This window comes from Macaca nemestrina, chromosome 5 (genome assembly GCF_043159975.1).
Source record: "Macaca nemestrina isolate mMacNem1 chromosome 5, mMacNem.hap1, whole genome shotgun sequence".
Lineage (NCBI taxonomy): Eukaryota > Metazoa > Chordata > Mammalia > Primates > Cercopithecidae > Macaca > Macaca nemestrina.
In genome coordinates, this window is record NC_092129.1 from 153,856,206 (window position 1) to 153,928,294 (window position 72,089).

At 44.6% G+C, this 72,089-nt stretch overlaps 1 long non-coding RNA gene and 2 pseudogenes across 6 annotated transcripts; 2 read left to right on the plus strand and 1 right to left on the minus strand.

The window, feature by feature from the left end:
* Window positions 1-2,631: 2,631 nt before the first annotated feature.
* Window positions 2,632-4,842, plus strand: LOC139363239 (MHC class I polypeptide-related sequence B-like; annotated as a pseudogene).
* Window positions 4,843-21,638: 16,796 nt separating this feature from the next.
* LOC112424064 (uncharacterized) lies at window positions 21,639-57,334 on the plus strand. Of its 2 annotated transcripts, none has more exons than XR_011622978.1 (5): window positions 21,639-28,455; window positions 30,739-41,772; window positions 42,273-42,390; window positions 48,277-51,090; window positions 57,145-57,334. It is a non-coding gene; the product is annotated as an uncharacterized lncRNA (long non-coding RNA). The 2 variants fall into 2 exon arrangements; XR_011622977.1 differs by lacking the exon at window positions 21,639-28,455 and having other exon boundaries at window positions 30,760-30,846; window positions 31,048-41,772.
* Window positions 29,746-32,819, minus strand: LOC105466786 (HLA class I histocompatibility antigen, alpha chain G pseudogene; annotated as a pseudogene). Of its 4 annotated transcripts, none has more exons than XR_011622971.1 (5): window positions 31,936-32,044; window positions 31,193-31,346; window positions 30,701-30,826; window positions 30,240-30,272; window positions 29,746-29,881 (listed from the first exon to the last, which is right to left on the minus strand). The product of XR_011622971.1 is annotated as an HLA class I histocompatibility antigen, alpha chain G pseudogene, transcript variant X2 (transcript). The 4 variants fall into 4 exon arrangements; XR_011622972.1 differs by having other exon boundaries at window positions 31,193-31,327; window positions 31,936-32,017; XR_011622973.1 differs by lacking the exon at window positions 31,193-31,346 and having other exon boundaries at window positions 31,936-32,059.
* Window positions 57,335-72,089: the final 14,755 nt, after the last annotated feature.

Here is a 72,089-nt window from a genome sequence, read left to right on the forward strand (position 1 = left end):
TCTTGCATTTGATCTCCTCACCTCTCTTCTGCCTCCTCTCACTTTTCGGACAAACCAGCCCTTCTGACGTCCCTGGGTCCCCGGGCTGTTCCTGTGAATGGCATTCGAGGGCCCCTCCAGCTCTGCCACAGAGGCAGCCACATTTCCCGGTGCTCGGAGCGACTTTCGGGTCCCTGAAGCCCTGTCCTGTCCCTAGAGTCCGCGTGTTCTCAGCTCCCGGGAGGGCCGCCATCCCTGGAATTGGGGCCCTCCTTTTTTCGAGACCAGGAGCTGGTGCTTCCTGTTGCTGTGAGGACTGTGGGGCTCCTGACTCTCAAGCTGAGGGGTTGGAGTCTGCAGGCTCCGGGCAGAGGATTCTTCATGCGACTTCTCCCATCCAGCTCATTCTCCCCTGGCCGGCCCTTCCCAGGGTTCCTTCCTCTCTGGCAGCCCTCCCGGCTGCTGTGGACTCCAATGATCTAAGGACACCAGGTTCCCTCCAACCTCCCATCTCAGGGCCCTCTGGGTCTTGTTGTCCTCCCTGCTTCCTGCTACCCCTTTCTGTCTGCAGTTCTCTGATCTATTTGTAGGATATCCTCTGCCCTCATTCCCTGCCCTGCCACCGCAGGTCCCTCTTGCCTCCCTTATGGGCCATTCCTACAAGCAGCCTTCACCCAGTGCTGCCCTATGCCTCCCCCTTCCCAACTGTCCCTGACCCTAACTTTCTGGTGCTGCCTTTTGTGCCGTGGTCTTTCCTCCATCCCACTTCCCTCCAGGCCACTTGAGGGGAGCCCTGGTGCTAATGAAAGTTGGGCCTTAGGCAGTGCACAGGGCAGCACAGATGCTTCCTCCCCTCCAGTGCAGGTGTCTGCTCTGGGCCCTGCCTCACGGTGGCCCCTTCCCCACTCCATCCTCAGTCTCACCCTCTTGAGGACCCCACCCTGCAGCACACAGGTGCTGGACCATCGCTCCCTGGTCCCTCTGCTCCTTTCCACCTTGGGACCTTGTGCTGCTCCCACCTCTTGCCCAGCTGCCTTGGGCCCTCAGCAAATTCTCACTTTCCCCAAACTCCACCCTCCCCACAGAACCCCTCCCTTCCTGTTCTCACTTTACCCCAAGTTCTCCCAGGGTCACCCCCACTCCATGCTCATGCCATCCTTTAGTCTTTGCCCTGCCCATCTCCTCACCTCCACCCAGACCCAACACAGGCTCTGGTCCAAGGGCTCCTTGACCTTCATCCTCTTTTGGTTCCTTGACCCCAGTGGGCTCTCAGTTCCTAGACTTGTCCAAAATCTTCACTTACCACATAGTGGGCTGTGGTTGTCTCCTCCTCTGGGCCTTCTCCCAGCACCACCTTCCTCCAGTGAGAGTTTTGTAACCTGAACCTTCTTTTGGAGTGTGACTGCTCCCCTTCCAGCACCGCTCCCCTCTGAAGGCCCTTCCTCAGGCGTGAATCTCACCTCTGCCTTGGTTTTTTCTCTCTGACCAGGACCCCAACCTCTTTCTAATTCTATATTATTGTTTGGTACACTGTGACAATTTTATTTTGTTGTTTAATTGTGGTAAAATATACATATAAACTCACTATTTTCAACATTTAAAAGTGGACAGTTCAGTGGCATTAAGTACATTCTCATTTTTGTGCATCCTGAAACTCTGTGCCCATTAAACAGTAACTCCCCATTCCTCCTTCCCCCTGGCCCCTGAAACCACTGTTCTACTTTCTGTCTCTATGAATTTGGCTATTGGGAATTGTGCTGCTATGAACATGAGTGTTCAAATATCTTTTTAATGTTCTGCTTTCATTTCTTTTGGGTAAATACCCAGATGTAGAATTTCTGGATCATATGGTAATTCATTGTTTAGTTTTTGGAGGAACCAACACACTGATTTCCATAGCAGGTGCCCCATTTTATCTTTCCCAATGTAGTACACAGACATTCTAGTTTCTCTACCTCTGTGCTAAACTTGCTGTTTCTCTCTCTCTCTCTCTCTCTCTCTCTCTCTCTCTCTGTGTGTGTGTGTGTGTGTGTACGTGTGTGTGTGTTTGATTATAGCCATCCTAGTTGGTGTGAAGTAGTAGCCCATTGTGGTTTTGATTTGCATTTCCCTAATAACTACTGATGTTGAGCATATTTTCATGTGTCTATTGGTCATTTATATATCTTCTTTGGAGAATTGGCTATTCAAATTCTTTGCCTACACAGTTTTTTTGAGTCTTGTGTTTGTGTTATAGGAGTTCTTTATGTATTCTGGATATTAACCTTTTATTAGATATATGATTTGCAAATATTTTCTTCCATTCTGGTGGCTGCTTTTTCACTCTGCAGATTGTGTTTTTTAATGCTCAATTTCTTTTTATTTTGATGAGTCCAACCTACCAATTTTTTCTTTGTTGTCTGTGCTTTGGTGTTATATCCATAAATGTGTTGTCAAAACCTATGTCATGAAGATTATTCCCAATGTTTCATTCTAATAACTTTTCAGTTTTAGTTCCTGAGTATAGGTCTTTGATTTATTTGGAGTTAACTTGTATATGTGGTGTAAGTTAGGAGTCCAACTTCATATCTTTTTGTGTGTGAACATCCAGTGTTCCTAGCACTGTTTCTTGAAAAGATGCACTGACCCTCCCTTACTCCCACCTTGTCCACGATGAGCCTTCCTCAAAGGCAGCGGCCCTCGACTCCATCTCACCCGCACCTGTGCAGCACAGCCATGCTGGTCATGGGTCCCCCTGAGCCTGGGTCCCTTCCTGTTTCCACCCTCTTCTCTGGCAAGACCTTCCTTCCACCACTGCCCTCATGCTCCTCCCTCACCACTGCAGGGCAGCCTCTCTCCTTGGCCTCCTCCCTATACCCTTAGGTGGCCTGTGGCTGCCCCGCCTTGGCACCTGGCCTACATGTTTGCCATCTCCATTCCCCCATCTTCCGTTCCTCAGTTCACTCCTCCATCCTCCTGCCCTCCCAGTTTTCCTTGTATCTAAAATCCTCATTCTTGTCCCTTTGCCTGTGTGCATTTCCTGCCTCCTCAGGAAGGTCGGGACCGCAGACCCGTGTGTTAACTTCTAAGTAAAGTTGCTTCCAGGAAGAAGTTTCATCTGTGGTTTCCTCTTCCCCAGAGCCCCACAGTCTTCATTACAACCTCACAGTGCTGTCCCAGGATGGATCTGTGCAGTCAGGGTTTCTCGCTGAGGGACATCTGGATGGTCAGCCCTTCCTGCTCTTCAACAGGCAGAAAGGCAGGGCTGGGTCCCGGGGACAGTGGGCAGAAGTGGTTCTGGGAGCTGAGATCTGGGACACAGAGACTGAGGACTTAACAGAGAACGGGCAGGACCTCAGAAGGCCCTGGCATATATCAAGGGCCAGAAAGGAGGTGAGAGTAGGCAGCGGGCAAAAGTGATGGGAGAGGCCTTTTCTAGAAGAGCTGGGGGCAGAGAGCAGGGACCTGTCTGTTCCCACTGGATCTGGCTGGGGGTAGGGGTGAGGAATGGGAGTCAGCGGAGCTCAGCGGGAAGGCGAGCCAGCACTCAGCCCACCCAGAAAGGCATGGAGGAGGGCCAGCAAGGGGTCCCCTGTGGTCTGAGTTCCTCACTTGGACTGGAATGGAGAAGTCACTGCTGGGTGGGGGTAGACTTACATTCCCTCCAGGAGATTAGGGTTGGTGAGATCAGGAAGCCTGCAGCACCAGGGGCTTTAGGCATTCCTACTCTTATGGGTAGCTCTTCCTCTCTCTCAACCTGGAGACTCAGGAATGGACAGTATTCCAGTCCTCCAGAGCTCAGACCTCTGCTCTGAACATCACAAATATCTAGAAGGAAGATGCTATGCAGGCCGAGACACACTCCCGCCCTGTATGGGCAGACTTCGGGCAGAAACTACAGTGCATCTGGAATCCCGTGTGGGTGTCCGGAGAACAGGTACTGGGCCTGGATAGGGGCTTTCCTCTCCGCTATTCCACTAGAGTCACCCTACCTCCAGCTCCGTCAGGGAAGCTCTCCTTGTGCTATGGATGCATGTGTTTTCTGTTGGTGTGTTATATCCTGATTTTTCTCTCCTGTTAGAGCCACTGGAAAAAGACAGGAGTTCAAGGACTGAAGAGTCCAGTGTCATAATCTGGGGAACCAGTGGGCCCTCTGACAGAAGCCTGAACCTGGGTGGGTATCAGGCAGGAGAGGAAGCCCCAGGGCCAAGGCTGCCCCATCTGCCTCCCAGCCTGCCCATCCCAAAGAGTTCCTCTGGCCCCACGTACCAGGAACCCATGCCTGACCTTCCCCTCCTCAGCATCAATGCAGGGATCCCAGAGCATAAAGACACAGTCTCAAGGCCCATCCTTCTGCCAGCCTAGAGGAACTGGGCCCCAGGGTGAGGACAGGCTTGCAGAATGTCTGGGGTCCATGAGGACTTCTGCCAGAGTTGGAACAGTGGAGTGGACCAGCCCTGTTCCCTGCATCTCCAATAGAGGGGAGCAGAGTTTGGCCACGTGCCTCATTGTCTCTGCTCTTTCTTCTCCAACCTCCCCTCCCCCACTATGAATGTGACCTGCAGCGAGGCCCTGAAGGGCAACATGACCCTGATATGCTGGGCTCTGGCTTCTGTCTCCAGAATATCTCTCTGATCTGGTGTCAGGATGGGGCGTCTTTGAGCCAGGATGCCCAGCAGTCTGGGGGTATTCTGTCCACGGGGTGGGACCTACCAGACAGAGGTGGCCTACAGGATTCCCCAAGGAGAGGAGCAGAGGGTCACCTGCTCCATCGGATACAGTAGGAATCACAGCCCTCACCTTGTGTCCTCTCATGAACCTGGGACCACCCTTGAGGGTTCCAACATAAGGAGGATCAGGCCAGGGTGGGGGAAGCAGGAATGACTGTGGCTTTGGGTACCCGGTATGTAACAGGCTGTTTTTTCCAGGGATGGCCCTGGTGCTTCAGAGTTGATGACAAGCCATTCCATATGTTGCTGCTGTTGCTGCTTTCATCATCATTAGTATTATTATTAGTATTATTATTCTCCGCATCCTTTGATACAAGAAGAAGACAGTATCAGGTGCAGCGGGTCCAGGTCAGAAAAGGGGACAGCTGCTAGAGATGGGAAGGTCCCTGGCTGGGCAGTAGGGTCCCCTCATACCTTCTGTACAGATAGGCATGTAGGTGACAAGGCTTCTGGAACAGGCGATGAAAGTTGGGGTATTTGGGAGGGGAATGAGAGCCACGTTGCCATCTACACCCCTGTGAGAAAGAAATTCACCCATTCAAACCCAAAGAATAGACTCAGAGACCCAGAGAACAGCGAAAGAGAGACTTTTAATGACAGTCTTGCAAGATCAGGTGTCTGGAGTGCAGGCATACCTGGGACAGTTTCAAAAAACAATTTATTCCCTAGTGTGCAAGTCCCTCCCCCAATTCCTCATTAGCTGAATACCATGGGGTTACAGTCTTCCTGGGCATCGCCTATTGGTAGTTGGATTAAGATTTCAAGTATGTTCTTCAGGGTCTTTTTGCTGCATTTTTTGCTGCATTTTGTTGCAGCCCATGATGCCTGGTGACTGTCTCAGGACTCTTTTGGCATTTGACTTATGGCTGTAGTGGCTGCACTTAGGTGACGGCAAGCTAGCCCAAACTAAATTCTTTGGTGAGGTGGGGAGGGGGGTCACTGAAGGGGCCCCGACCAATAAGCTCCTGGACACTGGGTCAAAGGGAAAGCGGGAAGTAGTGGATTGTGGCTTAGTACATTTTGCTTCTTTATCTCTTTATTTCCATGTGGCCTGCTTAAACATGTTCTAAGGCACTTATGAAAATGAACCATCATGTGTAGGTTATTTTTTACAGTTCTCTCCCCCTTTATTTTTTTTTTTTAACCCTTTTTGGTCTTATTTTCACTTAGATATCTGGAAGTTCTTACTTTCTTCCTTATAGGAGCAGGAGTTTAGTTTGACTTTTAATAATAGTAAGTCATTCTGTTGGGACATTAGCGGCATTTGTTTATTAATAGCTACTTTCATTAACCTTTGTGTTAAGCCCTTCACACAAGGGATGACACAACATCCTATGGTTGTTAAGACCCCAGCCATGATTATGAGAGATGTAAGAACTGAAGCTACCATTCCTTTCCATTTTTCAAACCAACTTTCTAACCAGTTAGTAAAAGGGTCGTTTACTCCTGTGTTTTCTGCCAGCTCATTGACTAGAGTTGTTAGTCCCTACAGTCCCTTTATGATGGTTCCATTTGAGGCAGCATTGTTGTGAATGAAAGTGTCACATTTTCTGCCCAGCATATTGCATGTACCACGTTTCTCTGCTCATATTATGTCCAGTGCCATTCTGTTTTCCCAAGCCATTTAGCTAGTGGCCTTTAGTTGTCTGGCTTCTCCCTTAAGGGCATTTGGAGTGTAATTGATGAATCTTTGCTGATTATAAGACATATAATTAATCCAATTTACATTCTTGTTAATCGTTGACCACCAGAAAAGTGCTGACTCAAATCCAGCAGGTATTTGGTTTCATGCTTTAAATTTATTAGGCTGTCCTCTAGGTACTCCTATGGAGTTTAGATAGATAGATAGATAGATAGATAGATAGATAGATAGATAGATAGATAGATAGATGGATAGATAGATGAATAGATAGATAGATATACGAAGTTTTCATCCCCTGATCCAGAAGCTTTGTGTGTATGTGTGTGTGTGTGTATATATATATGTGTGTGTGTGTGTGTGTGTGTATGTGTATATATATGGGTTAAAATAAATTGCTAAATTTCTCTGATTTCGATGACCATGTGTATTTTTAGCTATTTTAATGAATGCCAGGGTGAACGGAATGGACAATTGTACTAAAGCACAAGTCCTGGTCCAATTGGATGGTAACAAGTTACGGAGGGTTCCTTTTCTGATGAATGGTTGCCTCATTCTGGGTTCCCAGTGACATTTAGGATGTGGGTGCAGGTTGAGAGTTTTCCCATGGGTTTATCAAACTTCACCTTCTGTCTAGAGAGACAACAGGAGTGATTTATACTCCCTATAGAGAACGAGGGGATTGCTTTAGTATCTGATCTCTGCAAAGTGGAAAAGAGCAATGACAGATTTTACAAGTCTTATTTCCCCATGCATCCTCATCTTGGTATACAGCCAACATGCAATGCATTCCTTGGGGATTAGTATCCCATCCAAGGGGAAATGGGACCACCTGTGCCTGAGGTTGACCAGTGGCGCACGCGTAACAGTTACTTTTATTGAGGGCTTGTGCTGGAAATTTTACCCATTTAACCCAGGCATTTATGTCTCTATATCCTGTTTTAATTTTTAAAGTCTGCCTTAAGTCAGGTATTTTAATTATTTTTACTCTCTTAGGGTTATTATTTGGTGGGTTAAAGGAAGTTAATGGGACCGGGAGTTATAGTAATTCTGGGTGGGCTTGGGGTAGAGTTGGTGACTAACCTAAAATCTAACTGTTCCAAGGAGTTGCTTTTTGAGATATTTATTTTTAATTTATACCTTCAAGTTTTCTGGTTTAGAGTAGCTGGGTTCTTTATGGTAATTAATATAGGATTGCATTTTAAATTTTTACAGTTAGGTGGTGTGTGGTTCCTTTACAATACTTAGGTTTCCTTTCACCCCTCGTGTTAGGATTAATTCTAACCATATCAGCCCCCAATGTTGGAGCCTGCATATAGCTTCCTTTTAGGTTTTCCTTAGAATTAGCTTAAAAGGTTTCTTAGGTGATCTATACACTTCCAATTTACCTTCCTTCTGTTTTTTTTTGTTTGTTTGTTTTGTTTTTTAACCAGTTTCTTGACCCGAGTGTAACGTGTCCGCCCCGATCAGCTGTTTGTACAGCTGTCTCACTTGTTAGGGACCTTCCCAGCTTGGGTGGAGCTTGTCTTCTTTCCAAGTCTTAATTAGCACTGAGATGCCTGGCTGGAAATGGTGAACTGTGAACTCAAGGGGTGGGGTTTGAGTTACAATTTCTTTTAACCGAAGTTGTTTCCTGGGAGTTCACACAATTCCCACACACTTGTTTAGCAAGGGTATACATTTCTATACACCCATAATTCTTTAGTATTTCATCACACATGGCCTGGGGACCCCAATGACTTCCCTTATGCAATATAGACATTCGATTTTTTATTATGGGTTTATTTATTATTTCTCTCCCATGAGCAAGCACTCACCTTCCATTCTTAGTATGAGTGGCTCCTATCTTGCCTAGCTTTTCCTCCTCTTTTGAAAATTGGGGTTTTGATATCACCTTAGGGATATCTGAGCTGAACAGTTTAAATTTCTCCTCCAGGGAGACTTACTTAGCAGCCTTATCTACAAGTCTGTTCCCTACAGCTTCCATAGTGTTTCCTTTCTGATGGCCATGTGCATGAACTATGGCTATCCCTGCTGGAAGCAGGAGGCTTTCTAAAACTTGTTCCCCACGTACCAATTCTTTTGCCCTGCTATTGACTAGTCCCTGCTCTGTCCAGATTTTTTCAAAGGTGTGTACTACTTTATAGGCATATTGTGAATTAGTATATATAGTGTTTCCTTGGTCTTCTAGGAGCTTTAGGGTCTGGTTAAGAGCATATAATTTACAGGTTTGGGCTGACCAGTTATTGAGTAATTTACCTTTTTCACATAAGGATTGTTTGTTTTTATTAATGACAGCACAACCATTGTGTCCTTTACCATTTATTTCTCAGGATGTCCCATTCACAAACAACCTCATCCCATTATGTAGCAGAGTTTCTTTAAAGTTTGCTACTAACTTGAGTTTGATACGCTATGATCTCTAAACAGTTATGCTCTGACGCCTTCTTATTCTCCTCTCCTTTTCATAAGAAACCGGTTGGCGTTAGTTTAGGAACCTCCCCAGGGTCCATGGACCCCAGGAGGAACCTGTGGAGGGCAAGAGACTGACCAGCTGGCATCCCAGAGTGCCCTTGGCCCAGCCCTGCTAGGTTTGGCTTTGGGCCAACAGCTGCTGGTTTGAAGAGCTTCCAGCCTGTGGTGCCTTCCCTGATGGGCGCTCTCATTAGCAAAGGCATTTCTGGCTCCGCCCTCCCTTCCTTTTTTTTTTTTTTTTTTTTTTTTGCTTCAAAGGCACCATTCCTCTCCCTGGCAGGCCTAGAGCTGCCCTGTTTTATTTCATGCAACCCCCACTGGTGACCCAGCAACTGCAAAATGTCTCCAGTTTGTCCCGCCCTGGGAGGGGACTTACTGCTTTTCCTCCTCCTGGGCTGCAAGGACCCTTCCCTGGCCCAGCCCAGCTCTGGGAAACAGAACTTTTATACATGACTCCTTGAAGCGTTTTGGCAGACTTTTCCCCAGCATGAACTCTCTCTACTTCAGGGATTGCAAACTGACATCCTCTTTTGCCTGTGTTGAGTTTTTGAGTTATTTGAACTGATTATCAGTATTTAAAAGTTATATTTTACATAAAATGTCAGAATTTTGTCCTCTGACAAAGCAGACAATCTGCCAACGCAGTGCCAACACTGTGAGAACAGCTGAGCAGCTGCCACAGTTCCCACCCAGCCCTGCAGCCCTCCTTTTTATTGTTTGCTGACCGTGTAGTCATTTGAGTTTACAACCCTAGTGCTGATTCTCCTTATGTAGCGTCTCTTCTGCAGCCTTACTGACAGCTAACTGCCCCGGTGGCCTTACAGCCTCTCAGTAAAACAACAACAAAACCTTAATGTCATCTTATTCATTTACTCTTCCATAACTTGAATCCTTTTGGCCACCTCCTGACAAACAGCTATCTAGTTTTTGCTGTAGGCAACCCATTACACCTCAAGCAGCCTGATCCTAAACCCTTCCACATCCCTTTCTCCCTTACATCCCCCAGTTCCCAGGCTCTGTCCTTCCTCAGTGGTTGCACTGCATGCACCCTTTCCTTGCAACTCCTTGTTGCTTAACCCCCCAGAAACTTCTCCCAGCCCTGCCAACCTCTCCGCATTCTCTCACTTCGTCGTGTACTCTTTTTTCCTTTTACATTATTTGTCTCCCCAGTTTTACCTTCTGTATTTCTCTTTGATCTCTGTCTCTTTTAGTCTCTCTCGCTAATTTTCCTCTTCTATTCTCTCTCTGTCATCCCCTGTTTCCTTTCTCTCTCACACTCAGTTTCTTCCTCTTTCTCTCTCTGGGCATGAGCCGAGCCATGCTGTGCCCTGGCTCCCCTCGTCTGATGCACCCATCAACTCATCATCTACATTAGGTATTTCTCCTATGCTGTCTGCAAAAACAGGCAGCTCTGCGGAAATGACCCAGCAGTAACCTTTATCAGTGGCTTTTAGAAGCCAGTTGCCACACACAGCTGTGCCACTGGCTCTCTCTTCCTTCAGATATAGCAGCTCTCTCTCTCTCTCTCTCACACACACACACACATACACACACACACTTTATGACCTTCCCTCAGTATTTCCTTAATTGTTTGTTTATTCCATCCATTAATCTTTTGCAGTTTCTTAGTAATATTAGGTCAGCTTTTAGTTACAAAATTAACCTTTAGAAGGCCTTGCCCTACTGGGTCTTCTGGATTTAATCCTGAATATTTTTCCACTTGATCCCTGAGCCTCTGCAGAAATGCAGGGGGAGTCTCCTCTTCTTGTTGTTGGATCTCGAATGCTTTTGGGACATTTTGTGTCCTAGGAGTGGACTGTGTAATCCCTCTAATTATTAGTTCCCTAAGGTCTTGTATTTAGACCGGATCCCTGGGGTCACTATTATCCCATCCAGGATCTGCATTTGGGAATTTCTGCTTAGCTGACAGGACTCCTTACCCAGGAGGATGCTGCTGTCTCTCCCAAATGATTATGGCTGCCCTTCTAATTGTTCCCCTGTCTTTCCTGGTAAACAGAATATTCATGATTGAATTATCTCAGCCCAAGTATAAAAATTGGGTTCTAAAATCTGATCTAGCTGCTCTGCTAAACTGAGGGGATCTTCCAAGAGTGGCCTCATTTCCTTTTTAAAATTCCTAACCTCAGTACTTGTTAAAGGCACATTTACAAACCCATTATTATTATTATTTTTATACTTTAAGCTCTGGGATACATGTGCAGAACATGTAGGTTTGTTACATAGGTATACATATGCCAGGATGGTTTGCTGCACCCATCAACTCATCATCTACATTAGGTATTTCTCCTAATGCTATTCCTCCCCTAAGCCCCCCACCCCCAGACAGGCCCTGGTGTGTGATGTTCCCCTCCCCGTGTCCACATGTTCTCATTGTTCAGCTCCCATTTATGAATGAGAACGTGCGGCATTTGGTTTTCTGTTCTTGTGGGTCTCTCTCTGAGAGACCCTGAGAACGCATAGCTGAGGGTTTCCTGAGAATGATAGTTTCCAGCTTCATCCATGTCCCTGCAATGGACATGAACTCTTCCTTTTTATGGCTGCATAGTATTCCATGGTGTATATGTGCCACATTTTCTTTATCTAATCTATCATTGATGGGCATTTAGATTGGTTCCAAGTCTTTGCTATTGTGAACAGTGTTGCAATAAACACACGTGTGCATGTATCTTTATAGTAAAATGTTTATAATCCTTTGGGTATATACTCAGTAGTGGGATTGCTGGGTCAAATGGTATTTCTGGTTCTAGATCCTTGAGGAATTGCCACATTATCTTCCACAATGGTTGAACTAATTTACACTCCCACCAACAGTGTAAAAGCCTTCCTATTTCTCCACACCCTCTCCAGCATCTGTTGTTTCCTGCTTTTTTAATGATTGCCATTCTAACTGGAGTGAGATGGTATCTCATTGGTTTTGATTTGCATTTCTCTAATGATAAATGACTATGAGCTTTTTTTCATAAGTTTGTTGACTACATAAATGTCTTCTTTTGGGAAGTGTCTTTTCATATCCTTCGTCCACTTTTTGATGGAGTTGTTTGTTTTTTTTCATGTAAATTAAGTTTGTTGTAGATTCTGGATATTAGCCCTTTGTCAGATGGACAGATTGCAAAAATTTTCTCCCATTCTTTAGGTGGCTTGTTCACTCTTATGATAGTTTCTTTTGCTGTGCAGAAGCTCTTTAGTTTAATTAGATTCCATTTGTCAATTTTGGCTTTTGTTACCATTGCTTTTTGTGTTTTAGTCATGAAGTCTTTTCCTGTGCCTGTGTCCTGAATGGTATTGCCTAGGTTTTCTTCTAGGGTTTTTATGCTTTTAGGTCTTATGTTTAAGTCTTTAATCCATCTTGAGTTGATTTTTGTATAAGGTGTATGGAGGGGACTCCAGTTTCAGTTTTCTGCATTTGGCTAGCCAATTTTCCCAATACCATTTATTAAATAGGGAATCCTTTCCCCATTGCTTGCTTTTGTCAGGTTTGTCCTTCTTACATTGTTCTAATTCTTTCGTCAAGTTTGGATAAGGATTTAAGGGAGCATTGGGTTTAGCTCCTTCATTATCTCCGAAATCCTTTTCCTCCACTCTTCCTTTTGCCCCCGATCTCCCTGTCCTCTACTTTGTGAGATGTATAGGGTGGAGGGCAAATGTATTAGGGGATCCCAGGGCTTTTCACTGGGTGAGAGCTCTTTACTATGCCCTTTTTATTTCTCTTCAAAGGGGAAAACAGGGATCAATTCATTATTTCAACAAACAGCATAACCCATCTCCTCTTGAGAAGATGGGGTTTTATCATTTACATAGAGAATTAAAGCTTAGCATACACAGTCCTTATTTCAGCTAAACTTAGGCCAAAGGACTGAAGATTGACAAATGGGCTTTTTAGGCCAGGTAAAACAGCAATACTTTATTATTTTTTGTTTTTCCTTATTTCAGGCTTTCTAGTTATTTTTGAGTCAGTTTTGGCAATTTCTATCTTTGTATGAATCTGTCCATTTTATCTAAGTGGTCTAATTTATTGACTTCAGGTTTTTCAGAGTATTGACTTCAATGCTTTTTAATTTCTAAAGGGTCACTAGTGATAATCTCTCTTTTGTTCACAATTTTGGTAATTTATCTCATTTCTCATAATCTCTGTTTTGACTGTTGGTCAAGAAAACAGACAGAGGCAGCAGATGGCTCTGTGACAGATTCTCTAGTTGGAAGGCTTTGATCATACGTAGCTGGCAAGCCAGACTGGTGCCAGCAACCCCAAAGGAACTGCCAGTGGATCTTGACAGGAAAGTCACTGACTCTGGATTGGACAATGCTCAATCAGGGGTAGATGTCAGTGCTTCAAGGGCTATAAAAGAACCAGAAAAAAAGAGATTGCACCAATTTGGACTGCTGAGTCCCATTTCTTTATGCAAGAAAACACACTTTACAGCCTCAAACAACCAACAATGCACAGGGACATGTCCTCCTCAGAAGAAAACTGTGATAGAAAATTGAAACAGTCAATTGAAGCATTGTTTGTCTAAAAACTGTGAATCTAATTGTTGAGCAATATAAACATGAAGGACTGGCTTTTATATTTCCATGAATGTGCTCACTGTCAACATGGGTGGGGCTGCAAGAGTGACTCCACTAGGTAACTCCCTCTCTTTTACCTGAAGAATCAAGATGATGGTGTTATGACTATACATACAAATCTTCTGAAGGGGAGAGGATGCTGGAATATTGACTACACTTCACCTCAGATTTCTTTTTTCATATGTGATGCAGTGGTACCAGGAATAGGGATGCAAATAAAAGTACCAGAAACAGGAATTATCTTTAAGCCAAAAACCATAACTATAATTTTACACCTTTATGTAAGAATTCCCAAGCAACTCAAAGATTGTGCTATGCCTTCTCTTCATTTGGCAAAGTCAGGATTAACACTAAATAGAGCTATATAGCCTGGTGGTCAGATGGCCCCCACTAGTTCCCTACCTACATAACCTACCCTCTATGACCAAGAGTAGACTGAGGGAAGACATACTAGGATACTATTGCTGCCTGCAGTCTAGGCCAGCACAGCAGCCAAACCTGATGTCACCTCTAAAACTGGAAAAGATTGATATAAAGGGACAGAAGGAGGAATAGTGGCTGAGGGTTACGTGAATAAATTAAAGGGTTATGAAATGAGTAAAATTCAATATTAGCTTAACTCCTCGAACATGCTGTAATCAAGAGAAGATATTGTCTCTTAGGTCAATAATACTGGATGCCTAAAAGAGTGAAGTCATATGTCCCTGAGACCACTCTTGTTTTTGGAACCCCGTAATGTTGAGTGGTGTCTGCAAACATGAGTGAGTTCATTCTGGGAGACATATTCATACAAAAGGATGATAGACTGTTCTAATTTTGAATGACTGAATGATGCTCTGTTAATATGCCAATACCTCTTTACTTTTGTAATCCTTTTCCTATAAAAGATATGTGGTCAAAGAAAAGTGGGTAATCTGAGTTATAAGAAAAACATTTAGTCTTTGTCCGTGGTTTCTCCTAAAAACCTTAGAATCTCTTGAGTGATAAGAATTAGAATATTGATGAGAGGACTCATGGCTGAGTGGACCCTGGATATCTTGAGAATGGGGGCTGGCTGCCAGAGACACATACCTGTGATGAGAGTGCTGTCTTATTCAATTTTGTATTGCTGTAAAGAAATGTCTGACAGTGACTAATTTATATAAACAAGTTTCATGTGGCTTGGAATTTTGACTTCTGGAAATGTTTGAGTATTTGGCGAGGGCCTCAGACTGCTCCCACTTCTGCCCTGTGGAGATCACACTGACCCAGTAGCGGGATGGGGAGGACCAAATGTAGGATGCAGTTTATGGAGACCAGACCTGCAGGGTACAGAAACTTCCAGAAGTGGGTAACTGTGGTGGTGTCTTCTGGAGAGGAGCAGAGATACACATGCCATGTGCAGCACGAGGCGCTGCCAGAGCCCCTCACCCTGAGGTGGGTAAGGAGGGGGAGAAGGCAAGGGGGAGCTGGTATGTGCAGAGATCACATGTAAGAGAGGAACAGAGAGTGTGAGGAGTTGCCAGTCTCTTTTTAACAACTAGCTCTCTTGGAAACTAAAAGTAACAATTTATTCACTCACAAGAGAGGACAGTAGCTCTTTATTCAAAAAAGATTGGCCCCCATGACCCAAACAGCACCATGTCCAACATTGGGGGTCAGATTTTAACATGAGGTATCAGGGGGTAAATATTTATATCATTACATCCTATCCCTAGCCAGTCAGAGCTCATGTTTTTCTCCCGTTGCAAAATACAATAATTTTCCAGTTGTCCCAAATGTGCTTGGTTGTTCCAGCATCAACTCAAAATTCCAAAGTCTCATCTGAGACTCAAGGTAAATCTCTATAGCTGTGAGCCTGTACAGTTTTAAAAATGTTATTTACTTCTAAAATATTAATACAAGAGTGGAAGGAATAAATGGGCCAAAAGAAATGAATGCAGTGTCCTCACAAGGCTGAAACTCATAATGGAAGATGTTAAAACTTAAAACTCTAAAATATTCTCCTTTGACTCTATATCTTGACTCCTGAGCACACTGGTGCAAGTGGTGGGCTCACAATGCCATTTGCAGCCCCACATCCTTGGCTGTGCTGAACCTAACCCAAATAGCTGCTCTCATGGGTGAAAATTGAATGCCTATGGCTTTTCCAAACTCAACTTGCACATTACCAGTGACTCTACCATTTAGTAGTCCTGGTGGAGGTCCTGCTCCTGCAACTCCATTAGGAATTGTCCTGGATATTAAATTTCCCCTTTAAACATCAGTTCCAGTTTCAGATCATTTCTTTGCTCACAGATATGTGCGTAGGCTATGACAAACAGCCAGGCCAAATATTGAAGGCTATGCTGCTTAGAAACTTCTTCTATCAGATACCCTTAATCATCACTCTCATGTTCAAAGTTCCACAGATCCCTAGGGAGGGGGCATAATGCCTCCAAGTTATTTGCCAATGCATAATAAAAGTGACCTTTCCTCTACGTCCCAGTTAGGTCCCAGTAAGTTCCTCATCTCCATCTGAGACCTCATCAGCCTGGACTCTATTGTCCATATCACTGTCAGCATTTTGGTCCCAACAATTTAACAAACTTCTAGGAAGTTCCAAGTTTTCCCTCATTTTCTTGTCTTCTAAACTCTCCAAACTATTCCAACCTCTACCTGTTACCCAGTTCCAAAGACATGTTCACATTTTTAGCTCCCTTTATTGCAGTACCCAACTCCTAGTACCAATTTTCTGAATTATTCATTCTCAGCTGTTACGAAGAAATACCTAAGACTGGATAATTTATAAAGACAGAAGGTTTAAATTGGCTCACGGTTCTGCAGGCTATATGAAAGTACGATTCTGGCATCTGCTCAACTTATGAGAGGGCCTCAGGAAACTTTCAATCATGCTGGAATGTTAAGGGGAAGCAGGCATGACTTACAAGCCTGGAGTAGGAGGGAAAGAAAGCAGGGAGGTGGCACACACTTTTAAACACCAGATCTTGTGAGAACTAGCACAAGAACAGCACCAAAGAGATGGTTCTAAACCATTCATGAAGGATCCATCCTCATGAGCCAATCACCTCCCTAAGGTGCCACCTCCAACCTTAGAGATTACAAGTGAACATGAGACATGGGTGGGGACACAGATCCAAACAATATCAGGGGTCATGGTGGACATGAGGATAGGCTGGTCTCCCCTCTTCTCACATGATACCAGGGATGTAGACACATTCAGATGCCTTGGCAGAAAGAGAAGCCAGAGGCTCTTAAAGTCACAAAGGGGAGGCATGAACAAATCTTGCATCTCAGTCCCTCACAAGGCAGTCTTAGAAAAAAAATAGTCATGAACAAATTTAGTGACACTGAACAGCCCACCACACCCTCAAGAATAGCAAATCAAAGACTCCAAATTCTAACTGTATCCCCTCTGCCCCAACTCCTCTTTCACTTCAGGTCCTCTAATATGTGACTTTTACAAGCCTTGAGAGACACATCAGAGCCCTGGGTACTGTCCCTGTTTGGGGTGGAACAAAAACAAAATCTATTCAGAGCGCACAGGTAATGTGACTAAAGAAGGAATTGTGGGGTGGGTGAGCTCCCCTATGGGCTCATGTCCACACTATCCCAAGGATCTCAGGTATTACTGTTCCTACCCCTACCACACTTACATGAAGCCTGAGCACAGCTACCTCCTTTTCCATCTGTGGAAAGAAAACAAACTGTGAGAGGCCAGGGAGGAGGCAGGGCCATGAAATCCCAGAGGAGTTTCCAGAACTGTGACTGCAGACCCAGGTCAGGATTAGGAAACCCTAGGTAAGAGGATGTGTTGAAACTGGACTAATTGTCCTAGTGAGGTCTGTCCTATGCGGGTACCTTCCCCTGACCTGTGACTGCTGGAAGTCAGGTTCCCATGACTCCAATGAAGGTGATAAATGTGTCCTTCATTTTCACAAGTTCTTTACAAAAGAGTAAGTGTTGATAGAGGCACAGAGATGGTGCCTCACGACTAGGCAGAATACAAGCCAACTCCTTTCTGGGGCTGGGAATCCACCAATGGAAGAAGAAAACTCGGAGCTCACCCCTTTCCTACCTGGGCTGGGCTCTTATTCCTCCACATCACAGCAGTGACCACAGCTCCAGTGACCACAGCACCAAGAACAACCAGGACAGTAACAATGCCCAAGATGGGGATGGTGGGGTGGGAAGACAGCTCTAAGAAAGGAGGGGAACATGAGGGGCTCTGACTATCAGGCCTCCAACCCTGACCTTGCTGAAGGGCTCCAGAAGGACTCCTGCTTCCCGTGAGAAGAGACGTGACCCCGCATCCCCCTCCTTACCCACCTCAGGGTGAGGGGCTCTGGCAGCCCCTTGTGCTGCACATGGCATGTGTATCTCTGCTCCTCTCCAGAAGACACCACCACAGCGGCCCAATTCTGGAAGGTTCTGTACCCTGCAGGTTTGGTCTCCATAAACTGCATCCTACATTTGGTCCTCCCCATCCTGCTACTGGGTCAGTGTGATCTCCACAGGGCAGAAGCCCAGGACCCAGCACCTCAGGGTGGCCTCATGGTTGGAGATGGGGTGGTGGGTCATGTGTGTCTTTTGGGGTTCTGAGGGGAAGAGTCAGAACATTCAGGCACTTTGCATTCCTTATGGGACATTCCACTTCATGGGACCATCCTGAGAATTGATGGGACACCTGAAGTGGGGAAGGGAGCAACTCAGACACCAGTCTGGACAGGCACCTGGGGAAATCTCCTATTCCTTGGAAAGTTCTAGTGTCTGAGGCCGGAACAAAGATTTCTGGTGCTGACCTGAGCGGAGGCTGAGGGACTTAAAAGAGCTGGAGTCAGACCCACAAATACAGATTGAGTGTGAGGCAGAGAACAAGGCCTGAGAGAAAAATTCCTGGTGCCCAAGGCTGCTGCGGGGACAATGGGGACAGCTGATCAGTATTCCAGGTATTGTCTTCCCCTCCTTTCCCTCAGAAACTTCATCCTTTATTGTCCCAGAGTGCAGGGCAGGCCCTCAGTCACTCTCTGGTGTAGGATCTGGAAACCCAGGAGGACTCTTCCTCCTCAGGACAAGAGAGAGGGGGATGTTTTAGCGTTGGTCCCATTTTCCTCCCCTTCTTTTAGAAGGTGGTTCGGGCAGATCTGCAGGAGATCAGGGAGGCGCCCCTTGGCCGCTGGTACCCGCGCACTGCAGCGTCTCCTTCCTATTCTTAAGGCCTTTGCTGAGCCGCTCTGCCCACCTTCCCTGCAGGTAGGTTTTGAGCAGCTCTGCGTGTTTCTCCGCCAGAGCATCTGAGCCGCCTTGTCCGGTGCTGTCCAAGAGCGCAGTTGCTGGTTTATGAGGAGGTAACTGGCGTAGTCGTAGGGTGTGTTCATCCCCGCGGAGGAGGCTCTAGTCCGGGTCCAGGTCGCAGCTGTGTATACAATGGAGGGTGTGAGACCCATTCCCAGTGACCGCGGTCAGCCCAGGCCACTGAGCCCCGCCTCCGCCTCCACCAATCCCCGGGGATTTGGGCCTGAACTGAAAATGGAATCCGGTATAGGCGCCTGGGGCTCTTGTGGGGTCGAGAATCTCCACTGGTCTCGCAGCAGCCTCGGGTGCGTCTCCGATTGTGCTACAGCGGGTAGTACAATCTTGATAACTACTGAATGATCATGAATCTAATTTGTAAAAGAGGTGATCTTTGGCCCCATCATATATAAATGTGTCTAAACACATTGCAATTAGACTCACAAAGTTAAGTTTTACTTTCCCAGATTGTGTATCTGTGACTCTGGTCTGTTGTATTTTTATATTATCTTTATTTCATAGCCCTGAGTTTGTGTGTGCGAGTCCAGGACATGTCAACACAAAGCACGATATGTTACCGTATGTTGCAACCAGGAGCCTGGACAGAATTTGATCACCTCAAAATTGCAAGTGCTCGCCCTTCACCAGTGCTCATGCAACGCCTTTATTTATTTATTATTTATTTATTTATTTAGTTATTTTTAGACCGAGTATCACTCTGTTGCCCTGGCTGAAGTGCAGTGCCACGCTCATGACTCATTGAAGCCTCAACCTCCTGGGCTCACACAATCAATGCTCCTATTTCAGCCTACCAAGTAGCTGCCACCACAGGCTTGTGCCACCAACCCTGGCTAATATTTCTAAAAAAATATTTGTGGAAATCAGGTCTCTCTATGTTGCTCTGGCTAGTCTTGAAGTCCTGAGCTCAAGTGATCCTCCCACCTCAGCCTCCCAAAATGCTGGTATTACAGGCATGAGCCACAGTGGCCATCCCATGCACCTGCCTATATTTATGAATTATTCACATCTAAGCTATGTGCATATTTTATTGGGACATTTGGTATTCTTTTCTAACCTGTTTATCATAAGGAGGCAATTAGTTTTTAGACAGTCCCACAGAATGTATTAAAGACCAAGGTGCAAGTAACACTGTGCCAGGCTCTGCAGATAAATGGATTAAAAACCCATAAAACACTATGTTTAAGTCTGAGAATTCTATTGCTTTAGAATTCTTTCACTCTGTTCCTTTACTTCACCTCCTGCTTCTCCAGCCCTTCTCTCTGTCCCTGTTATCCCTCAGGCCCTCCTCTCCCCTTAGTCTCTATTACCCTGTCACTACTGAATTGTAGCCCTAGCTCTGCCCCCTCGCTTGCTGCTCATGACTGTTTCCCCCACAGTGGTCAGCAATTCTGCTAATGTGAGTCAGATTGTGTCATTTCTTCACTTAATACCCTCCAATGGTTCCATCTCACTCTCAAGAAGCCTCTAGAATGGAAGGCACAAGCACAGGGGCTTTGGGTTGTTTTGATCAAAGTTGTGTCTGCAGCATATAAAAGCATATCTGGCACATAGTAGGCACTAAGTTAATTGTCTTGAATGAATGAATGAAATACAATTGTGTTGAAAATTGCATCACAAAAATCACAAAATGAAAAATGCAAAGCAAGTTAGGAAACGTTTGGTTTTATGCAACTACTGTGCATATCAGTTCATAAACTCATTCCAGTGGAGAACATGTCATATGTTTAGCTATTGAATCTGTTTATTAATTTTCTGTTAGTACATAACCAATTACCACAAATTTAGTGGCTTAAAACAGCACCCATTTATTTGTCTACATTTCCTTCATCAGAAATCCAGGCCTAGTGTGACAGATTCTTTGTTTAGGGTTTTGTAAAGCTGTATGCTCACTTAAGATTGTGATTCTCTCCCAATCTTATATAGAGCTTGTTGGCAGAATTCGGTTTCTGGTAATTGTAGGACTAAGGTCCCTGTTTCCTTCACCCTATCAGAGTAGACAGTGGGAAGGGCCTCTAATTCCTATTGGCCACCAGTGTTCTTTCCCCATAATCCCTCCATTTTCAAAGCCCACAGTGAAGGAAACCCCTCACACTGAACCCCTCTACACTGTGAGTCTCTGTTCTCAGGAAGAACCCAGTCCTTTTCAGAGCTTACCTGATTAGGACAGTCCAAGCAGGATAATCCCCATCTTCAAGTCAACTGACTGGGGACCTGAAATCTATCTGCAAAACCCCTTCACAGCAGCACCTGCATTAGTGTCAACTGAGTAACTGGGGTAACGTGAGTAACCAAGGGTGGTTACTGAGGTGTCATCATAGAATCAGCCTAGTATAGCCTGGATCTTCCTTTTGTGTTTGAATAGAACATACAAATTGAAGGTAAAAAAAAAAAAATCATTGTTAATGATAATAAAATAGATCTTATATAGTCATGAAAATTCTTTTTAAATATTAAAAGCAAATGACATGTTTAATATCTTATAATCAATTTAGAGCAAATGAAAAAGTTCAATGATTCATCCTCTCTTGGGAAGGTATATTAGTTATCTACTGCTGCATAACAAATCACTTAAAACTTAGCAACTCAAATCAACAAATATTTATCATGTCCCACAGTTTCTAGTGGTCAGGAATCCAGGAGCCGTTTCTCTGAGTGCTTCTGGTTCAGGGCCTCTCACAACGTTGCAGTCTAGCTGTCGTCCAGGGCTTTATCATCTGAGGACTCAATGGGGCTGGGGATTCACAAGACACAAGAATCCCCCACGTGGCTGTTGGAAGAAGCTTCATCTTCTTATTGTCTGGCCCCAGCTTCACTTCCTTGTCACCTGGACCTTTCCACAGGCCTGCTTGTGACACAGCAGCCGGTTTCCCCCAAGGCTTATGATCCCAGAGAAAGAAAGAACCAGAACCGAAGTAGAAGCTGCAGTGAGGTTTTTTTTGTTTGTTTGTTTTGTTTCGTTTTTGAGACAGAGTCTCACCCTGTCGCCCAGGCTGGTACGCAGTGGTTGGATCTTGGTTCACTGCAACCTCTGACTTCCAGGTTCAAGCAATTCTCCTCCCTCAGCGTCCTGAGCAACTGGGATTACAGGCATGCACCAACACACCCAGCTAATTTTTGTATTTTTAGTAGAGATGGGGTTTCACCATGTTGGCCAGGCTGGTCTCGAACTTCTGACCTCATGATCTGCCCTCTTGACCTCCCAAAGTGTTGAGATTACAGGCGTGAGCGACCATTCCCAGACTTACTGAGTCTTATGATCTATACCCAGAGTCACAAACTATTATGTCAGCATTACTCTATCAGTTTGTAAGTGAGTCATTAAGTTCAGGCCACACTCATAGGAAGGGAATGAAGCTGCACCTCTGCAAGGAGGAGTATCAAAGAATTTATGTGCATGTTAAGTATGTACAGTATGCATGTTAAGTAATGTACAGAATGTAATCACCTCAAATTTGCAAGCACTCAATGCAGCCAAAGTGCCCTTCACCAGTGCTCATGCACTGCCTTTATTATTAATTAATTTATTTATTTAGTTAGTTAGTTAGTTATTTTTGGACAAAGTATCACTCTGCTGCCCTGGCTGCAATGCAGTGGCACGCTCATGACTCACTGAAGCCTCAACTTCCTGGGCTCATGCGAACAATGCTCCTCCTTCAGCCTCCCAAGTAGCTGGCACCACAATTAACATTATTGTTTCAGGATTTTGTAAATCAAATGCTTCTTGTATCTGACTAATTTTCTTTATACTTTAAAATTATCTTTTGTAAAGTAATGAATAAAAATTTGAGACAGAGAAAGGAGATACAACAATATCTCAGATTTTTTTTGCAAATTCCTTTAATATTAATGTTCTCTTTGACGAGTTGCAAGAAAGTTGAGAAAATACAGCAGCTAGATCAAAGAGTCCCAAGACTGGTGCCGTGCAATAATGCCTTTACAATCATAACTATCTTTGTTTTTCCTCAGAAGTTTGTAATTCCATTTAAGAATGCCCAAAATGCCAATTGTCTTACTCAAGCTTCTACAAAAATATGTGCCTAATCAGGGTGCTTTGCAGTTAGGAAAATGTGTCTCACATCTCTCTCTGTGCAGCTAGCTTAGCATCACGACAACGATTCGGTTTGATGCGGTAGGTGGAAATGGTTAACTCCAACCTAGAAACAAGATTTTTCAGTAACTAGGTATTCAGTGGGCATCCATTGATCACTTTAATATCTTTCGCTGTGTTTTTTAATTAGATGTGGTAGAAGTGATTTGGACTCCAGTATGATTCTGAAAAATACAGTTATTTTGTGCTTCTAATGTTGCTTTAAAAGCAGCTCTTTCATGTTTTCCATTCTTATTGCTATTTCATCACTAGTTATTTCTTTATGTCTTTTCATTTAATTTATTTTGCTCAACAATGCCTTTTCTCTATTCTGTGAAAGATTAATTTACTTGTGTGTGTGGTAAAATGTGAGCAACATATCAAATTCCCAAATTCTTTGCAAGATACAACTGCCTTGCACATCAGATTGAACATCGTATACCAGAAAGTGTAGAGAGTTGCCAATTAGCCAAGAATCAAATGACCTATTTCTAGCCAAGGCTATTTTTCATGGCATCCTGGTCCTCTCTGTCACATGGCTCCTTACAATTGGCTGTGGCTTTGTTTTAACGCGTGTAGTTATCGCTAAGGATTCTTGCAATGAACTTTTGTGTTTTCTTTTCTCTTTCATTTCTAAATAATCAGGAATGGCACACAAAGTGCATTTTGAAAAATGCCACTTTAAAGATTTGTGGGCCAGGGGCAGTGGCTCATGCCTCTAATGCCAGCATTTTGGGAGGCCGAAGTGGGTAGACCCCAAGAGATCAGGAGTTGGAGACAAGCTTGGCCAACATGGTGAAGCACAGTCTCTACTAAAAATATAAAAATTAGCCAGGTGCCATGGCAGGTGCCTGTAATCCTAGCTACTCCAAAGGCTGAGGTAGGAGAATCACTTGAGCACGGGAGGCAGAGGTTGCAGTGAGCTGAGATCACACCACTGCACTCCAGCCTGGGCGACAGGAGTGAGACTCCATCTCAAAAATAAATGAACAAATAAATAAATAAATAAATAAATAAATAAATAAATAAAGATTTATGATCAAGTAACTACCTGGACATCCTCTCCTGGCATAAAAATCAGAACCTATGAAGCCACCCTAGACTGTTGCCCAATCATATCCCCCAAAAGCAACCTCTATCTTGAGTCTTGTATTTACTATTCCTTTTCACTGTCTCTAAAGATTTTTGCAATAAGTACATATATACCCAAATCACAGTTTGTGTTTTTTGAACTTCCCGGTACAGAGAACTCACACTATGTGTATTCTTCTGCGATGCGCTTTATGTGTAGGAGAGTTATCTCTGATGTGGGAGGGTGCTGCTCATTCATTTTTACTGCTAAAGTTTTACTTTTTATGAATATACCACAATTTTGTTAATTCCCATTGATGTATATGTGATTATTTCCAGTTTTTTGCCATAAACATTGGTGTACACGTCTCCTGGACACATAGCTAAGAATGTCCCCAGAGTGTATAATCAGGAGGCAGACGGTGGGATTATACGGTGTATGGACGTTAATCATACTAGGTAAGGCTAATTTGATTTCCCAAGTGCTTCTACCAAGAATGGGAAAGAGTTCATGTTGCTCATGTGTTCTGAAAACATTCAGTTGAAGGTGGAGATTAAATGTTAAAAATCACTGTGTTGGCTGCAGAATCACCCTAGGCATATTTTTTATATTCCATTAATAACTTCCTTTTCTTTACTTTTACCCTGTAAATTATGGTTTTATACTTTAAGCATAAGGTTCAAATAATGCTTCCTTTTAGCTTAACCACATAGAGTTTCTGAAAAATGGAAGGAGAGAGAAAGCTCTGAGGGAGGAAAGGAGGAAAGAAGGACAGAGAAAGACAAAATGAAAATTTCAAAAAGGAGTAGGAGGAAAGGATTGGAAACAGCAAGTATGTTTAACATTATTAAAATGCAGGGAATTAAAAGATGTAGATAACATCCATGGAATAATAGAAACGTAAGAAAGCCTTAATAGTTATTAACTGCTGTGTCACAAACTACCTCAAAATTTAGTGTCTTAATACAACAAATACCTGTTAATTCAAAGAGACACTACAAACACAAGCAAACTAGATTTTATGGGGGTGGCAGAAGTTGGATAAAGAGACAGATTTTACAGGTTGTAATAAATAAGAGTTATTGGTGTGCAGATGGAAATGCTTTTTGATCCAAGTTCTCCAAGGAGCAGATGCCAAGAGGAGCTTAAAGTCTGCAGCATTTTATGAGGGGACACACCTGTAAGGGAATATGGGAAGCGAACCAGAAATCCCTGGAAAAGGCGGCAGACAATGAGGCAAGTGTGACCCCAAGTGCTGGACAGAAGGAGAGAAAGTTTATTCGACGCGCCCAAGAGCACAGGCAATCTAAGGAGAGTTGAGCAAGGGCATGGAGGAGTCCTGGAGCCACATTTGGCCATCAGAGGAGTCCCGTGTCTCCCGGTAATGGCCTGCCTTAGTGCGCCTGCTGTGACCGGTCACTGGCTGGGAACAGCCCATGGGAAGCAGGGCTTCGGCACTAATCCTGCTGAGGATGTCAGAGCACAGGAGCAGAGCCTTGGGACATTACCTAGGAGTATGACTCAATCCTTCCTTACAGAGGGTTCTGGGCTCTTGAATATCAAACCCTCTCAGGCTGGGTTGCTGGATGATTCTGCTCACACTTACAACAGGCAAGGGAAACCAGGAGATCCCCAAGTGGATTCCTGGTTTCTATGCATACTTCTCCTGCTCTCATTGTGTGATAGCAGCCCTGCCTCCTCCTCTTCTCACCTGCTTGTCTCTGGGCACATACTATTCAAATATCCCTGGGTGCAACCACAATGTGTAGTTCCATGGACTCTCATTTGTCTCCTTGCCAGGGTGCCCCCTTTGAGAAATCAGGACCTCCTGCCCTGTGGAGTCCAGATTTTGGAGGTAAGAAGAGCAAAATCACCTTGGAGGTGAATATAATGAATAAAATAAATAAATAAATTCTTTCATTTATGTTATTTATGTATTTATTTACTTATAACTAAATCAATCACTCTGGGGGTGAATATAAGGAATGAGACACACTTGCTTCGACTTCTCGGTTTTGGACCCACGTGTTCTGCCGTCTGAAAACAGCACCATAGAGATGTCTTTGATTGAATGCATGTATCACATCCTGAGAAATGACACCCATTCCTCAGAGGGCTTCATCCAAGCTGGTAGTGAGTTGTGCCTGTAGGGTCCTGTCCATGACTCCTGTGTGCCTGGCAGGATCTGAGAGGCACAGGTGGTGATATGACCAGGGGATCCCATGGTCATGGCCCATGCTTCATCCCCTTCCCCATGAGGTATGTCCCCCAGGCAGATAATGTACTGAAATTCTGAGCCAGTGGATCAGGAATTCCAATAGGGACGCTGGCTGAGGGTCTGAGAGCAGAGAGGAAAACCATACCACATCGAATAGGTGCCTATCCCTGTGAGGATGAACTTCTGCCCCTTCCAGGATGGATGGGGTTCAAGCTATTCAACTTGTCACTTAGGGGCTAGTCGGTTACCTGAAGAAATAGTGCCCTATCGGTGCCCATTGGTCTGTAATGCTCACAAGCAGAGTATTCAGTGGAAGCAATAGCTGGATTGGTATTAGTAGGGGGCAGTCAGTGCTGCTGGACTCATTTGTAGCTTCATCCCTACCACTGTGGCTGCTCCACTCATGGGTCCTTCCTATCAGGCCTGGGCTGATCCATGATGTGGACTGGCTAACTTCAGTTTATCTTCAATTTGTTTGGTGATTCAGGGCCATGTCAGGGCTGGGTGTTTTCTGTGGGTGTTAACATGGAATTGAGGCTCAACCCACATGGACCATTTTCATCTCATGATAGATCCCGCTGGGTCTGTCCAATCTATGACTCTATGGGTCACATAGAAGCCAATACACACAGGCACTTGGAATCACAGGTTGCTTGGTGTCCCATGATCAAGCATTCTATCTTATCAGGGCCAGGAACATGCTAAAAGTTGCTTCTAACAGGGAGCATGTTTCTCTGCTGTGGATTCCATGGCTTTACTCCAGATCCCAGGCCCTCCATTCTGACTCCCACTAATGCTTGGTTCAGCTCCATCCTGCATCTTTCCCCAAACTGCCACCTCCAGCACCAGGGGTCTGAGGGATGGTGACTGGCTGTACCACAGCCTGGGTCTGTGGCAGTGTCCTTTCCTGTCCAGGCCCCACTCAAAGCTGGCCTCCTCCTATATTACCCAGAGTGTGGGCCAAAGAAATATACTTAGATGTGGAATGTGGTGTTAACAGAACCCAGAGAGGCTGACCAGGCAGTGTGCATCCTTCCTTCTGGTGAGGATGCAAGATGCAAGTGTGTCTTTTACCTTGGAGGGGAGAGCCCTGCATGCCTGTAACCACTGGACCCATAACACTTCACTGCAGTGGCCACTCTTGAAGGTCTGTGAGGTTTATCTTCGTCTTCTGTAGTGCACGTGTTTTGCCAAGGAATTCAGCTTTCTTTCCTCCTCTTGCTCATCCATCCCAATTTATGTGATATTGCCAATGAAATGAGCAGATGTAGTATTCTGTGAGATATTTGATTTGTCCAGGTCTCTCAAGGCGATATTTATAGAAGGTTGAGGAGTTAAGGTAGCCCTGAGGCAAGCTATCAATAAATGTATTATAAATCCCATGTAAGTGTGAATCATTCCATTTCCATCTTCTAAATGAAATGGGAGGGAATGCACTCACCAAATCCACAGCTGCTTGCCATGTGACTGAGGCATTATTAATCTCCCCAAGCAGTGATATCCAGCCAGTATAGCAGCTGCAATCAGGACTCCTACTTGGTCGAGTCTGGAGTAATTCCATTCATTCTTTAGCCGTATCAGGCTTCTTCAGGGATAGATTGCTGAGTTATATGGAGACTACAGGCAATCCCAACACCACCCCGCATCCTTCAGCTCTCTAATGGCGGTGCTACCCCTACGATACCTGCAGTACCCTCCACAAGACCCACCCTGGGGCAAATTATTGCTTCTGGTTTGGCTTGGATGAGGGATGTTTCCCTTTGGGCCTTATCACAATGAGAGCGCTTACTCTCCAGACTAGGGACACAGTGTGGGGTGACTCCTGTTGAGTGCATCAAGGCCAATTATGCACTTGGAGAATGGGGAGATAACCAGGACAGGGTTTATGGACCCAGTGATTCCACTGTGGGTCATAATGTGTCCAGGTTTTTTCCTCGGCCTCTGTAAGCCCCACTGTGATGGCGACATAATGGTGCTGTGGGAATCTGGGCAGCAATGTCAGTTCACATCCAATGTTAATACTTATACCATCTCCTGATTAAATGGCTATAGGCTCCTTTGCAGAAGGGCTGATGGAATTGTCCCAGCATGTAACTGTCATGGTGTCGCAAGGTTCTTTCTTTTAGGGATATGGATACCTCCTCAGTCACTGGATTCTGAAACTGAAACTTGCTCCTCAATTCTTGCATGCTTATCATAGATATATGAAGCAGCGTCCTTGCTGGCTGCCCATCTATTCTGACCCTGGGACACCATCCTTTATTATTCCCCACAACTCCTTGAAGGTCAAGCCCCTTTGGCTGATACTTTGGGTTATCACAGCAAATGTGCTCTCTATCTTTTGCAGGTCACTGAAAAGGAGGGTTCCTAAAGCATTCACTCCTGACCCTGAGGGAGGTGGGTGCACTCACTTCAGGTCTCACGTTCACCACAGATAAGCAAAAAAGTCCTCACATTCAAAACTGTCCTGGGCCACATGCACCCCGCGAGCCGCAGGTTGGACAAGCTTGTATCTAGAACGTGTGCACCACAAGGCTAGAAATTTTTCTATTTTTACTTTAATAATGCTTTCTAAACGCAAAAACAGTCATATCCCTAGGAGACAACAAACGTCAGCTGAAGGAATGATCACTGTAGAGAACCCCTCTATTCTAGAGGCAATATCTTTGTTAATGTAGCCTCAGACAAATACTTTTTTTTTCATGGCAACTACAGAACAACATCATCTCACACTGACATCAGTGCCAGCAGAGCTTTTCTCACCAGGGCTGCTGGTGTGTCCTCCCTCCCTCCCTCCTCCCACACCAACCCTCCTGCACACTGCAGCACCAACCATATTTTTCTCTTTAGGAAAGATAACCCTAGACTTAGGGATCCAATTGTCCAACCACATGTGAATCTAAATTAGACTCTGCTTTATAAATCTATGGATTTCTATTGGAGCCAGCACTAGGATTACTACAACTCAGGGCAGGAAGAAGAGTGGAAGTGCAGAAGAGGAGTTCCAACAGAAAGTTACCTATGATGAGAAACTATGAGACCCCTCCTCTCTGTAAATTTCAGAATCTGGTTCCTTTAAAAAGATTGGAGAAAAGACGGAAAATACAATCCAGGAAGGAGCCCTGGGAGGAGGGCAAGAGCTTGAAAGTTCTGAAAATTTGTCTTTTGATACCACAAGGACCCTTGTATGCGGGGACCACCCTAGGTGACATCCAAGTCCCTGTGATCACAGGTCATGGTGGGACAAGGTTCTACTGAAGGGCCAAGGACAATGGAGCAGCAAAGATGACTCAGCTGAGCAGTGACCACATAAAGCGCACGGTGGCCTGAGCACCCACTGGGTACAGCCCCGTCTACTCTCCTCCCCTGCAACAAATCAGCACAGGAAACACATGGACTCTGGAAGGTTCTCATGTCTCCCATTAATTTTATCTCTCAAATTTTAGGAATCTTCTCCTTTAATTAACTCATCAACCTCTCACGGCAAGAATTTGAAAATATAAATTTATATTCAGATTCTAATTTTAATAGGGAAGTAAGAAGTTACAGCTCAGTGCATATAAAGTTGAGACAGATGGAGACATCTCAGCCCCACCTCTCTGGAGGAGGAAAGATGATTGGGAAGGGAGCACAGGTCAGCGTGGGAAGAGGGTCATAGTGGACACGGGGGTGGGTTGGGCTCCCCACCTCCTCACATTATGCCTACAGGAATACAGACACATTCAGGTGCATTTGCAGAAAGAAAGTCAGGATTCTTGAAGTCACAAAGGGAAGGTGTGAACAAATCTTGCCTCTCAGTCCCACACAAGGCAGTTGTCTCACACTATAGAAAAAAATATTAATGGAGAAATTCCTATCTGTCATAGTGAGGGGTAGCACTTTAAACAGCCCATCGCATGCTCAATACATCCAACTCGAAGAAACCCCATAGCACAGCTGCATCCACTGTTCCCCTGACACCCCACATACATCAGGCCCCCCAGGGTCTCATTTTTACAAGCCGTGAGAGACACATCAGAATGCTGGGCACAGTTGCTGCCTGTGGTAGAACAAAAACAGGACCTGGTCAGAGCCCAGAGGAGATTTGGCTAGAGGAGAAGTTTGGGGTTGGGTAAGCTCTCCCACTGGATCCCGACCACAATATCCCAAGGATCTCAGGGATCAGCCCACTTCATACTTACTTGCAGCTTGAGAGTAGATCACTCTGTTTCTATCTGTGGGAAGAAAATGTCCTGTGAGAGGCCAAAAGGGAGTCAGGGCCATAAGGCCCTATAGCATACCCCCTAGTCTTTGATCCCAGAGAATTTTCCAGAAAAGTGTAACTGCAGATCCAGGACAGGATCAGGAAACATGAGGAAAGCAGGTGTGGGTCCTGGACCAACTGCCCTCCTGAGGTCTGTCCTCAGCAGGGACCTTCCCCTGCGACTTGTGACTGCTGGGATCAGGTCCCCATCATCACAATCATCGAGGTGATAAATCTGTCCTTCCTTGTCACAGGTGCTTTACAAAACAGTAAGTGCTGGCACAAAGGCCCAGGCTGGGTTGGCCCATGAGTGTGCTTCCCAGTAACCAGGCAGGGCACACTTCTACCTGGGGCTAGGAACCCCCAGTGAGACAAGAAAACTCAGACCCCACTCCTCACCCCTTCCCCACTTGAGCTCTTCTTCCTCCACATCACAGCAGCGACCCCAGCTCCAGTGACTACAGCTCCAAGGAGAACCAGGCCAGCAACGATGCCCACGATGGGGATGGTGGACTGGGAAGACGGCTTTGGGAAAAAAGGGGAAGGTGAGGATCCCTGATGCCCAGCCCCCAGCCCTGACCCTGCTGCTGCTGAAGGTCTCCAGAGAGGCTCCTGCTTTCCCTAAGAGACATGACCGCCCCCCTCTCCCCTTCCAGGCTCATCTCCTGCCTTACTACATCTCAGGGTGAGGGGCTTGGGCAATGCTTCATGCTGTACATGGCACGTATATCTCTGTTCCTCTCCAGAAGGCACACCACAGCTGCCCACTTCTGGAAGGTTCCATTCCCTGCGGGCCTGGTCTCTACAAGCTCCATGTCCTGAGTCTGGCCCTCCCCATCCCACTGCCAGGTCAGTGTGATCTCCACAGGGTAGAAGCCCAGGGCCCAGCACCTCAGGGTGGCCTTATAGTCAGAGATGGAATCGTGGGTCACATGTGTCTTGGGGGTGAGTCTGACGTGAAGAGTCAGAAAATTCAGGCACTTTGCATCTCTTATGGGACACTCCAGCAGCACGCATGTGGCCCTCCTGAGAATGGACAGGACACCTGGGGTGGGGAAGGGAGCACACGACCCAGATACCAGCTTGGACACAGGCACCTGGGAGAATCTCCTATTCCGTGGAAAATTCTAGTCCCTGAAGAGGGAACAGTGACTTCTGGTCCTGACCTGAGGGGAGGCTGAGGGACTCAGAGGAGCTGGACTCAGCCCCCTACACATATTGAATGTGAAGCAGAGAACAAGGCCTGAGAGGAAAAGTTACGGGGCCCAAGGCTGCTGCCGGTGTCAAAGGGAACCACTCATCAGTATTCCAGGGATTGTCTTCCCTTCATTCCCTCAGAGATGTCATCCCTTAATTGTATCAGAGAGCAGAGTAGACCCTCAAAGTCATTCTCTGGTACAGGATCTGGAAAGAAACCCAGGAGGATTCCTCTCCCTCAGGACCAGAGGGAGTTAGACATTCTAGTGTTGGTCTCATTTTCCTTCTCTTCTTGTGGGAGCCCAGCCCGGGAGATCTACAGGCGATCAGGGAGGCGTCCCGTGCCCCGTGATACCCACGCGCTGCAGCGTCTCCTTCCCGTTCTCCTGGTGTCTGCGGAGCCACCCCACGCACATGCCCTCCAGGTAGGCCCTGACCTGCTTTGCAAATTCCTCTGCCTCCCACTTGCGCGTGTCAGCTGCGGTCCAGGAGCACAAGCCCCGGTTAAGTGCGATGTAATCCTTGCCATCTTTGGCGTGCTGTTCATAACCGCGGAGGAAGTGCCCTTCCAGCCCCAAGTCTCACCCATACTTTATCTGGAGTGTGTTAGACCCTGGCCCCGCCTCCACGGTCAGCCCCGCCCACCAAGCCCCGCCCCCGCCCCGACCGACCCGCGGGGATTTTGGCCTAAACTGAAAATGAAACCCGGTAAAGGCGCCTGGGGCTCTACCCGGTCGAGGATCTGGGCTGGTCCCACAGCCTCGGGGTGGATCTCGGGGCCGGAGACTCGGGGGGATCCGGGCGGTCCGTGCGCATGGGGAAGGGTCGTGACCTGTGCTCCGGGCCGGGGTCACTCATGGGCCTCGCTCTGGTTGTAGTAGCGGAGCAGGGTCTGCAGGTTCACTCTGTCAGTCTGTGCGTGGACCTTGGCGTTCCGTGTGCTCCGGTCCCAATACTCCGGCCGCTCCTGCTCCACCCATGGCGCCGGCGGCTCCATCCTCGGACTCGCCGCGTCGCTGTCGAACCGCACGAACTGCGTGTCGTCCACGTAGCCCACTGCAATGAAGCGGGGCCCCCGCGGCCGGGCCGGGACAAGGCGGTGCTGAAATACCTCATGGAGTGGGAACCTGGGGGCGCGGAGGGGCTGAGACCCTCTCGATCCTCCTCCTGGCGCGGCTCCCCGGGTCCTGCGCCCCAGCTGCGCGGGCCCCTCGCTCCTCTTGGCAGAGGCCATTTCCCTCTGGATCCCGCACTCACCCTCCCAGGTCTCGGTCAGGGCCGGGGTACCCGAGAGCAGTAGGAGGAGGGTTCGGGACGCCATGACCCCCTCCTTGGGGTCTGGGGAGAATCAGTCCCAATGGGTTCGCGGGGAATTCAGAACAGGGAATCCAGGAAGAAGGACCCTACATAGGTTGGGAGAGGGAGAAGAGAAACGCTGCGGAGATGGGGAATCCCCAACGCTGGGCCTCCCCAATCAATACTCAGCCTTTGGGGCCTGAGACTCTGAGAGCCACGCCGGGGGCTATGGGACTTCGCCCTGACCGCGCTCCTCCTGTGCCAAGCCTCTGTCTCAATGTCTCCCTCAGTCTTGGCCCAAGAACTGTCTGAGAAACCAGGGAGAACCCCTCGTCATGGGCTCCATCTCTCTTCACTTTTCATCCCGGAATCCCCATCCCAGAACTGGGCTTCCTGCCTCCCACTCCTTACCTGTTCCCCTGGACTCTTCTAGAAGAAAACTCACCCCAGGGAGCTTGGCGCCAGAGAGTGAGCTCCTCCTGGGAATAGAGGTGTAGAGATAGGTTTTTTTTTTTTTTCTTTAAACCCGGAAAAGTTGTGCCTGAGTGCATGAGATAGAATAGAGACCAGTTTGCTCTGTTTATTAACTACAGTGAGTAGCAGAATCTTGGTAACCCCTGAATGATCAGGAATCTAATCGGTAAAAAATGTGACTTTGGCCCTTTGATATATAAATATGTCTAAAAGGGTTACAACAGGACTCACAAAGCTCCTAAGTTTCACTTTCCCAGAGAATGTATCTGTGACTCCTGCTTGTTGTATTTTACATTTACCTTCATTCCATAGCCCTGAGTTACTGGGTGAGTCTAAGACATCGCCTCAATACAAAGAAGCACACTGTGTTACTGTATGTTACAACCAGGAGCTGGTACAGACTATTCACCTCACAGTTCAAGTGTTCAATGCAGTCACAGTCCCGCTCACCAGTGCTCATGCACTGCCTGCTTTTTGGAAGTATTCACATCTAAGTGATGTGTATATCTTATAGGAACACTTGGTATTTTTAAAACCTGATTAATTAAAAAAAAAAAATTCATTTCTAGGCAGTCCCAAATACAGTATTAAAGGCCAACTGCAAAGAAGGAACATTAAGTATTTTTTAAACTTTATTAACATAAAAAACATTAGTTTTAGGCAGTCCTAAATTAGGTATTAAAGGCCAACTGCAAAGAACACTCAGCAAGTCTCTGTTGATGGATGTATTAAAAATCTATAAAACAGTGTATTTAAACGTAAGAATCCTACTGCTTTCCAATTCCTTCCCTCTGCTCCTTTTCCTAACCTCCTGCTTCTCCAGCCCTTCCCTGTGTCCCTTTCATCCCTCAGACCTTCCTCTCCCCTTAGTCCCCACCACCCTGTCACTCCTAAATTGTGGTTCTAGCACTGTCCCATTACCTGCTACGTGACTGTTCTCTCCACGGTGGTCCTACTACTGTGAATCAGAGTGTGTCACTTCCTCACATAAAACACTCCAGTGGCTCCACCTCTGTTTTGTGAAGCTTCTAGGATGTCAGGTACATGAGCATATGAGGGCATACCTGGTTCATCTTAGGCACTAAATTAATTTTTATTGACTGAATGAATGAAATATGAGTGTATTAATAGCATCACAGAAAGTTATGAAAAGTAAAACACTGACAAGTTTTTATTTTATGACAAGATTTTATTTTATGTAACTAGTATGCATGTCAATTCAATTCATTCCATGAGTCTGTTGAGCCTGTGTATGAATTTTATAAGATTGCATAACAAATTATCACAAACATTGACTTGAAACACCCAATTATTGTTGATTTAGTTATTTTTAGAGACAGAGTCTCCCTCTGTCATGCGGGGTGCAGTAGACTCACATGACCATGGCTCACTGCAGCCTCAAACTCCTGGGCTCGAGGGATCTTCCTGCCTCAGTCTTCAGAATAGCTAGGACTGCAGGCAAGTGACACCACGCCCAACTAATTAAAAAGAAATTGTAGGGATGAGTGTCTCACTATTTTATCTCAGCTAGTCTCAAACTCCTGGCTGCAACAGATCCTCCTGTGTCAGCTCCTCAAATGTTAGGATTACAGGAGTGTGCTACCACGCCTGGCCAAACAACACTCATTTATCTGTTTATAGTTCCTCAGTCAGAAATCTGGGCATGATGTGGATAAAATCTCTGTTCTGGGCTTCCCAAAACTGTGTTTTCATTTTGAATCCTCGTTCAGGCTCATACAGAGGTGGCAGAACGCAGTTTCTAGCAGTTGTAAGACTGAGGTCCCTGTTCTTCACTGACTGTCACTGTAGAGAACAGGGAGGGCTGTGCTCAATTCCTGGTGCCCACAAGCATTTTTTCTTATGCAGCCCCTTCATTTTCAAAGCCCACAGTGGAGGAAACCCTTCATGCTGGATCCCTCTCACACTGTGAATCTCTACGCTCAGGAAGAACCTAGTCCTTTAATGGGCTCAGCTGATTAGGACAGTCCAAGCAGGATAAACCCAGCCTAAAGTCAACTAATTGAGGCCCTTAATTATATCTGCTAAATCCCTTCACAGCAGCACCTGCACTAGAGTTGTTCGAATAACTGGAGGAGGTGAATGGCCAGGAGCTGGTTGTTGAGGCCATAATAGAATCAGTCTAGCAACGGTTGGATCTTCCTTTTGTGTTTCATTGTGACACAGTTGGAAATTGAAGTTCAAGTAAAGTGATCATTGTGAATGGTAATAAAATACGTCCTCTTCAGTCATGGAAATTCTCCTTACCTTTTAAAACTAAATTACATGTTTGTATCTTATAATTAATTTAGGCCAGGTGTGATGGCTCACGCCTGCAATCCTAGCACTGTGGAAGGCAGAGGAAGTCAGAATTTGTTGACTCCAGAAGTTCAAGATCAGCCTGGGCAAAACCCCCATCTCCACAAAAAAATTAGAAAATTAGTCAGGCATGGTGGTTCATGCCTGTAGTCCCAGCTACTCAGGAGGCTGAGATCAGAGGGTCCCTTGAGCCCAGGAATTGGACACTGCAGTGCATGGTGATCATGCCACCGCACTCCAGCCTGGGTTACAGAGTGAGACCTTGTCTCAAAAATAATAATGATGATGACGATACATTTGGAGTAAATGCAATTTAACGTGTAATAAAACATCCTCTCTTGTGAAAATGTATTATTTATTTACGATTGAGTAACAAATTATGTAACATTTAGCTCAAAACAACAAATATTCATCATCTCCCACAGTTTCCAATGGTTGGGAATCCAGGAGAAGTTTCCCTGAGTGCTTCTGGCTCAGGACCTCTCACAAGATTGCAGTCCAGTTGTCAGTCAAGGGCTGCATCATCTGAGGGCTTCACTGGGGTTGAGGATTCACAAGAAAGATGGATCAGTCACATGGCTGTTGGAAAAGGCCTAGTTCCTTGTTATCTAGTCCCAGAAGGCCTCAGTTCTCAGTCACATGGACCTTCCTGCAGGGCTGCTTATGGCACAGCAGCTGGATTCCCCCAGAGCTCATGATCCCAGAGACAGAGAGAGAGAGAAGGTGGAAGCTGCAGTGAGTTTTATGTTTTACACCCAAAGACGCAAACTGTTATGTCAGCATTATTCTATAAGTTAGAAGTTGTATTAGTCCATTCTCACACTGCTATAAAGAAATACCTGAGATTGGGTGATTTATAAAGGAAAGAGATTTAACTGACTCACAGTTCTGCATTGCTGAGGAGCCTGCCCCAGGAAACTTAGAGCCATGGCAGAAGTGGAAGCAAACATGTCCTTCTTCACATGGTGGCAGGAGAGAGAAATGCAGAATGAAGCAGGGAAATGTCCCTTATAGAACCATCACATCTCATGAGAATTCCCTCAGTATCATGAGAACAGTATGGGGGAACTGTCCCCATGATCCAATCACCTCCCATGTGGTTCCTCCCCCAACAGATAGGGATTACAATTCGAATGACAATTCAAGATGAGATTTGGGTGGGAACACAGAGCCAGTCCATATCAGAAGTGCCTCATTAAGTCCAAGCCACACTCAAGAGGGGGAATTAAGCTGCACCTCTGGAAGGGATGAGTATCAAACGATTTGAATATATGTTAAAAGCAAAATTAAAACTATTGTTTCTGGTTTTTCAAAATCAAAGGCTTCTTTTATCTAATTATTTTTCATTAACTCTTTAAGCTTGTCTTTTAATTTAATTTTATTTTAAGTTCCAGGGTATATGTGCAGGATGTGCAGGTTTGTTACATAGGTAAACGTGTGCCATGGTGGTTTGCTGCACCTATCAACTCTTCACCTAGGCATTAACCCTGGCATGCATTAGCTGTTTTTGCTAATGATCCTCCCAACCACTGCCCTCTCCCAACAGGCCCCAGTGTGTGTTGTTCCTCTTGCTGTGTCCATGTGTTCTCATTGCTCAGTTCCCAATTATGAAAGAGAACATGTGTTGTTTGGTTTTCTGTTCCTGTGTGAGTTTGCTGAGGATAATGGCTTCCAGCTCATCCATATCCCTGAAAAGGACTTGATCTCATTCCTTTTTATGGCTGCATAATATTCCATGGTATATATGTACCATATTTTCTTTATCCAGTCCATCATTGATGGGCATTTGGGTTGATTCCATGTCTTCGCTGAAGACTATTCACTATTCACTATTCCACTGTGAATAGTGCTGCAATGAGTGTAAACATGCATATATCTTTATAATAGAATGATTTATATTCCTTTGGGTATATATCCGGTATTGGGATTGCTGGGTCAAATGGTATTTCTGGTTCTAAATCTTTCAGGAATCACCACACTGTCTTCCACAATGGATTAACCGATTTACTTTTGCTCTACCAGTGTAAAAGCATTCCTATTTCTCCGCAACCTCGCCAGCATCTGTTGTTTCTTGACTTTTTAATAATTGCCATTCTGACTGGCATGAGATGGTATCTCATTTGTGGTTTTGATTTGCATTTCTGTAATGATCTGTGATGTTGACCTTTTTTTCACATTTTTGTTGGGCACATGTGCGTCTGCTTCTGAGAAGTGTCTGTTCAGGTCCTTTGTCCACTTTTTAATGAAGTTTTTTTTTCGTGTAAATTTGCTTAAGTTCTTTGTAGATTCTGAATATTAGACCTTTGTCAGATGAGTAGATTGCACAAATTTTCTCCCATTCCGTAGGATGTCTGTTTGCTCTCATGATAGTTTCTTTTGCTATGCAGAAGCTCTTTTGTTTGATTAGATCCCATTTGTCAATTTTTGCTTTTGTGGCAGATGCTTTTGGCGATCTCATCATAAAATCTTTGCCCATCCCTATGTCCGGAATGGTATTGCCTAGATTTTCTTCCAGGGTTTTTCTAGTTTTGGGTTTTACGTTTAAGTCTTTAATACATCTTGAGTTAACTTCTGTGTAAAATGTAAGGAAGGGGTCCAGTTTCAATTTTCTGCATATGGCTAGCCAGTTCTCCCAGTATCATTTAGTAAATAGGGAATCCTTTCCCCATTGCTTGTTTTTGTCAGGTTTGTTGAAGATCAAATGGTTGTAGATGTGCAGTCTCTTTTCTGAGTTCTCTATTCTGTCCCATTGGTTTATGTGCCTGTTTTTGTAACCTTGTAGTATAGTTTTAAGTCAGGTAGCCTGATGCCTCCAGCTTTTTCTTTTTGCTTAGGATTCTCCTGGCTATACAAGCTCTTTTTGGATCCACGTGAATCTCATACTTTATTCAGCACATCTAGCTTAACATGATGCCAATAACTTTGGTTTGATGCTGTAGCCCGAAATGGTTAGCTCGAATTGAGAGACAAGTTTGTTTGTTTGTTTGTTTTTTCCCCAAAAACTGGCTATTCGGTGTACATTCTATAATAAACTTAACATCTTTCGTTGTGGTAGTCGATGAGATGTGATAGAAGTGATTGGAACACCACTATGATTCTACATAGCACTCTATTATGTGCTTCCGAATTTTTTTTCTTTTTAGCAGTCCTATTCTGTTTTCCATTCATATTTGCTATTCCATCACTGGATATTCCTTTCTACTCCTTGCTTGTTTAATTTGTTTTGGTGAAGGAGGTGCATTTCCAATTCTGTAAAAGTTTAATTCAGTTTTATGTGTGGTAAATTGTAACATCAAATCCTTTGCCAGATTGAATTACCTTGCACAGCAAATTGAACATTGTATAATTGAAAATCTGGAGAGATGCCAGTGAGCCAAGGATGAAAAGGCCTATTTGCAACCAAGGACATTTTCATGGCATCCTGGTCCTCTCTGTCACGTGGCTCCTTACAGTTCTCTGTGGTTTTCTTCAAATGTAAGTAGTTCTTGTTAAGGATCCTTGTAGTGAACTTTGAAATTCTTTTTTGTTTCATTTCTATAAAAAACAGGTATATTTTAATTTGGAAAACTCTGTTTAGGAATTACAATCAAGTAACTAGCAGGGTGCCCAGCACTGGTGTAAAACACAGAACCTGTAAAGCTCCCCTGGGCTGCTGCCCATTCACTTTCCCCAGAAGGAGACTCCATCCTGAACCTGTGATTTTTATTCCTTTCTATTTCTTTAAAGATTTGTGCAATAAGTATACACACACACACACACACACACACACACACACACACACATATATATATGCCCAAATCAAATATCAGTTAGTTTTGCTGGTTTTTAAGCTTCCTGTACAGCAAATTCCTACTGCATTTATTCTCTCATGATGCACATTACCTATAGGAGTTATCTGTGGTGTGGGAGACTGTCATTCACTCATTTTTACTGCTGAAGGTTTACATTTTATGGTTATACCACAATTTCACTACTTTCCTATTGATGTATATGTGACTGATTCCACTTTTTGCCATATACATTAATGTGCCTGTCTCCTGTGCACATGGGTAAGAAAGCCCCCCAGAGTGGATGGTTTGGAATGGGTTGGTTGGATGATACGTTGTATGGACTTTAATCATACTAGATAATGATAATATGATTTCCAAAGTGATTGTGGCTACTTAAACTTTTACAATAAATGTGTAATACTTGATGATGTGTTCCGAAAACACTGCGTCGAAGGAATTGAGTTAAAAGTCACTGTCTTGGCAGTAGAATTACAGCAGGCATTTTCATTCAGACTCTGTTAATAACTTCCTGTTGTTTACTTGTTTCTTATATACCATGGCATTACACTCTTGGCATATAGATTCAGAAAATGCTTACTTATAGCACAATCACATAGGGTTATTTTTAGGAAAATTTCATAAGAAAAAGGAAAAAATGGAGGAAGGGAGGGAAAGAAGGAGGAATGGAAGGAAAAGTGAAAGAAGAAAAGAAGGAAGGGGAAGGAAAGGGAAGTGAGAAGGAGGGAGGGTGAGAGGTTGAATGGAAATAGAGAAGAAAAAGAGAGAGGGAGGGACAGAAGGAAGGAGAAAGGGAAGTAACAAAAGAGAGAAGAAACTAAAATAAAGAAAAGAATAGGTGTTGAGAAATTAGAAATCCGATGTATGGCCAATATTATCAAAATAGGAGAAAATAAAACAGGTGTAGTTAACCTCTATAGAATAATGGACATATAAGAGGGCTTCATGAGTTATCCACTGCTGTGTAACAAACTACCCCCAAATTTAGTGACTTAAAGCCATGAACATTGGCAAACTCAAAAGCATAATACAAATACCAGCAAAATGGTGCCAATGCAGATAGAAGTTGAATAAACAAAAGGATTTTACAAATTGTAGTAAGTAAGAGGACATAGGTATGCAGATAAAAATGATTTTGCAGTACAGATACTCCAAAAAGCAAGCTCCATCATGGGATTAAAGTTACAGCGTTTTATAGGGGACACATCTGTCAGAAGATATAGTGAGGGAGACAGGTTACCCTGAGAAAGGCAACAGAGCAAGATGCGAGTGTGACCCCCCCGTGATGGACAGAAGGAGAGAAGGTTTACTGGACATGTCCTAGACCACAGGCAATCTAAGGAGAGTTAAGCAAGGCCATAGAGGAGTCCTCAAGGTACAGTTTGTCATCAGAGGACTCCCCTGTCTCCCAGAAATGTCCTGCCTTAGCGTCACTGGTATGACCCGTCACTGGCTGGGAACAGCCCATGGGAAGCGGGGCCTCAGCACCAATGCTACTGAGGGTGTCACTGCACAGGAGCAGGGCCTTGGGAGATTACCCAGGAGTGTGACTCAAACCTTCTGCCCTGACCAGTCTGGGCCCTTTGAAATCAAGTCGTCTCTGGCTGAATTGCTGGATGATTCTGCTCACACTTACAATGAGGCAAGGGAAACCAGAAGGCCCCCAGGTGGATGTCTGGTTTCCGCACATACTTCTGCCCTCAGTGTGTGAAAGTAGCTGTGCCTCCTCCTGGGAATGAGGGTCTATTACCTGGGCCTGGAGAGGAGGAGAATCCTCTTTTCACCAGGTGGTCTCTGGGCACACACTGTCCAAACTTCTCTGGTGACAACCATCATGTGTAGTTCAGTGGGCTGTTTTTTGTTGCCTCTTAAAGGTACCCTCCTTGGAAATCAGGACCTCATACCCTGTTCAAAGATAAAACATGCAAAATACCTCATTGGGTGAATCTAAGGGATTGGACATGGAGCCAAACTTGCTTCTGCCTTTTGATTTCTGGACACACATGTTTTTCCAATTGAAAACACCACCATGGAGAGGTCTCTGATTCAAACAATGCACCATGTCTTGAAAGATGACACCCAGCTCTCAGAGTGCTTCCTCCAGGCTGGCACTGAGCTGTGCCTGTAGAAGACCTGTCCAGCATTCCTTGTGACTGGCAGCCTCTGGGTGGTGCAGATGGTGATAGGATTAGTGGAACCCACAGCCATGGAAACACTAAAACTTTCCCTGCCACGTGGGTCTTTCAGGCAGAAAATGGGCTAGGAGCACCGCCTGGCCTGCATGCCAAGAATGTCAACAGCACCTGGAGAGAGGTGCTGGCTGAGTGTCTGAGAGCAGGACATGAAAACACCCATGGACTAGGAGCCTATCCCTGTGAAGATGAACCTCTGGCCCTGGTGGTAGGTGTGCCCTCTGGGCCCTCTTGTGGAGCATGGTCTTGGTGGGCCTTCACCATGCCCAATTCTCTTAGTCTCATTATTCCATCCTCTACATGTTCTAGGGCAACTAAGACATGTCTACCTTGTTGAGATTCGGGAATCATTTTTTCTAGATTCACCCCAGCAGTGGGTTTACCTCCACTTATCAAAGTTCTGGGGTGTTTGATAAACCCATACCCTGAGAAAGTGCCTCCAAGCCAAAGGATTTTCATTCATCCAGCCTGACATTCTGACCCCTTGATCCAACACCCTCAAATTTCAGTCCCAGAAGTGCTCCCCGTGCTCCTATTGGGACACGCCGGCTGGTTCCTGCAAAGCTCCTGAGTGGGATTCCTGCTGCATCACAGGGACGAGGCTTCTGCAGCATCTGCCAGCATATGAAGTGGGAACCATTGCTAGAGAAGGTACATGCACAGAGGATCCTGGCAGCGCCAATTGGATGTTCTTGTTCTAATTTGCAGAGTCTCAGGTTTCCCTACCATGGCCCTGACTTTCCTATAACAGACCTGCATTGGCTGAGTGTCAACACCTCTGGAGCAATGTGGCCCTCATCGTGATTTCTTCAGCTACTATTCCATGGTATGTATCCTTTCGCTGCAGGAGATAAAGGCTTCTCCATGAGACATTGCAGAGGCTCTCACACGTAGCCAGTGACAGCTGTGAACAATTTTCAAGTTCTCAGTATCTTTTTATAGGGCATCAACACAGCTGGGAAGTAACCAGCCAACTCCACTGTCTTTGTAGGTTTCCCCCCAATTCTGTCATTATCGTGCAGGGCCTTTTATCACCCCACCTGCCATAGCTTCTTTTAACCAGGACCTCTCAGATTAGCACTGGTAAGACCCATAGCAGCTCACCTGCACCTTGTGCATCCCTGGTATGAAACTCACATGATTATGGTGTATTGTTTTGATCTGTTGTTGGATTTTGTTGCCAACATTTTCAATTGCTATTTTTTATTACTAACATTTAAATTTTTACTGTATTTTAAACTTGTAAAATTTACATATACTGAAATGATCAGATCTGTATCAAATTCATCAGTGAATTTTGACAAATACAGTCATATCACCCATGCCACTATCAAGATACACAAAATTCTCTTTTTTCTGCGTTCAGCTTAGCCCCCTTTCCCCAGCAGCCATTGATCTGATGACTATCATGGTAGAGTAGCTGTTCCTGTTTCAAATCTTAATACATGTCCACTCATCCCATATGGCCTCCCTCGTGTCTGGCTTTTTGCACTTGGTGTAATATCTATGTGGTCTACCCAGGTTGTTGCATGTATCAGTAGTTCATCCATTTTTAATACTGGTAGTATTCCATTGTATCATTGAGTCACAATTTTTTTGTACATTGTGGGGGTATTCCCGGTTTTTTATTGTTACAAATAAAGGAACTATGGACATTATTGTACAGGGATTCTTGGACATAATCTTTATTTCGCTTGAGTAAATACCTAGGAGTGGAAATGCTAGCCATAGAGTATTAGCTCATTTAGCTTTATTAGATGATATAAAACTGATTTTCAGAGTGGCTGTTTTATATTCTTATAGGCAATGGATGAGACTGTTTCACATCCTTGCCAACATTTATATTCATTAATCATTTAAATTTCAGCCATTCTAATAAGTGCTTAGTGGTTTCTCACTGCGGTTTTACTTGGCATTTTCCCCTGATGACTATGGGCCATTCATGTGTCTTTTTTGTAATGTTTCAGAAGATTTCTCTAAAGATTGTGGAAGGAGCTAGATAAACATTATTTCTCTCTCCCTAAGTGCTAGACCTAAAGCGGAATGTTTAGAATCCATCCACACTTCCCAGTCTGGCCCACTCAATCCTATATTTGTCCCCTAAAGTCCCCACTCCTTCATCCCTCTTTTATATCTATCCTCTTCATTCTGGCTCCAGCTCACACTCCTCCAGGAAGTCTGTTACTGTGAAGGTCACTAACATGCTCAGTATTGTCATCACTCCATCTGTCTGTATGTCTCCACAGCTTTCCTCACACTCAATAACTCTTTTCTTATTTTGCTCAGTTCCTGTGGATTCACTTCACAAATATTAATTTGAAGTAGTCCTAACTGGAAGAAGGAATAGAAAATTATAAAAAATATTTGTGAAGGCACCACCCAGGTTTGTCAATTGGTGACATTTTAAAATTATTGGCTATATGTAATATACACAGAAAAATAGTAGAAATATATGTAGATAGCCTTGATTTTTCACAGTTCTGATATCCATGTGTTTCAGTCAATACTGTACTGAGCAAATCAAGAATTGCAGGTGGATGTGTCTTGAATTTGGTGTATTCTGTTATATTTTTACTAAGTTTTAGGAAGTCTCCTTGTTTGAAGTCTTTTAGACTTGTTATTTTAGACCAGGTCTCACTCTGTCACCCATGCTTGACTGCAGTGGCACAAACACAGCTCACTCTACCTCAGCCTCCCAGGTTCAAGTGATCCGCCCACCTCAGCCACCCAAGTAGCTGGGAGTATAGCTGTGCTCCACCATGCCGGGCCAATTTTTGTGTTTTTTGGAGAGAGGGGTTTTTGCCATGTTTCCCAGGCTGGTCTCAAACTCCTGAACTCAAGTGATCCACCCACCATGGCCTCCCAAAGTGCTAGGATTACAAGTGAAGGCCATCTTGCCTGGCTTTGCTTTTAGACTTCTTTTAAATAGTTTCCTTCTGATTCTATCATTCATTTGCTTACTTTTCCAGTTAACATGGTCTATGAGATGAATCTGTGTTCATACAAACAGTTAATTTGTTTTCATTGCTAGATAGTATTCCAGGCAAGGAATATGCTACAATTTATCTTTCACTCTTCATTGACCTTTAGGTTGTCTCTATTGTAGACCTCACTGCAATGAACATCCTGGGACATTGCCTCCTGCTCTCAGGGATATATGAGCTCCCCTAGGATATGCATCTAAGAGTGGGCTCACTACAGTTTTTCACATGATGCTACATGATGCAGAATTGTTCTGTGGAAGAAATAATCCAAATGCCTATCAGAAGGGGGCTGGTTAAAAAGCAGTGCACTCAAAAGGAGCAATCTCTATTTTTTTTAAATATTGCATATCTGTACAATGGAGTATCATGAAAATTTCAAACAAAGACACAAAGATGTAGGAAAGCTTTTGGTATTTCTTCATGAGATGGTCTTTGTGACACAATGTAAAGGGAAAAGGCAAGTTGCAGGAAAGCAGATGTAGTTTGCTAAAAATTCAGTGAAATGGGAGAAAGATTATATACATATACATTTATATTTGCTTGTATATGCACAAAATGTCTTTCAAAGAATAAGCAAGAAACTGATATAAATGGCTACGTGTCAAGATGGGGTAGAATAAGAGAGAATCTTTTAAATTTTGAATTTTGAGCCAAGTCAAAACACAAAATAAAATATAATTCCAAAGGAGAGAAAACAAACAAAACCAAATACTTCAAAATAAAAAAAACTTAAAAAAACAAAAGCCTGACAGAATTATTTCTTTTACATTCCTTAATATAAAAAACAATGTTTCAAAGTTATGTCACTCCTTAAACAAGGATGTTTATTACCAGTATAATTCAGTATGTTGTTTTCTTTTTTATTGCACTATCTTTCTTTATGTGTCTGTCTTTCATTCATTAAAAAGCAAAATGAGGGTATGATTAATTAACAAATGCAATTGGCTTGGTGAAGGAAATTTTGACCAAATCCTGATGTAAATGGTGAAGTTCAATCTACAAGGAATTCTGCGGGGTCCAGTGTGCCAATTGTGGCTGCAGTGGGCTCAGAACTCCCTCTGCTGTCCATGTGGGCTTAAGTATGTGATATTTAGAAGAGAGAACACTTGGGTAATTCTCCTGGAAAACCCATGATTGAACCCTTTGCTGAATTTGGAAGGTCCTCATTATGAGCCCATTCTAAGTATTTGTCATATGAAGTCACCCTGTGTTTGGATCAGAAGGTACAGTCAGAGCTCCTAGGGTAACATCCCAGGCCCAAACAGCCCAGGACAGCAGTCAAAGGCCTGTAGGTCAGTTTCATAAGGGGTGGGAAGGATTGAGGATGTGGGGGCCAATTGTGAAGTAGTGGGAGCCCCAGATGCTGTGTGAAGCTGAGTCTCTGGATTGCCCTGTATCCCCACATTTGATTAATTCCTGGGTGTCTGCCATTCCTGGGATCCCAAGGAAATCAAACGCTGCAGCCTTGGCTGGGGTGCTCTCCAGGACGGGCCAGGCATGGTCTAGTGTATCTATATTTCCGCCTCTCAGCCCTCTTCTGATGTTAGAAATCAGTGTGGACGGCCTTAGGGTGGTGATTCTCAAAGTGTGGTCCCAGGTAGCACTGGCATCACCTGAGAACTTGTCAGAAATGCAATAATCCGTCCCTACCTTGGATCTACTGAATCAGAAACTGCATTTTAAGAAGGCCCCCAGAAGAATTTTGCTTTTTCAAATCAGGTCTCTCTTCCTCTGTCTCAAGACTCAATATTGAGCAGCTGTGACTTCTGGACAGTCATATATGGGACACACTTCCTCTCTAGGAAGCACCTGGCTCCTCAGTCAGCTTAGTCTGAGTCCTGGCCTGGCCTAAGGGAGAAAAATTCATGTCCTGGGTTCTGAGCAATGCTCTCCTGTCGTGCATGCCTGTCAGGCTCCTATTTACACCTCAAAACACAGCTCAAATGTTGTCTCTTATGAAGCTTCTGTGACTCCTTGGTCAGAGCAGATGGTCTACATGTGCATCCACAATGCTAGTTGCATGTTCTGCCAACCATTTGTGCAAGAATTTCCTTACTGATCTCCACCTGTGCAAGGCTGGCTCAACCTCGAAGGCAAGGGGAGTTTGGTTTGTCTTACCTTAGCCCTAGTTCCTTTAACAAAATGCCTGGCACACAGTAGGTGTCTGATAAATATTTACCAGATGAAGGGATTGCCTGCAATGACCTGGCAGACAAGAAGAAGGAATAAAAACCCACAAGCTGGGCCAGGCAGGCCACCGTAATCCCAGCACTTTGGGAGACTGAGGCGGGCAGATCCTGAGATCAGGAGTTTGAGACCACCCTGGACAACATGGTGAAATCCCGTCTCTACTCAAAGTATAAAAAATTAGCCGGGCATGGTGGCATGAGCCTGTAGTCCCAGCTACTTGGGAGGCTGGGGCAGGGGAATCGCTTGAACCCGAGAGGCAGAGGTTCAATTTTATTGCATCAGGGAGCCACAGAGGGGGGTGACAGTGCAGGTCATCTGTCCCTTGTTTCCTGTTTCAGGAACATTTCCTGTTTTACACTTAAAGTCAAAGCAAATTATGTAATGGTAATTTGTTCAAAAATGAAATCAACATTTACAAAAAAAGTAAATGTACAAACCCCAGTGGTCTAAGGAGAGTCTACATTTCTCACGGAAAATTGCCTCACCCTGCACTATCGAATGGAGAGGGTCCTTTCCAGGGGCCCTAAGATGCAGGGCGATTGGGCTGCAGCCCTAACTAGAGATGTCCTTCTTTATACCTGCAGTTTCCTTACGCCTGGCAGCCAACTTCAGTGATCTCACCTGAGCCAGGAATTCGTTTTTTTGATGGTGGTTCTATTTGAGCCATTGTGTAAATTTAAAAATGTGACATGGAAATTTTGCTATAATAGTTTTTCTTTGATGGAATTTGACATGCACGTTGGCTCTGGCTTCCCTCTCGGTCCCAGGAGGGAATGGAGTGTCCTGCACTTTTTCTCAAGATCCCCAAGTGTAGAAGGAATCAGGAGACTTGGAGTCAGGGGCCCCTCCAATCTCACCCTCCTCTCTAATGCTTTTTGTGGTGGGGACCTTGGCACCTGCACATCTGGTTAATATAATTGTCCCAGCTCCTGAAATAAAAGCACAGGTGCACATAACGCTGATTCCTGCATGCAATGCCAAGGTGAGGGTTTCCTGGATGCCAAGTTTAGCACTTTGACTCTCATTCACACACACACACACACACACACACTCTCTCTCTCTTTCTCTGTATCTCACATAAACACAGACTCACACACACACTAACTCATACACACAGGAACACACACTTGCACACACACTCACACACATATTTAGACACACTCTCACACACAGATTCACATACACACACGCACACACACACACAGGCACACACTCATTCACACACACACAGCCTGAGCGAACCCTGGGACAGGCTGACCTCGGGGGCGGAGTAACAGGAGTGTCTCAGGTCCCTCTCAGTGGCCTTTGTCTCTTTTTCCTGGAGGTGGAGGAGTCTGTACTCCATGAGGGGACGTCCTCTGAAGAAGGGGGAGATACTCAAGAGCGGGGTCCAGAGATGGACAAGGATGGGAAAGTGGAGACAAAGCGGAGGGGTCGAGGCAGGGAGGGAGCACGCGAGGAATGGGGATGGGGAGGACCTTCTAGAGGTCAGAAATGTCACACACAGAATTCGGTTCTTGGTTTTTGTGTTTTACTAGGATGGATTTAGTAAACCAGCCGGAGTGCGAGATAAGGAGTCTACTTTGCAAAGGACAAATCTTGGTCTCCGCCTAGTTTGAACTCATCAGTAGTAACTGGGAGAAGAGAACCAGGACCCTTGTGTGGGGCGTGCAACGCCCCTTTGTAGCCACTCCATTCTCTACATCCCACGGACCTCCCCTCCTGGTACCACGTTGGTCCCCTCCAACCCAACAGGAAGAAAAGAAAGGAGAAGTCTGAACGCTTTGGATCCTCCCTAGCGCGACTGCTTCCTCTGCCATTTATTCCCTGAGTGTCCTTGCCTCCGCTTCGCTACCCTAGTCCCACTATGACAAAGCACATCCTGCGCCCTGGGGCTTGGAATCCTCCTTTGGCCTCTGACTCACTGATGCCATTTCACCGCGTCCTGTCCTTCCGGTTATGGCCACTGGGTGGAGCCCAAGAGAGAATCACCAAGATGGGCTGGATTCTTACAGCTTGGAGGCCTGCACAAACTTTCTAGAGACTTCTCTAGATCCGGCAGTCAGCCTGAGTTTTTAGACTTGCTTCAAAAGACTTTGGCCCTTGGAAAACGGAAATCAATACTCCAGGAACAAGATTTTCCTCGACTTTGTCTCAACCCAAAGACACTATAGCAGCGCAGTTTTCAAACGTGCTTTGAAAATAAATGGAATGTCCCCACTGGATTTTGCATTTTCCTTTTTACTACAGCTCGCCCCTTTTGTAAAATTGTTACACATCTCCTTACTGCACTAAGAACAGCTCTATCAAAGGCACTTTGAGAAGGAATCAATGCCATGAAAATATGAAGTCCTCTTAAAAGAGAGTTTCTGGAGTTGGATTTTAATTAACACTTTGGTTTTTAAAATCCTGTAAGTATTTGGTTACCTTCATAACATTTTTCAAACAAATATTCTTTCTGAACCACCGTAGAAATCCAAGTTTGTTATTTTTATTTTTAAATGTTATTTATTTATTTTTGAGACAAGTTCTCTTTCTGTCATCCAGGCTGGAGTGTAGTGGTGAGATCATAGCTCACTGCAGCCTCGAACTCCTGGGCTCAGGTTATCCTTCAACTTCCAGAGCTGGGATTACAGGCCTGAGCCATCGTGCCTGACTAAAATCCAAGTTTATACTGTAATAAAAAATGCCAACATTTCAGAGAAACTGAAAGTCACAAAGTTATCCCAGTCCCTGTGAAAATTTTGGTGAGTAAGTTTAAGATTTTCTCCGACTTAAAATATATATTATCTAAGTGGTATTACTGCCATTATAATTCCATATATCCTTGTCCTTTTAAAAATGGGTAAAAGTAGGCTGGGCACAGATCTTCTCATAGCAATACGTAAAAATTCATCCTCCTCTTTTTAACAACTGCATGGAATTTTATTACATGGTTGTTCTTTAGGGCACCATGGAAATGTAATTTGTCTTCATTGTGAGAGCAGACACGTGGGTGTGTAAAACAGCCAAAGAGTACAACTCAATGAGCTGTACATTTCAAATAGATACATTTATTGCATGCAAAGTGTGCCCCAATGACGGAAAGAGTACAACTCAATGAGCTGTACATTTCAAATAGATACATTTATTGCATGCAAAGTATGCCCCAATGACAATTTAAAAATATTATTCTATTTGAGATTTGTACTTTGATTTTGTAAAACAAAACCAAACCCTTGTTCTTGTACCCAAGAGATGCACCCTGGCACTTCTGGAGGTAGAAGCTCATATTGTCTGTAACTTGATCTCGCAGGCTCTGAAATAAGCATAATGAGCTGTATATTTACAGATTCCCACACAAAGAAAAAATAGCTACGGTAAAAATGCTCATAAATAACAAAACTAGATAAAGGGCAAAAATAAAACAAATAATAAAACCATATATTTTAAATATTATTCTCGCCGTCACCTTTTCTCTCCCCTTTTCCCCTTCTCCCCTCCTTTCTTCAACACGTCCCCTCATCCTTCCCTCCTTTCTCCATTCTCTGCATTTGATCCCCGGTGTATTCCAGCCTCCAGGCAACACGTGTCACTGCTTCCGCCTGAGGCAGGTCAGGGAAGGGACGCGAGGTGGCGCTGTCTCCGGATTCTGTGAGCGGCAGCGCTCTGGGCCCGGCTAGTCTTGTATCATTTCGGTGACCTTCGCTCCAGTCTGTGACTGGGCCACACTCGGGGTGTAAATTAGGATCCTCACTGAAGGGGCGGGACCCTGAGAGACTTTTTCCTGGTCCCTTAGTTGTGGGTTTTCCTGCGGGCGGTGGAGCCCGTTTCCATCAGAACCGCCCAGAGGCGGGCGCTGCCTTCCAGGGGTGGCGGAGCAGCAGGAAGCGTTTTCGGATCCTGGAATCCGTGGGCGGCCTGTGGGAGGGACTGAGGCGCATTTCCCTACTCACCCGGCTCCGAATCCTCCGCGGTGCTGTTTCAAGCGAGTCAGATTCCAGATCGCGCTCCAGCCGGGACTTGGAATTCCTGCCCCGCGGGTCTGCATTTCACAGCGGCAGGTGTGAGTGACCCGCAGCTGGAGACCAGAAGCCTGAAGGCAGCTCCGCCCTCCCCAGCCCGCAGCGCCGTTATTCCGTTTCTATATCAGTGAACACGTTTCGTTTTCCGTAGCCCGGGGCGGGGTGACGGGTGATCCCAGTCCTCGCAGTGAACTCCGGGCCGCAGACTTGAAAGTGCGCGCGGGCTCCCAGCGCAGCCCCGTCCTGAGTTACAGACGCGACCCGCGACCGTGCTGGGCCGTTTCTCTTTCTTTTCCGGACCCAGCAGTGGCGCCTAAAGTCTACGAGGAGAAAATCGCCTGTGTGCTGGTACGTCCAGGGATCTAAGGGGAGAGCTGAGGGAGAAAACGTAGTTGATGGGCCTGGGAAGAAGCGGCTGGAGGTTGGGTAGAGGGGGAAGGCTTTGGGCAGAAAAGAGCTGGGAGGTTTGGTTGGGGAGGGGCAGCCAGGACTAGACCCTGGGGAGCGGCTCATCGGAAGTCCAAGATCATTACAGTCTCCCCTACCTCATAAAGGGTGGGATTGGCTTCTTGTCTTGTCGCGATCACATCTAAATGCGTTGGAACAAGCTTTACATATTATTATTATCTTCATCGTCATTGAAGTATTAAAAGTCTTTTTGGGGGTGAGCTAAATGAGACCCTTTGCTGGACCTGGCGCAGGGAGAAAAAGTCCTTGAGAGAGGGTAGACACTGTGGAGGGAAGGGCTTGCTTGGGACCAGTGTCAGGAGAACTGGGTCCATCTCCCTCTCTTTCCCTCACTACCCTTGTGACCTTTAGCAGTGTAAATAATCCCTCTAAGGTGGGGACAGGATCCCAGTCCCTGCTGTGCTCAATAAATTATGATGATCAAAATAAATAATCAGTGAATATGGATGGAAAAACTGAGTAATTGTTAAAACTGTGATGTATGACATTTTCATCTACAGAAAAGTGTAGGCTAGGGGTCTTGGAGAATGGTTAGTAATCATAGAGTTCCATTTAAAAATATGTTTGTAAGGCTGACGAAGATGGAAGGGACACAGTTCCTGATCACAGATGGTTCATTGTCTAATGGAGGATGGCACCAGATGGTAAATGACAGCTGGGCGTGGTGGCACTCGCCTGTAGTCCCAACTACTCAGGAGGCTGAGGCGGCAGGATTGCTCCAGCCCAGGCATTCGAGGCTGATGTGAGCTGTCATCACGCCACTGCACTCCAACTGGGTGACAGAGTGAGATCCCCCAGCCCATTCTAAAAGAAAAAAAAAGAGAAAACAAAAACAAAGATAATAGATGAGATTGAAGGCAGGCTGAGTTGGTACCAAACCGTGGGCTAGAATAGTGGTTCTAAAACTCGACTACACATTGGAACCACCCAGGGAACTTTGAAAGATACTCAGGCTTAGATGTAATCTAGGCTTTGTGAGTCCATTGGCTTTGACAGTGGCCTGGGACCGTGGATATTAAAAACTCTTCAGGTGGTTCTAGGAAGATAGGTTTGAGGACTCCTGTCTAGGTGCCCTGAACACTAAGAAATGTGTATTGGGGAGGAGGCAGTTCTCTCAATTGAAAGAGGCTTTCTGGATGGCGTTATTATTATTGAGATATAATTCATGTGCCTCATAATTTACCTTTTTCAAGTGTACAGTTCAGTGGCTTTTAGCATAATAACAAGGTTGTACTACAGTTGCCGTTATCTAATTGGGAAGACGTTTTTCTTTTTCTTTTCTTTTTTTTTTAGCAGTGGGAGTGGAGAAAGAACAAAGAAATCTGTAATTGGTCGTGAACTTTCTATTCGGCGTGTGGCCCCGCCCTACCCACTTATGATTGGTTCTCATCTCCAGGCGTCCATTTTCATTGGGTGAGCAGTCGCTGGGGTGGGGCTAGGTGACTGATGAAATTTCGGCGGGGCCTTCTCCACAGCCGGGCTGAGTTCCCGCTTCTTGAGCCATTGTTAGGTTGGCAAAATTGAGGCCACGAAGATGGGACCCGTCCTGCTATTCCTGACAACACAGTGCCGGCACTGTAACAACAGCTGAGCAGCCGCCACAGTTCCCACCCAGCCCTGCAGCCCTCCTTTTTATTATTTGCTGACCCCGTAGTCATTTGTGTTTAGGATCCTAGTTCTGATTTTCCTTATGTAGTCCGCCAGGCCCTCTGCAGCCTTACTGAGAGCTAGCTTCTAAGAGTGACATCATTTCTATTTTAAAATTCCTAACCTCAGTACTTGTTAAAGACGTACTCACAAATCCAATTTTTCCCTGTCCCATAGGGACTTTTCTGAGAGAATACATGTTAGACACCTGCTGTTTAGAAGGAATAGGGAAATTCTTAATGCCCTTTTTACATTGTTCTAGTTCTTTCCTTAAATTTGGACGAAGATTTAAGGGTTTAGCTCCTTCATGACCCCCAGATTCCTTTTCCTCCAACCTTCCTGTTGCCCCCTGATCTCCCTGTCCTCTACTTTGTGAGATGTATGGCGTGAGGGCAAGTGTGTTAGGAGATCCCAGGGCTTTTCATTGGGTGAGGGCTCTTTACTATGCTCTTATTTCTCTTTAAGGGGAAACAAGGGGTTCATTCACTAATCCAACAAACCCATCACCTCTTGTGAGGATGGGGATTTATTATTCACATAAAGAATTAAAGCTTGGCATACACAGTCCTTATTTGAGCTAAACTTAGGCCAAAAGACCAAAGGCTGACGAATGGGCTCTTTAGGCTGGAGAAAACAGCAATACTTAATTATTTTTTGTTTTTCCTTATTCCTGGTTCGGGGGTTATTCCGCCAAGCCTGTAACATCCTCCCCAGTGGACTATCTGGGGGTATGCTGGAGGGGGCCTCCTCGGCTTCCTCCTTCCTTTGTTCCCTAGTCCTAGAATTCTTGCTTCCCATTTTCGGTTGCTCCCTGAGTCTGAGTTTCCCTGTGTACTCAACGCCCCTTACTGGAGGTCTCTTCACAACCCGCAAGTCAACTGCTTTGTAACTGCTTTGTCCATCTCTGGCCGTTTCCTTCCTGGGAGAACACAACCATGGATTGGGTCTCCGCACTCGCTTCGTATCTAGGATATGTCTCAGTCACACACACTTGACCTCCGAAAATGCCCAACCACCAAGGCAGTGCTCGTAGTCCAATCTTCCTACCTGGGCTTGTGCACAAGTTTGCCTGGTTGCCACGGTGCCTGCTTTTCTTTTTCCCTGTGTCACTTTCGTTGTCTTCTGAATAACAGTTTCAAGTTTGTCTGTGGCTTCTGTGGCTTCTGTGGCTTCTGTGGGGAACCTGGACATCTGGACAGAATGGGCCACATGAATCCAGTGGTACGCTTTTCCTCTTTCCGCCAAAGTCTCACTTCATGCAAGCACAGTGATCCCCATACAGGCCACTAGATTGTAGGAAACAAACTCACCCATCCAAACCCAAAGAATTGTCTCTCTCAGAGACCCAGAGAACAGTGAAAGTGAGACTTTTAGCAATAGTTTTGCAGTATCGGGTGTCTGGAATGCAGGCACACCGGGGACGGTTTCAACAAACAATTTATTCCCTAGTGCCCACGTCCCTCCCCCAGTTCCTCATTAGCTGAGTACTGTGGGGTTACAGTCTTTCTGGATGTTGCCTATTGTAGTTTGATTAAAGCTTCCAGTATGTTCTTTAGAGTCTTTTTGCTGCATTTTGTTGCAGCCCATAATGCATTGCGATTGTCTCAGGACTCCTTAAACATTTAATTTATGGCCCTAATAGCTGCATTTAGGTGATAAGAAAGGGTACAATTATCTACATTGCAAGATAGCCTAAACTAAATCATTTGGTGAGGTGGGGAGGGGGTCATCGAGGGGGCCCCAACTGATCGGCACCTGGCTGGTGCATTAAAAGGAAAGCAGGAAGGAGCTGGGGGATGGCTTAGTACATTTTGCTTTTTTCTGTCTTTGTGTCCATGTGTCTCTTTATGTCCATGTTAAACCTATACTAAGGCACATAGAATTGAAAATGAACCATCATATGTAGCTTATTTTTGACACCCTTAATTTCTGCCCAAGCCAAGGCTGGGCCAAGGCCCTCAAACGTCCAGCTGTGGCCTCCTCCTGCTGAAGGTGAGGACTGGGCAGCAGGGAGGGCCATGGCACCTGCGCTGTCCCCATTCCAGTCTGTCTCTCAGGCTTACCAGGGTGCATCTAGGTGGGTGAGTTGGGAATTGCATGCTGATTGCTGAGAGCCTGAATAATCATGGACTCAGAGGGAGCCAATAGTAAAGGCAGATGTGATCTGGTGAGAGGTTAGAAATTAGAAAGGAATCCGAGGAGAGGCAGAGCCTCTAGTCCCTTCCTCTCTGCATCACTCTCCCCTGTTTCTCCAGCCATCAGAAGGACACCAAGAAAAAGACCCACGAGGCTGACGGAGGGCCCCCTGCATGCGCAGTTCCCTTTGTGTCCTCCCTTGTACCAGGGAGGGTCCTGAGTGCACACGGCCATCCTCTTCCACCTTGCAGCTGCCCATGCGCCTCCTCCGGGAGCTCTCTCTCGGGGGTGTTGTGTCTTCTGGGTCACTCAAGGCTGTGCTTTTTCCTCTGGGTCACTCAAGGCTGTGCTTTTTCCAGGTTCTCACCATGTGGCCCCTGCCGCCCTATGTTTCCTTGCAGATGATATGGACGAGTAGATAAGCAGGTGTCCCTGGGCAATTTGGGGAGTGGGGACCAGCACCCTGCCAGGGCAGCTGGTTCCCTGTTTTCATCCTATGTCCAGGTATTTCTTTTTCTAGCCCGCAGAGTCCTAATCCCCGTTTTTGGGGCTTTGTTCTGTGCTTTGTGGCCTCACCTTGCCTTTCCTGAGCCAATGTTTTTCTTAACATCTTCATTGCCTGGCAAGTTTAAAATAAAAGACAGTCAGAATTGTTTTCCCCACAGTCAAGTTGTTTGAGGGGAGAGGAGAAAGCAGAAAGTTTTGTGTTATTGTAAAGACAGAGGCAGTGCAGGAGACAGTGAGAGGCTGGGGTGTCGAGGAACCCCGAGTCTTTCTGCCATTTCCCCACTTCTGTGTGTCTGGCCGGTGGGGTAGTGGCGACTCATCCTTGAACCTAATTGAACTCAGGCCTCAGCAGATGGGATGGTTCATCCCCTGCCCTGCAGCAAGAGGGCCCCATCCAGGAGGCACCCACAGCAGGGGCAGTGCAGGTCTGTGGTCCCTCCTGCTCTCACCTGTGGTGTCTCCTGTAGAGGGACTGTCAATTCTGCTTCCCTGTAGGCAGGAAGGGTTTCCTCACAGGTCATTGGAATATTGGCCAGAAAAAGGGTATGAAAATCACAAGTTAATTTCTCAAAATTCCTGCTTTAAATGTTGATGTCCACCAACATAATTTCAGCTGGATAATCTTAATAAGATGTCCTCCAATACTGATGCTATAAAGCATGTTGAATGGAACAGGAACTCAAATTTGGAGCTTCCTTTCTCGGAGGGTCCATGTGGGAGACTGTGGCTGTGGCAGTGGCAATAACCAGGTGCAGAGGGTGGAGGCAGCCTCAGGATGAGGCATCTGAAGAAACCCTCTGCTCCCCAAGGAGAAGGAGAAGATCCCCTGTGAACTGCAATGGCAGTGGCCTGGGTGGAATCCCTGCTAGGAACACGGCAGGAAGGCTGTGCAACCTCACGAAGCAGCAGTTCTGGGATGGAGCTGCGTTTCCAGGGATGAGTGCACCAGGCAGGGGCAATCACAGCCCAAGTGTAGGTTATGGGGAGGGGACTGCTCCTTGAGCAAGGGGGTCCCCAGCATCAGGTCAGCTGCAGACTCCATCCAGCCACGTATTTCCATGCTGGGCCTGTGAGCCCCAGGGCTTCCTGATGGGATCTCCAGTTAGAAGCTGCCTGCTCAGAGCTGGGAGGGGAGGAACGCTGAGCTGCTGGTGGAGGAAAGAACCCACAGTGTGCAGGGCCTGCCCTAGTGTGCAGGTGCCTCCACAGATGAGGAGGGCCTGGGGACTGAAGGGGAGAAGGACCCCGTGTGTGTGTGACCCAGCCCAGGACTGGAGGACATGGAGATAGGGCCAGGGCCTCTCTTTGGGGAGGCCTCCCACTGTGTCAGGGCTGGTCAGGCGTGAGAGGAGGGGAGGGCACTGAGTTTCCTCCTGGGTCTTGTTCCTTCATCCTGGGGTCCTTTCACTCCCTGCGCGATGGGTGCTGGGCACAGGGCAGGTGCTGATGCTGATGGAGTCACGGGAGGGGACTGGCAGGGGCTGGGGAAAGTGCCATGGGAGGGAGAAAAAAGTGGGGACGTCATCTTCCCTCAGAGAAAGGGTGCATCTGATTTTGGAGTGACTGAGGAGGGAGAAGTCCTCAGGGAATAAAAGCAGCGCCCTGCATCCAGTGGAACATGTACTGTTTCTCTCTTTTCTCCAGAGCATGGGAACCTACAAGGCCTGGATCAACACCTGGCTGGGACAGGAGACCACCAGGGCAGTGCACAGCTGGGATTTCAGTCTCCCGTGTCATCTCCTGGGTCCACTGGTGCCACTGAGGGTGGCTAGACTCTGCAGCCAGGCGGCCTGGATTCAACTCCCTGCCTGGGTCTCACCAGCACTTTCCCTCTCGGTGCCTTAGTTTCCTCATCTATGAAATGGGGAAATTAACAGTATTTATTTCTTGTGGTTGGATGAATGATAAGCGTTACCATATATCAGGTGTTTGCAGCTGTGCCATGTTATTTTTGTTATTTTGTTATTATATTTTAATATATCACATGTGCAGTAATTGTATTATTATAGATGAGCTTTATGAGTGAGTGTCCTGGTGACGGTTCCTCCTGAGGAGCCAGGACCAGCTTTTCTGGCACCTTGAGGTCCCCTCATCCCTGTTCCACTCTCCTGCATTACCCTATTCTACTCTGTCTTCATATTTTATACTATAGATATTTAATGTTTAAATAGACATTTCCGGTCTGCGTTTTATTTCAAGTGTCTGGGAAGGGAGAGAGTGTGAGGTTCAGGAGAGAAGGAGAGGTCTGTTTCGATGCCTTGACACAGCACAAAGAAATCTCCCCTCCTCCCCCACATCTCCCCACCAGTTCTCAGTGAAGAACAGATTCACAGCAGCACCGAAAGGGCTGAGAAGGGATGGGGGACATCTGGGGCCAATGTTCAGGGGCTGACCCTGTGGGGGAACATCTGCCCTGCAGAGTTGGAGCCCACATGTGATGATGTAGAGCTGAAGATGGTATCCAGGAGGTGACAGAGAGTGCTTTGGGGTTTCCTGATTATGAAGAGTAGAGGTCAGTGCTTCTGGGGTGAAGTGACTGCTAGGGACATGTGAATGGAATTAATGCAGAATAAATGAGCTGGGAATAAGGATGAGTAAAGCAAGCATCAGTATCTCCTGCCATCAGTTCAGACTGACTGGGGAGGTGGGAGAGTTACTGACCCTGTTGCGTGGTTCTTCCTAACTTCCTGGTTTTGGGGGCACAGGTGCGTGGTGCTGTTCTTGGTCAGGGCAGCCTCAGCTCCATCCAGGTAAAGCAGTGGTGGCAGAGAAAGTTAGGGGAGCACCTGTGAAACAGACCAAGGCAGGGATGGGAGCCCTCTGTGCAGCAGTAGCAGATGCAGAACCTGCCTGGATGCAAGAGAAGGATGAGGAACCCTAGCTGGGTCCTGTTTCCTGCCTGCCTGTGTTCACAGGGTAACCAGTAAGGGAGCTGGGGTAGGGAATTCGTTCATAAGCTATCTATCCAGAGATGTGTTTATAGATATATGGTTTCATGTTTGTATTCAGGTTTGTTTTCACAGACACATTTATCCATGCGTGTTTTGTGTTTAAGTTACTTTAGAATGTCTCAGTCACACAATCTTCATTGGCGCTGCCTCTCTCTCTACACACACACACAGACACTCATACACACACACACATATTCACACACACACATATTCTCACACACACATATTCACACACACACATATTCACACACATGCTATACAAACATACCTACCTGTATCTATACAGATATGTTATTTTATTTTTTATTTTGTAAATTTGTATACATTCATGAGGCACCAGTGCAATTTTGCTACATTGCTATATTGAGTTGTGGTAAAGTCAGGGCCTTCAGTGCATCCGTCACTGGAGCCGGGCACATTGTACCCACCAAGAAACCCTTCTCATAATACACCCACTGCCAACCACCCTTACCCTTCTGGGTCACTATTGGCCATCATTCCACATGCTGCTTTCATGTATATAAAGAGATATTAAGCAAATATGGCAGAGTGGTAACTTGAATTTTACTGCACTATTCTTTCAGATTCTTTGCACATTTGAAAATTTACACAATTATAAGTTGGAAGAATGAGGGAAAACAGAGAGAGAGAGACAGAGAGCTGAACTGGAATAGGCTAGTGTCCCACTAGGAACCATAATTGATCTTTGCCATTTTGAAAGTGTGTCCCCTGAGCTGCCTTCAGAGTCCTGGAGGGAAACCTGTTTTCACAGAAATACCAAGATGCCATCTGCCTGTTTCATTACGTTGACTTTTCCATTAATGTTGCAAATGCCACGGTAAGTAACACACCCAGCACCTCAGCAGAACCAGGCAGTGGCTCCAAACCACAGTCCCACTTCAGATTATCTTTGATGGAGCAGTAAAAATTTATGTTTATTAGATTTTGATCCCTCAGTACATGTCTTTAATATTATTTGAGAGAAAGTGGGAAATACACATAAACCCTTACTCCACAGAGAAGCAGGATGGTAGCCTTGAGGAAGGGCACTTGTGTTGACTCAGTTATGAGTTCAACCAGCAGGTCTCCTTCACCCACTGAAAGACAATTTCATTATTTTCAGTTTGAAAGTGTTATGGATAAAGCTGCAAGAGTATTTGTGTACAGGTGTTTTGTGAACATAACATTTTCCCTTGTTTGAAATAAGTGCCTAGGAGGTCAGTTGCTAGTCATAAGGTAAATTGCATGTTAAGTTTGAAGAAAACTGCAATACCCATTTCCAGAGTGACTGTCCCATTTTAAAATCCTTCCTACCAGCAACATAAGAGTAACCCAGTTTCTCTGCATCCTTGCCAGCACCTGTTGTTACCTTTATTTTGTATTTCAGCCATTCTCATGATTGTGGTTTTAATTTGTATTTTTCCTACTGGATAATCATGTTGAGTGTCTTTTCATTTGCTGGTTAGTCCGGTGTTCATCCTCTTCAGAGAAATGTCTGTTCCTGTCTTGCTCATTGCCTGTTTTGTATTTGAATTTCATTTTTACTGTTGGGTTTTTACATTTCTTCATACATTCTGAGTGCAAGTCTTTACAGAATATGTTGTCTGTAAATATCTTCTCTCATGCTCTAGCTTGCTTTTTTATGCTCTTCACAGGTCTCTCACAGAGCAACAGTTTTTAATGTTGATAAGATCCAATTTATTAACTTTTTCTTTTATGGATCATACTTTTGGTGTTATGTCTAAGAACTCTTTGTCCAGTCTTATTTCTGATGACTTTTTCTTCAAAGGTTGTAATTTAAAGTTTTTAATTTATTATTTATTTTAGAAAAAAAAAATTTTGGCCTAGGCTGTCCTTGAACTCCTGGGCTCCAGGGATCCTCCCACCTCAGCCTCCCGAGTAGCTGAGAGTACAGGTCTGTGACACCAGGCCCAGCTCAGTGTTTGCCATTTTAACTCTGTGTCTTGCATTAAAGCTTGTGATTCATTTTGAGTTATTTTTTGTATAAAGTGTGAGATTTGGGCTCAGGGTTTTTCCACTGCGGTTGTCCAGTTGCTCCAGCACCGTTTGTTGGGCAAGCTCTCCTTCCTTCATTGAATTGCTTTTGTGCTTTTGTAAAAGTCAGTTGAGCATATTTGTATGTTTTGCTCACTTTCAATTGAGTTGCTTGTCTTCTTACATTGAGTTTAAGAACTTGTCACATGTTCTGGATACATGTTCTTCATCGCAAATGTGATTTGTAATAAATTGTGAAATATTTACTCCCAGTCTATGGCTTGTCTTCTCATTTTCTCAATTACGTCTTTTGGAGCACTCAAGTTTTAAATTTTAACTAAGCCCAATTTCTCTATCTCTTTTTTTTTTTTCACTTGTAGATCATGCTTTTGGTATTTTTATCTAAGAATCTTTTGCCTAACTACCCAAAGTCAAAAAAATTTTCTCTTACATTTTCTTTTAGAAATTTTATAGTTTTAACTCATAAATTTTAGCTCTATAGGTCTCTAATTTGTTGGAGCTGATATTTTATATGGTGTTAAGTGTCACATTGAATTACCTATGCAACTTCATTGAAAATCAATTGACCAAAAAAAAAAAATTTGTAAGAAGGTCTTTCTAGATTTTCACTTCTGTTCCTTTCTGTTCATTGATCTCTATGTCTCTCAGTTCCATACTGTCCAGATTTTTATAGTTTTATATGACATTCCGTTTTTTTTGTTCAAATTTGTGTTGGCACTTCTGTGTCCCTTGCATTTTCATATACATTTTTAGGCTTATTTTGTCAGTTTTCTATGAAATATCTGCTGGAATTTTGATACCAATTGTGTTGAACCTATAGATCTATTAGGGGAGAACTGCCATCTTAACAATATTATTGAGCTTTCCAACCACATCTCTCCATTTATTTAGACCTTTAATTTCTCTCAGTAATGTTTTTTTATTTTCAGTGAACAAACACTGGTCCTTTCCTAAATTTATTTCTATTTCGCCCTTTTGGTAACTACTGTGATAGGAAAGTTGAGATTTTCATTGCTTGTATAGATAAATATGTTAATAATTAATTTTTATATTGATTTTATATGCTATGGGCCCTTCTGGATTCATTTCTTAGTGCTAGCAGACTTTTATCTGCTTGTGAATTCTACAGACAAGGTCATGTTATCTGTGAATAGAGTTTTATGTTTTCCATTTTATCTGGATGCCTTTAATTTTTAATTTTCTGCCTTAGCGCACTGGCTACCATCTCCAGTACAACGTTAAGTGGAAGTGGAAGTACAATGTTAAGTGGAAGACTGGACGTCCTTGCATTGATCCATATCTTAGGAGAAAAGCATTCAGTCTTTCTTCATTAAGCATGATTTTAGCTGTGGGTGTTTTATAGATGCCCTTTATCAGAGTGAGGAAGGTCCCCTCCATTCCTGTTTTGTTGAAACTTACGAACATGAATGGTGTTAACATACCTGTCAACTGTTTCTTCTGCATCTTTTGAGATAATTATATCTTTTACTTCATTAATACAGTGCTTTCCATTCATTGATTTCAAATATTAATCCAACCTTATTTTCCTGGGATGAATCTCATTGGTCATGGAGTATAATCCTTTTTTATGTGGCATTTTATTGTCTGCCAGTGTTTGTTGAGGACATTTTCATTTGTGTTTATTGCTGATACTGGTCTCTGGTATTCTTTTCTTGTGAGTCTTGCTCTGACTTTGATATTAGGGTAATGCCAGTTCTGTAAATGCGCTGGAAAGTCTTCCCTCCTCTCTTCTTGTCTGACAGAGCTTTTGAAATATTTGATAGAATTCACCAGTGAAGATATTTGGGTTTTGGCATTTCCTTGTGAGAAGGTTTTTAAATTACTGACTTAGTGTACAGTTCTGTTCAGATTTTCTCTTTACTTTTGATGCAGTTTTGAAATTTTCTTTTTATTTCTTGTTTATTTTATTATTATTATTTTTTTGAGATGGGGTCTCACTCTGTCAGCCAGGCTGGAGTGCAGTGGTGCATCTCAGCTCACTGCAAGCTCTGCCTCCTGGGCTTAGCCATTCTCTTGCCTCAGCCTCCCTAGTAGCTGGAAATACAGGTCTTGACAGGAAAGTCACTGATCCTGGATTGGGCTATGCTCAATCAGAGGTAGATGTCAATGCTTCAAGGGCCCTAGAAAAACAAGAAAAGAAGAAATTGCACCAATTTGGACTGCTGTGTCACATTTCTTTACACAGGAAAACACACTTTATAGCCTCAAACAGCCAACAATGCACAGGGAGATGCCCTCCTCAGGAGAAAACTTTGATAGAAAATTGAAATGGTCAATTGAAACACTGATTGTCTAAAAACTGCCAATATAATTGTTGAGCAATATAAACACGAAGGACTGGCTTTTATATCTCCATAAATGTGCTCACTGTCAACATGGGTGGGGCTGCAAGAGTGACTCCACTAGGCAGCTTCCTCTCTTTGTCCTGATGGATCAGGATGATGCTATTATGACTATACATACATTCTTCCTAATGGGAGAAGATGCTGGAGTAATGACTACACTTCACCTAAAATTTCTTTTTTCATATGTGATGCCGTGGTACTAGGAATAGGGATGTAAATAAAAGTGCCAGAAACAGGAATTATCCCTAGGCCAAAAACCATAACTGTATTTTTACACCTGTATGTAAGAATCCCCAAGCAACTCAAGGATTGTGCTATGCCTTCATTTCATCTGGCAAAGTCAGGTTTAACTGTAAGTAGAGCTATGTAGCCTGGTGGTCCAATAGTCCCAACTAATTCCTTCCCTATGTAACCTACCCTCTATGATCAAGAGTAGACTGAGGGAAGATATGCTAGAATACTATTGCTGCCTGAAGTCTAGACCAGCATAGCAGCCAAACCAAATGTCACTTCCAAAACCTAAAAAGACTGATATAAACGGACAGAAAGAGGAATAGTGGCTGAGGGTAAGTGAATAAATCAAAGGGTTATGTTGTGAGGAAAATTCAATATTAGCTTATCTCCTCAAAAGTAGTGTGAGCAAGAGAAGATACTGTCTCTTAGTTCAATTATACTGGATGCCTAAAAGGGAGAAGCCATATGTCCCTGAGACCATTCATGTTTTTGGAACCCGGTAAGACTGAGTGGTGTCTGCAAAGCTGAATGACTTCATTCTGGGAGACATATTCATACAAGAGGATGATAAACTGGTCTAATTTTGAATGACTGAATGAGACTCTGATAATATGCCAATATGTCTTTACTGTTATAATCCTTTTCCTATAAAAGATATGTGGTCAAAGAAAAACATGTAGTCTTTGTCCCTGGTTTCTCCTAAAAACCTTAGACTCTTGAGTGATAAGAGTGTCTTTAGAATACTGATGACAGGATTCTTGGCTGAGCAGATCCTAGTTATCTTGAGAATGGGGGCTGGCTGCCAGAGACACATACCTGTGATGAGAACGTTGTCTTATTCCATTTTGTGTTGCTATAAATAAATGTCAGAGACTGACTAATTTACATAAACAAGGTTCATGTGTCTCAGGATTCTGATGTCTGGAAATGTTTGAGCATTTAGTGAGGGCCTCAGGCTGCTTCCACTCACGGCAGAAGGCAAAGGGGAGCTGGTATGTGCAGAGATCACATGGTAACAGAGGAACAGAGAGAGTAGGAAGTTGCCAGGCTCTTTTTAACAACTAGCTCTCTTGGAAAATAATAGAGCAACAATTCATTCACTCCAGAGAGAGAGAGCAGTATCTCTCTGTTCATAAAAAATTTGTCCCCATGACCCGAACGACACCCATTAGGCCCCACATCCCACAGTGGGCATCAGATTTTAACATGAGGTATCAAGGGATAAATACTTATATCATTGCATCCTGTCACTAGCCAGCCAAAGCTCATGTTCTTCTCACATTGCAAAACACAATAATCTCCCAATTGTCCCAAATTATTTTAGGTTGTTCCAGCATCAACTCAAAATTCCAGAGTCTCATCTGAGACTCAAGGTGAGTTCTCAAAGCTATAAGCTTTGAGCCAGTAAAATTTTAAAAAATGTTATTTACCTCTAAAATATTAATACAACAGTGGAAAAGACATTTCTTATACATTTCCATTCCAAAAGAAATAAATGGGCCAAAATAAATGAATGCAGTCTTCTCACAGGCTGAAACTCATCATAGCAGAGATTAAAACTTAAAACTCTAAAATAATCTCCTTTAACTCTATATTTTGAATCCTGAGCACATTGACTGGTTCAAGTTCTGGGCTCATAACGCCTTTTGTAGCCCCACATTTATGGTTTTGCTGAACATAACCCATATAGCTGCTCTCATGGGTGAAAATTGAATGCCTATGGTTTTCCAGGCTGAGGTTGCACATTGCCAGTGGCTCTACAATTTAGTAGTCCTGGCAGGGGTCCTGCTCCTGCAGCTGCACTAGGAATTGTCCTGGCTATTAAATTTCCCCTTTAAATATCAGTTCCAGTTTTGGTTCGTTTCTTTGCTCTCACGTATGTGCAAAGGCTATTACAAGCAGCCAGGCCAAATCTTGAATGTTATGCTACTTAGAAATTTCTTCCATCAGATACCCTTAATCATCACTCTCAGGTTCAACGTTCCACAGATCCCTAGGGAGGGGGCACAATGCTTCCAAGTCCTTTGCCAATGCATAACAAAAGTGACCTTTCCTGTAGGTCCCAATAAGTTCCTTGTCTCCATCTGAGACCTCATCAGCCTGGACTCTATTGTCCATATCACTATCGGCATTTTGGTCACAACAACTTAACAAATCTTTAGGAAGTTCCAAATTTTCCCTCATTTTCTTGTCTTCTGAACTCTCCAAAGTCTTCCAACCTCTGCCTGTTATTCAGTTCCAAAATCATTTCCACATTTTCAGCTACCTTTATAGCAATACCCAACTTCTGGTGCCAATTTTCTGAATTAGTTGATTTTCACACTGTTATAAAGAAATACCTGAGGGGGGAGGTTCCAAGATGGTCGAATAGGAACAGCGCCAGTCAACAGCTCCCAGCGTGAGTGACGCAGAAGACAGGTGATTTCTGCGTTTCCAACTGAGGTACTGGGTTCATCTCAGTGGTGCTTGTTGGACAGCGGGTGCAGCCCATGGTGCAGGGCGGGGCATCGCCTCACTTAGGAAGTGCAGGGGGTCAGGGAATTCCCTTTCCTAGCCAAGGGAAGCCATGACAGACGGTATCTGGAACATCAGGACACTCCCACCCTAATTCTGTGCTTTTCCAATGGTCTTAGCAAATGGCACACCAGATTATATCCTGCACCTGGTTCAGAAGGTCCCATGCCAACAGAGCCTCACTCATCCAGGAGAAATTCTCCAACCTAGCGAGGCAGGCCAACAATCAAATTCAGGAAATACAGAAAACACCACAAAGATACTCCATGAGAAGAGCAACTCTAAGACACATAATTGTCAGATTCACCAAAGCTGAAATGAAGGAAAAAATGTTAAGGGCAGCCAGAGAGAAAGGTCGGGTTACCACAAAGGGAAGCCCATCAGACTAACAGCAGATCTCTTGGCAGAAACTCTACAAGCCAGAAGAGAGTGGGGGCCAATATTCAACATTCTAAAAGAAAAGATTTTTCAACTCATAATTCCATATCCACCCAAACTAAGCTTCATAAGTGAAGGTTAAATAAAATCCTTTACCAACAAGCAAATGCCGAGAGATTTTATCACCACCAGACCTGCCTTACAAGAGCTCCAGAAGGAAGCACTAAACATGGAAAGGAACAACCGGTACCAGCTACTGCAAAAACATGCCAAATTGTAAAGACCATTGATGCTAGGAAGAAACTGCATCAACTAATGAGCAAAATAACCAGCTAACATCATAATAACAGGATCAAATTCACACTTAAAAATATTAACGTTTAATGTAAATGGGCTAAATGCTCCAATTAAAAGACACAGACTGGCAAATTTGATAGTCAACACCCATCAGTGTGCTATTTTCAGGAGACCAATCTCACATGCAGAGATACACACAGGCTCAAAATAAAGGGATGGAGGAAGATCTACCAAGCAAATAGAAAACAAAAAAAAGCAGGGGGTGCCATCCTAGTCTCTGATGAAATAGACTTTAAACCAACAAAGATCAAAAGAGACAAAGAAGGCCATTACATAATGGTAAAGGGATCAATTCAACAAGAAGAGCTAACTATCCTAAATATATATGCACCCAATACAGGAGCACCCAGATTCATAAAGCAAACTCTTAGAGACCTACAGAGACTTAGACTCCCACACAATAATAATGGGAGGCTTTAACACCCCACTGTCAATATCAGACAGATCAAAGAGACAGAAAGTTAACAAGGATATCCAGGAAATGAACTCAACTCTGCACCAATCGGACCTAATAGACATTTACAGAGCTCTCCACCCCAAATCAACAGAATATACATTCTTCTCAGCACGACATCACACTTATTCCAAAATTGTCCACATAGTTGGAAGTAAAGCACTCCTCAGCAAATGCAAAAGAACAGAAATTATAGCAAACTGTCTCTCAGGCCACAGTGCAGTCAAACTAGAACTTAGGATTAAGAAACTCACTCAAAACAGACAACTACATGGAAACTGAACAACCTGCTCCTGAATGACTACTGGGTACATAACGAAATGAGGGCAGAAATAAAGATGTTCTTTGAAACCAATGAGAACAAAGACACAACACACCAGAATCTCTGGAACACATATAAAGCAGTGTGTAGAGGGAAATTTATAGCACCAAGTGCCCACAAGAGAAAGCAGGAAAGATCTAAAATCGACACCTTAACATCACAATTAAAAGAACTAGAGAAGCAAGAGCAAACACATTCAAAAGCTAGCAGAAGGCAAGAAATAACTAAGATCAGAGCAGAACTGAAGGAGATAGAGACACAAAAATCCCTTCAAAAAAATCAATGATCCCAGGAGTTGGTGTTTTGAAAAGATCAACAAAATTGATAGACCGCTAGCAAGACTAATAAAGAAGAAAAGAGAGAAGATTCAAATAGATGCAATAAAAAATGATAAAGGGGATATCACCACTGATCCCACAGAAATACAAACTACCATCATAGAATACTACAAACACCTCTATGCAAATAAAGTAGAAAATCTAGAAGAAATGGATAAATCCCTGGACACATACACCCTCCCAAGACTAAACCAGGAAGAAGTTGAATCCCTGAATAGATCAATAACAAGCTCTGAAATTGAGGCAATAATTAATAGCCTACCAACCAAAAAAGTCCCAGACCAGATGGATTCACAGTCGAATTCTACCAGAGGTACAAAGAGGAACTGGTACCATTTCTCCTGTAACTACTCCCATCAACAGAAAAAGAAGGAATCCTCCCTAACCCATTTAATGAGGTCAACATCACCCTGACACCAAAGCCTGGCAGAGACACAACAAAAAAAGAGAATTTTACACCAATATCCCTGATGAACATCAAGGCAAAAATCCTCAATAAAATACTGGCACACTGAATCCAGCAGCACATCAAAAAGATTATCCACCACGATCAAGTGGGCTTCATCCCTGGGATGCAAGGCTGGTTCAACATATGCAAATCTATAAATGTAATCCATCATATAAACACAACGAAATACAGAAACCACATGATTATCTTAATAGATGCAGAAATGACCTTCGACAAAATTCAACAGCCTTCATGCTAAAAACTCTCAAAAACTAGGTATTGATGGGATGTATCTCAAAACAATAAGAGCTCTTTATAACAAACCCACAGCCAATATCATACTGAATGGGCAAAACCGGGAAGCATTCCCTTTGAAAACTGGCACAAGACAGGGATGCCCTCTCTCACCACTCCTATTCAACACAGTGTTGGAAGTTCTGGCCAGAGCAATCAGGCAGGAGAAAGAAATAAAGGGTATTCAATTAGGAAAAGAAGAAGTCAAATTGTCCCTGTTTGCAGATGACATGATTGTATAATTAGAAACCCCATCGTCTCAGCCCAAAATCTCCTTAAGCTGATAAGCAACTTCAGCAAAGTCTGAGGATACATAATCAATGTACAAAAATCACAAGCATTCCTATACACCAATAACAAACAGCCAACTCATGAGTGAACTCCCATTGACAATTGCTTCAAAGGGAATATAATACCTAGGAATCCAACTTACAAGGGATGTGAAGGACCTCTTCAAGGAGAACTACAAACCACTGCTTAATGAAATAAAAGAGGACACAAACAAATGGAATAACATTCCATGCTCATGGATAGGAAGAACCAGTATCGTGAAAATGGCCATATTGCCCAAGGTAATTTGTAGATTCTATGCCATCCCCATCAAGCTACCAATGACTTTCTTCACAGAATTGGAAAAAGCTACTTTAACGTTCATATGCAACCAAAAAAGAGCTGGCATTGTCAACACAATCCTAAACCAAAACAACAAAGCTGGAGGCATCATGCCACCTGACTTCAAACTATTCTACAAGGCGACAGTAACCAAAACAGCATGGTACTGGTACCAAAATAGAGATATAGACCAATGGAACAGAACAGAGCCCTCAGAAATAATACCACACATCTACAGCCATCTGATCTCTGACAAACCTGACAAAAACAAGAAACGGGGAAATGATTCCCTGTTGAATAAATGGTGCTGGGAAAACTGGCTAGCCATATGTAGAATGCTGAAACTGGATCCCTTCCTTACACCTTATACAAAAATTAATTCAAGATGGATTAGAGACTTAAATGTTAGACCTAAAACCATAAAAACCCTAAAAACCCTAGAAGAAAATCTAGGCAATACCATTCAGGACATAGGCATGGGCAAGGCCTTCATGACTAAACCACCAAAAGCAATGGCAACAAAAGCCCAAATTGACAAATGGGATCTAATTAAACTAAAGAGCTTCTGCCCAGCAAAAGAAACTACCATCAGAGTGAACAGGCAACCTACAGAATGGGAGAAAATGCTTACAATCTACCCATCGGACAAAGGGCTAATATCCAGAATCTACAAAGAACTTAAACAAATTTACAAGGAAAAATCAAACAACCCCATCAAAAAGTGGGCAAAGGATATTAACAGACACTTCTCAAAACAAGACATTTATGTAGCCAACAGATATATGAAAAAATGCTCATCATCACTGGCCATCAGAGAAAAAAGTTAGGAAAAAACAGGGGCTGGAGAGGATGTGGAGAAATAGGAACACTTTCACACTGTTGGGGGGAGTGTAAACCAGTTCAACCATTGTGGAAAGCAGTGTGGCAATTCCTCAAGGATCTAGAACTAGGAATACCATTACACCCAGCCATCTCATTACTGGGTGTATACCCAAAGGATTATGAATCATGCTGCTATAAAGACACATGCACATGTATGTCTATTGCGGCACTATTCACAATAGCAAAGACTTGGAACCAACCCAAATGCCCATCAATGATAGACTAGATTAAGAAAATGTGGCACATATACACCATGCAATACTATGCAGCCATAAAAATGTATGAGTTACTGTCCTTTGTAGGGACATGGATGAAGCTAGAAACCATCATTCTGAGCAAACTATCGCAAGGACAGAAAACCAAACACCCAATGTTCTCACTCACAGGTGGGAACTGAACAATGAGATCACTTGGACACAGGAAGGGGCATGTCACACAGTGGGGCCTGTCATGGGGTTGGGGGAGCAGGGAGGGATAGCATGAGGAGATATACCTAATGTAAATGATGAGTTAATGGGTACAGCACACCAACATGGAACATGTTTATATATGTAAGGAACCTACACACTGTGCACACTTAAAGTATAATAATAATTAAAAAAAGAAATACCACAGAGCTGGTAATTTATAAAGAGGTTTAAATTGGCTCATGGTTCTGCAGGCTATACAGGAGTATGATTCTGGCATCTGCTCAACTTTTGAGAGGGCCTCAGAAAACTTTCAATCATGCTGAAAGGCTAAGGGGAAGCAGGCATGACTGACTTGCCTGGAGCAGGAGGGAGAGAGAACAGGGAGGTGCCACACACTTTCAAACACCAGATCTTGTGAGAACTATCACAAGAACAGCACCAAAGAGATGGTTCTAAGCCATTCATGGAGGATCCATCCCCATGAGCCAATCACCTCCCACCGGGTGCCACCTCCATTAGGGATTACAAGTGGACATGGGATTTGGGTGGGGACATAGATTCAAACGATATCAGGGGTCATGGTGGATATGAGGGTTGGCTGGTATCCCCACTTCTCACCTGTTACCAGGGACATAGTCACATTCAGACTGCTTGGCAGAAAAAGAAGCCAGAGGCCCTTGAAGTCTCAAAGAGGAGCTATGAAGAAATCTTGCATCTCAGTCCCTCACAAGGAAGTCTTAGAAAAGAAAAAAGTAGTATCATAAACAAATTCAAGTCAGTCATGGTAAGTGGTGACACTGAACAGCCCAACACACACTGAAATATTCCAAATCAAAGAATCTCCAGAGCCTAGTTGTGTCCCATCTGCCCCAACTCCTCCTTCACTTCAGGCCCTCTAAGGTATCACTTTTATAAGCCTTGAGACACACATCAGAGCCCTGGGCACAGTTCCTGTTCGGGGTGGAACAAAACCAAAATCTGTTCAGAGCTCACAGGTGATGTGACTAAAGGAGGAATTGTGGGGTGGTGAGCTCCCCATGGGCTTCTGTGTACACTATCCCAAGGATCTCAGGGATCACTCTCCCACCCCTACCACACTTACATGAAGCCTGAGCACGGCTGCTCCTTTTCCATCTGTGGAAAGAAAACAAACTGTGAGAGGCCAGGGAGGAGGCAGGGCTGTGAGATCCCAGAGAAGTTTCCAGAACTGTGACTGCAGACCCAGGTCAGGATCAGGAAAACTGAGGGAAGAGGATGTGTTGAAGCTGGACCAATTGTCCTCCTGAGGTCTGTCCTCAGCAGGGACCTTCCCCTGACCTGTGACTGCTGGGAGTCAGGTTCCCATGTCCACAATCATGGTGATACATTTGTCCTTCAATTTCACAGGTGCTTTACAAAAGAGTAAGAGTTGACAGAGCATCTGAACAGGGTAAATGTGCATGGAGATGGTGCCTCACAACTAGGCAGGAAAGGAGCCAACTTCCATCTGGGGCTTGAAATCCACCAATGGAAGAAGAAAACTAGGAGTTCAACTCTTTCCTACCTGGGCTCTTATTCTTCCACATCACAGCAGCGACCACAGCACCCGGGACCACAGCACCAAGAACAACCAGGACAGTAACGATGCCCACAATGGGGAATGTGGGCTGGGAAGATGGCCCTAAGAAAGGAGGGGACTGTGGGGGACCCTGACCCCCAGGCCTCAGCCCTGACCTGGCTGAAGGGCTCCAGAAGGGCTCCTGCTTTTCCTGAGAAGAGACATGACCCCTCATTCGTCTCCTTAGCCAATCTCAGGGTGAGGGGCTCTGGCAGGGTGAGTGCTCGTGCTGCACATGGCATGCGTATCTCTGCTGCTCTCCAGAAGACACCACCACACTGCCCACTTCTGGAAGGTTCTGTACCCTGTAGATCTGGTTCCCATAAGCTCTGCATCTTGAATTTGGTTCTTCCGATCCTGCTGCTGGGTCAGTGTGATCTCCACAGGGTAGTAGCCCAGGGCCCAGCACCTCAGGG